The 72,089-nt window shown below is 30.4% G+C and overlaps 1 protein-coding gene across 1 annotated transcript; it reads right to left on the bottom strand.

Annotated features, from left to right (window-relative positions):
- Positions 1 to 12,349: 12,349 nt before the first annotated feature.
- On the bottom strand, positions 12,350 to 59,184 carry LOC124532076 (zwei Ig domain protein zig-8-like). Its single transcript, XM_047106715.1, has 7 exons — positions 58,796 to 59,184; positions 35,358 to 35,452; positions 28,120 to 28,328; positions 23,445 to 23,655; positions 21,911 to 22,038; positions 15,962 to 16,130; positions 12,350 to 13,026 (listed from the first exon to the last, which is right to left on the bottom strand). Exons 2-7 carry the CDS (start codon positions 35,413 to 35,415, stop codon positions 12,914 to 12,916), a joined length of 888 nt encoding a protein of 295 aa, XP_046962671.1. The 5' UTR covers positions 35,416 to 35,452; positions 58,796 to 59,184; the 3' UTR covers positions 12,350 to 12,913.
- Between the last annotated feature and the right edge of the window lie 12,905 nt (positions 59,185 to 72,089).

Genomic DNA, 72,089 nt, shown 5'->3' with positions numbered 1-72,089 from the left:
TTTAATTCTTTAAGAAACCACTCTAGGTTCCTTTTCAGATAGCTGATAAAACGACCATTGCCAGATATTAATAAATAAAAACTATATATGGGCCGCGTATGAAGCGCGTTATCACTGCTGCTGAGATACATTATTTTTCAATACAAAATAATATTAAATTACTTATTTATTATAATTAAATTACTTTTAATGAATTTAAATTGAAAAAAGCAGCTTTAAATTCAAAGCAAACTTCTAATGCAAGTCGAGTTAAGCTTTTCGTTCGTAGTGTCTGTGAGCAATTGGATGTGATGTCTCAAATATGTTTAAGTGCGGTGCATCTAACGATCTCACCATGTTGATGCAGGGAACACAAACATAGTACTACTTAACTGCTTAGCAAATTTCAATAGTAGAACTTTACGAAAAGTCTCAAAAAACTAGATTATAGTTTAGTTATATTCCATCTTTTATAGGAATAATCTTGAATGTAAATATAAATGAGACAACATCACATTCATTAATCTGAACCCAATGTAAGTAGCTAAAGGACTTGTGTTACGAAAAATCAGAAGTAACGACGGTACCACAAACACTCAGACCCAAGACAACATAGAAAACTAATGATAATTAATTTACATTGACTCGGCCGGGAATCGAACCCGGGACCTCGGAGTGGCGTACCCATGAAAACCGGTGTACACACCACTCGACCATGGAGGTCGTCAAAAGTATTCAAATGAAGCTTAGAATGAAGCAAAGTGTTTTTCTGAACTATTATAAATCACTGTGACCTCGAAGTGGTCCCACGACATACATTATTCAGCTCTGTAATAGCTAATCCTAATCACTATGGAATAATATTAAATAATCTTACAGCATTAAGAACGTTGTAAATTATACTCATGTTATAGTAAAAATTAAGAGACGATTATAGTGTTCGAATTTGGAATACAGATTAACAAATGTGTCATGTGCTTTAATGGATGATACAGTCGAGTCAAATCAGAATTCTAACCAGAATATGTATATCAAACGCATTTCAATAGAAGAGATAATGTTACCTTACTTCGGACAAATGTCTGACCATTGATTTTCTCTAAAACCCAATCGGTACAACAGAAAAATATTGTCTTATAATCGCTGGGGTTATTAAAAAAGTTCTTTTTATGTTGCAAAATAACCAGAGACAATCTCAATTTTAATAAGTAATGCTAAGTTATGCTAGAAATATTATTACATTTACATTCAAGTTTTACAAATTTTATCTTTCTGCTTCAAAAATACCTACGCGAACTTAGGCTTATTAATCCTGTGATATTAACCATACAGATGAAATAAGCTTAAATTTATTTTGCAATAGTAATTGTTACTATTATTAGACGTAATATAAAAATATATTAAAATTATCTTAATAGCCAGAGAACGCAGCATTTTGCGTAAAATATTATATACGATTACTGTAATATAGTTGGCTATTTTTATCTCTAAACACACAGCTGGGAAACGTGATAACGTATTTTGTCTTAACAAAAGTAATTAAACGTGCGAGCGAGATGCACCGAGAAATACCAATATCTTAGAGTAAGACGATTATAGTTTCTAATTATATACTCAATAACCAAAATCCCTAAATTCTAGCTAATTCAAGCGTTACAAGAGACACGCTTAAACACTTTCAAATTACATACACAATGGTCATAACGATAAATAATTTGATTTCATTTAAAGCTATGATCTTTTTTATAAATAAATCAATGACAATATAATAAAATTTTCCTTCAAGAAAATTCTTTTAGTATGAAGGCCACTTATAGTATGTGGGGACGGCAGATATTACATTCCGAACCGGTTATGCGGACTACAATTCTGTAATTTGACGATTCAAAAGCTGTTGAAGCCTTCTTGATAAAGTATATTTTAATTTTAACATTTAATAGTCACATTATCATGACTGATCTCACAGAATAATCAACATAGAGGAAATCGGCAGGAGTATATGATAATCAATACAAACACAATAATAGTCTAGAACAAACTTTCATGCCCTACCCGGGATTCATTTACTTTTTGTAACGAGGCTGTTCATATAATTTTAATTATTGCCTTGAATACAAGGTCGCAAAAGTTTGAAAATATAATATTAAAGTATTATATACCTATAAAAGGCTATTCAAACAGTCATTACGTATATTAACCAACTTGTAGTTCCTTTAAGTGCGGACGTACAATTTGAAATCAGTCCAGCAATTCTCCTGAGATTTTTTCAATTGGCTGAGAGTCTATTAGTTTTATTCATGGGCTTTTATCCTTTTGTATTCTATACATAAAGGATCCACGAGGCTCGTTTTACACAGAAATCGATTTGGTAACTTTTACAGAACGTAGAAAATTTATAAGAAAGACATGGCCTGGTTGATATTCCCAAGGTTAATATAAAAGTTTTTTTATTTTTATGTGTGCAATATGTGTAGTACTTGTTAATATATTTATCTATTGTACCTATATGCCACTTGACAATTATCAAATTAACTTATAACAAGAGATGAAATGGTCGAGTGGTTAGAAAGCGTGTATCTAAACTGATGATTGCAAACCCTTTATGTGTTCAATTTCAACAAACTTCTGCCATACGTGTATCCACTATCCCCATTGGAGCAGCATGGTGAAAAATGTCTTCTCCTCAATGAGAGAGGAGGCCTTAGCTCAGCATATGTAAATTTAAAACTTAAAATTGTAAATACCCTTTATATGGTAATCTATCTTATGGGTTTGTAAACTTTCAACAAATTATAATTGTTATATATTTGTGATGACGAAGGAAAAGTTATTTTTTTTTCAACCGATTTGTCTTTGTTAACTTTGGTCACATAAGTCACCTTTGGTCAAGTGGTTATGTTCAAGTAATTGTCATAGTCGAATATGATAATCAATAGAACTCCTTAACAAATCATAGTGAGGATGCGATATGTGAATTGCTTTCTTTAATTAAATTTTAATGTGCTTAAGTTCGTTGCTGCATTGCGACTTAATGTCTAACCTAATGATGTACGACATATATTAGCTCTTTGTAAAGTTTTTTTTTTTTACTAAGGTCGATTACAGGTCTTTCGAGGGTGGTTGGTATCTTGTAGTTTATAGATTGTAGCTGACGAGCTTAATAATCAAAAGGTGGATATTGGTTTTACTGCTAATACCACCACGTAAAACGTTTTTTTTTTAATTACAGTGTTATCTATTGAGTATAGGCGACTTTATATCCGGCCACTTTTGTTTTCTGAAGAAAGTTATCTATTTTACTAAGTCCATATAATGGCACAGCTTAAAGTCAGAGTAAAAAAATGTATTATTTATTCCAGTTTAAAATTGAAGTAACTAACACAATAATAAACGTACAGTTTTTTTTATTACTACATCGCGTAATTGTGCTGCGCGCTGGATGTCTGCCTCATGAATTTTTAGGATGATTTTGACCATTAGCATCACGAGCGGATATGAGCAAATTGGTTAGAATCCATCTTCTTTTTATTCATTTGAGCAGGGTAATGAAAAAATGCAGTGAAATAGATCGAAGATTGCCTACACTAAATAGATTCGTATTGAATTTGAGTGTCTACTCGTGAAAATCACGATTAAATTATATTTTACCTAAATGTTCGCTAACTCTCTAACGATGGGTCTGTAGACCGTAGTTGGTTAAGTGTCTTTTACCCATAGTTATCCCGGCTCAAATACTCATTATATATGGAAATATATCTACGTATGTATGCTTCGATTTCTGTTTAGAAGCATATGTTATTGTGTTAGATGTGTTTCTTGATAGAAATAAAAATTAAAGTTATTATGTTTTGGAAGGAAGAATAAAAATTAATAAAAACTGTTATTGAAATTTTAATTAATAAGATGTACTATGTAAAATATTTAATTTAAAATATTGTATAAAACTCAACACAAATACAACAAGGACAACTTTTTCTTTTTCTGTGAGATGCAATATTTCTGCACTTCACAGTCTAAATACCATCGATTTTTGCTCAAAAAAAGAAAAAGCTATCAATATAAACCTTAAAAAGTATACAAGGGGCCGTCTCTTGGTAGTATAATTATTATAATACGAGATACAAAGTCGTCAAGTGGCTTAAACAAGTGAATTTAATGGGAGAAGTCGGGTATTGCGCTACTCGGTTGTCTCGTGCTTAATTTGTGTTTGATAATCGTGTGCTCGGAGATGAACAAAAACATTTCAAAGAAACGTGCATATGTGGATGATGCTCTACCATATGTTATTCCAAAGTGGAAGTAAAATAATAGAACTAACTCCAAGCCTTTTTAAAATAAGAAGGAGCCTCTGCTCAATAATGAAACTTTAACTGGCTATTTCTTTTTATATTATACGAAAAGCCAAATCATTATAATTCTATTTAAAGAAGACGTTTCCATTTCATTCATTATCTCGACTATGTTGCTATCTCTTAAGTCTTTCTTAATATTATGTTTCAGTTGTGTTTGCACATTGTTACCATGGCTGAAATAAGATCTTGTCAATTGTACAAATAGCAAAATCTACACGATAATTAATTAAACTTCCGACCTTCCCACAGCACTGTTGGAGCGCTGCTGAATATAACTGAGGACATGCGGTATGCTATGGATAATACCAAGCTTACTGTTATTGCCTTGTTGGACTTCAGCAGTGCCTTCAACTCTGTTGATTTTGACATTCTTCTCGGTGACCTCCGAGCAGTTAACATCTCTTCAACTACCATTGATTGGTTCCACTCCTATCTCTTCGGGCGCCGGCAATGTGTAAAAACAAAGGATTCATCCTCTGATTGGACAAACCTTACTGCCGGTGTTCCTTAAGGTGGCGTTCTCTCACCTCTGCTCTTCTCTATTTTCATTAATAATATATCGCGTGTTATTTCTTCTCCCTTTCATCTGTATGCAGATGATTTACAATTGTATCGTCATTTTGAGTTGAGTGAGCTGTCAGACACTGTTAATTGCCTTAATGAAGATCTTTCGGCTGTTCAGTCCTGGGCTAAATCGTTTGGTTTATTGATTAACCCCGACAAATATCAGGCCATGATTGTTGGTAGCAGTCGATTAAGAAGTAAAATAGACTGGTCGTCTGTACCCTGTGTCATGTATGCTGGGGTTCCAATAGCATACCATGACAAAGTAAAAAATTTGGGCCTGATCATAGACTGCAACATGTCTTGGACTGCTCACCTCAACGATATCAGTAAGCGTTTTCATTACACTTTTCACTCTCTCAAACGTCTCCAATATTTTCTCCCCTTCAATACCAAAATTATGCTCGCTCAATCACTTCTTCACCCAATTATTGACTACGCCGATGCCTGCTTTCTAGATGTGACGGAGGAGCAACTTAATAAATTAGAGCGCCTACAAAACCTCGCTATTCGTTTTATTTACGGGCTACGTAAGTATGACCATGTTTCTCATTTCCGCGCTCAACTTAAATGGCTCCCTATCCGATTTCGCCGAGATATGCACATCCTTTCAGTCCTGTTCAACATACTCAATAACCCGCATACTCCTTCGTACCTTAGCTCCCGGATCAACCTTCTACCCACTCCCATACGCTCCAGGCGCTCTTGCATCACTTCGATGCTTGATGTGCCTAGGCGTAATACAAAATTTGGACTGCAATCATTTACAGTACGAGCTCCGATACTGTGGAATAACCTGCCGAAATCCATCCAAAACAGTGGTAGTATTGAATTATTTAAAAGCCGCTTGAAACATTATTTTCTCTCAAAAGCCAACCCTTCATCTTAACCTTACTTCTACCCATGCCTTTTCTGTTTAATTTTTTATACTAAATTAACATTGATTTCTAAATATGTATGTATATGTATGTATATGTATCTATATAGTATATATAAATAATATACGTAGTATATTATTTTGTGTATTGTATTTTTATGTATGTTTATGTATTATATTTTTTATTTATGTAAGTACTTATATTTTCTACACTACAGTCTGCACTATTTTGCCCGCTACATCACCCTGTCACTGACCTCCATAGGTTGACTGGAAGAAATCTCTTTTAGAGATAAGTCCACCTTTGCCTGTACATATATTACTGTACCATCAATGTAACATATTTAGTGCAATAATGAATATATATAAACTATTCTATCTCTGAAGAGCACTGTTAATTGTATTGTTGAATCATACATCTATGGAGAGTTAGGCGAAGTCAGTTTTTGTTATAATTTATTATGTTATAATTGACGCTAAGAAAAATAAAATTTGACGTCAATTTTTTTTCGTTCTATAAATAGTCATAAAGAATGCCTTCTGCTCGTTATTTTCAAAACGCATTCACCATTTTACAAGAGTTATGAAATGTGGTTAAATACTTATTTCAAAGGATTTCAAAATAATAAAATCTTTGTGACCCACTTTTAAAAGATGACATAAACGGGCGAACATTAAACTTAATCTAGTTATAAAAGTTGACGAAATGCTCTAATGAAACGTGGCACGTATTTATAATTATATAAGTTGAATTTAATCGGAAAATATAAGTAATAATAATATTTTATACCTTAGTTAGGTTATGTATAACATTATTCGTACCAACTTTTTATCCTGTTCTATCTTTGCAAGGGTAAAATTTAGGGTTGGGATAATATTAAGTATAGAACAATGTTATCTAACCGTATTGTACTACTGTATTCTATCTGACGAGTGCGATAAAAACTTTAACCATCGTCTTAAGGCTAAGATTTAAAACAAGCTCATGTCTTATCCACATGACGCATCGGTACGCTTTTGTTGATTTATTACCATTTATTACTACTTATTTATATTACAGTAATAAATAGTCACGTAGTATGAACATATGTAGGTCATGTAGATATGTGCAGATTTTTTTCTGAGATATATTGTTATATAGAATCCTCATGTAAGATTTCGGTATGCTAATACAATTTTTGAACATTTTGTCAATTTTGAACTTGATCGTGTTAACTAAAAAATATCATGCAAGGTAAAAGAATGGTACATACCGCTCTTTTACCAAGTCAATTAATATAATAAATAGTTTCAAGCTTTATTTTCTACAAAATTAGATTTTTATTTCAGATAGATTAATTTTCTATATAATTATTTGTAAGCACATGACGTCACAGGTTTAAAAGTACATAAATACTTTTAATGAGTTCCCAACAACGTTGGTACTTTTAAGTATGTCATTCGTTCAAATGTTTCTCGAGTCATTTTAAAATATTATAATTTCTGCGGCACGAGATTTTACTAAACCATAACTTTGTTAATTAAACATAATTTCTTAAAAAAAATTTAGGACATTTTGATTTGTTAATTTATTATTTTTAAGTTTCTATAATTAAATGTAAAATCGTAAGTAGATTTTTATTTTAAATGCTTTCATTTCTGTAAACAGTATTTATATTAACATATCGCTTTTATCGAATACAGGTTATTAATTTTGGATATATTTATCAATTCAAACATTAAACCTTATTATTTAATATTCAATTTACCTTGAGCAATGGCGATGCCAATATCCAGAATCAAATTTATACGAATTTCAATATTGCCCTCGCAATCTATCATACGTAACTTACTAATAAACAGTCGTACAAATTCAGTATTCTGATTTAAATATGATATTTTTGTATTTTATCTAGAATTTTAAAGGGAAAATTGTTTTTATTTATAATATACACGAACTATATTAAAACAACCTTATCATGTTAATTTTATTTATTATTAATCTATGGTTATATTCTTCCATTCTACACCCTCCCTTTCTTCTCAACAATGAAAAGTAAATATCTACCGCAATTTCCTTTTCAATGGTTTAAAGTAAAATAGCCATCACAAAGCTACCCTTATTTTAGTGTTCTAAATAAGAGTTTACACTATAGAAATCCAAACTATTGACAGCTCCCCCGACCACTTTTCCGTTGACTGGTTCACGATTAGCTCTATTCATCCGTGGCCTGCCTCAGGCAGAGCCTCTAGGTCTTTGTAATGGCCACATACGAAACTAAAGGTAGAAAATTACTGAAATCGTATTTTATATTATTTTTAGTTTTAGTTTATAACAATGTTTTATTTAAAGAAATATTTTTTTGAGATTTTAATGAGCTATTGAGTCGCGATTTATAAATAATAACATTACATAGTTTTTTTAAATATCACTATGGACGGAATTTGAAAATTCTACGCTTGAGGGGGTGAAATAGGGTTTGATCGTTTGGTTGGAAATCCGTCCGTGGAATGATACACACACCAATCAATTCAAAGAGGTCTTAATTGAATATTTTAAGTTAATCTGTAAATATATTTCACTTTCCCGCGAACAAAGCTGGGGTCATTACTTAATCATTACTTACAAAAAATAGTCTGCACATTTAATTTAATTTACAAATAAAAGTCTTATCGGAATACTCGGTGTTATTGTTCCGAGTCTCGTTCAATCATGCGTTTTTGGTCATTGGAAGGTAAGGCACTATTGGTTTTTAAAAATCTTGGTGTGCTCAACAAGCCAAGACGGTACTTGATATCGGCCATCGCCTAAAACTATACAAGGCACAAATTCCGAGAACGGCTATCACCTCTGGGAGCTCTCTAGTACCAGTTCTTTCTAATAAACCGTACTCAACGCTGAATTGTTCGAGTTATTGAAGATCAAGCCCTTTTACGAGTTGCTTGATCGTTTAGCTTTGCGCATAGATGCATCTACTACGGCATTTTTCATGGAGAAACTGTCGAGGAATTGTTTTGGTAGCAACAACAACAGCAGCCTGTAAATTTCCTACTGCTGGGCTAAGGCCTCCTCTCCCTTTGAGGAGAAGGTTCGGAATATATTCCACCAAGCTGTTCCAATGCGGGTTAGTGTAATGCACATGTGGCAGAATTTCTATGAAATAAGACACATGCACTTTTATAAAAAAAATATAATGATTATTGATTTGAAGTTATAAGTATTGAGGCCATTAATATTTCGATCGCTCAGTATTTTTTTCATATGTCAATTGGTATCATTTTGTTTTTCTCTTGTTATAAAAAGAAAATGACACTTCTTATGATAATAAAGTTCGGAAATAAATTTGGAATTATTAATTTAAAAAACTGAATAACGTTTTAGTACGAAATTATTTTAATTCTAATTATTTGATTATAATTTTTTTTCCAAACACCCACATAATTATCTATAACAAAAAATAAATGAAATCTGTTAAAGAAGCTATATTTTGTATATAATAATAGTATGTCCTACAAATCTTTATTTTAAATAAATGTAATAAAGATCAGACTATTATAGAAGACTAGTTTCATCCGCCCGCATTACATCAACTTTATAACAACAGCCTGTAAATTTGCCTCTTCTGGGCTAAGGCCTCTTCTGCCTTTGAGAAGCAGGTTTTGAAGCATATTCCACGCTGTGGGTCAGTAGATACACATGTAGCCGAATTTCATTAAAATTAGACACATATATGTAGGTTTCCGCGCGATGTTTTCCTTCACCGTCGAGCTCGAGATGAATTATAAACACAAATTAAGCAGTTGCTTGCCCGGGCTTTGAACCGGCAATTATGCACACGTTCTAACCATTGGGCCATCTCAGTTCATTTGGTCGCTGGCCTTCAGTCACAACAAAATAAAATTTTTATATTTTCACTTTGTAATTATTTTTTGGATAAGAATTAATGCTGTATAGGTTAAAATTGCTTGGAAAATTAGCTAATATTTGTAGTAAAAAATAAATGACAAAAAAATGTAATTGTGGGCTATAACTAACAGATAGACACATACCATCGTGGACTTTTTACGACATCACATTAGAAACTTTTAAAATTATCAATATTTATCCACGTATTATATCTATAAAAACATTCTCTTTAAATCACTCTATCTATTAAAAGAGCCTCATCAAAATCTGTTGCATAGTTTTAAAGATTTAAGCATAGACAAGTAAAGACAGTCAGCGAGAATCAATTTTGATTTATACTATGTAGTGACAACATATAGGTACAATATATATAGTTTTCACTCATTTGGAAATACAAACCGCTTTGTCCCTGCGTTTTAAATCTGTACTATCTTCGAAATTATTCATTTAAATTACATGCTGTATAGGACCATATTGAACTATATTGAATGCACAATTTATTGAAAGTTGGAAAAGGATTAATGCTATATTCCTCAAAATTGCTTCGAAAATAAGCCATCATTTCTCGTAAAAAGTAAACGATAAAATATGTATGCTAATTGTGGGTTATCTTTAAGAGATAGACATATACCATCGCGGCCTTTTTTTAGATATTTATGTGGTGTACAATTCTATATTACATAATATGTATTATATTAAATAAACTTCAAAAAACCTCTCGAATCACTACATCTCTTAAAAAAAACCGCATCAAAATCTGTTGCTTAGTTTTAAAGATTTAAGCGCACAGAGGGACATAGGGACAGAGAATCGGCTTTGTTTTATACTATGTAAAGATATGAATCTAGATGTCAAATTTACAAAATATTGATGAAGACTGAGATTTTAAAATTAAAAGCAATAAATCTATGAATATAATAATAATTCTTTTATCTAATATACTCTCATCTGGCGCTACGTGCCTGATTGGAGGTCGAACAGATTGAAGTCTGAGAGATTATTTCGTTTACACTTCAGAAATTCTAGTTGTTGTTGGAAAGATAAATAATTAATTATCTTTCCAATAATTTCCATCGAAGATCAAGATAAAAGCATATTTTTATGTTTTAATCTTAAAAGTAAAATGATATGAATGTTTAAATGATAAACGTATTTCAGAGGATTAGCGCTATGAAGCCAAAATTATTATTATAATATTATTATAACTGTAATCCAAGATATGGGTCAATTAGAGAAGATAGATAGAAAATTAATTTATCGATAAATTACAAATAACTTAACGGTAAATTAAATTTATATCTGGTCCTTGAACTATAAAACCATTACCCCACTTCAGATATATGTCAATCCCTTTTCACACAATGTTTTCATAAGAGCCTAGTCACATCCAAATATTTAATAAGGCTTTTTATTTATTTAAATAATAAAAGTTTCGTTGTACATTAAACAATACAAAAAAATACAAATTTATTAATGTAATAATATTATATAACAAATAAAATTATGTAACCCAAAGGTGCCGGACTAATTGTTCTTGCTGTAGAAGAAAGAACTCCAAATATAAAACTTTTGCAAGAAGTACCCTCGTCGTTGGTTTGGATTGACATTTTATTTCTAATCTATTATCTTTTCTATTCTTGACTTTTATAAGGTAATCTACTTAAGTATACTATAATTCTGTAGTACATACTTTTGATCTGTCTCGTAGGATTCAGCCAGTGTTTGCAATGCAGGGAAAAATGGGTTTATGTACGACATCACATTAGAAATGTTTAAAATGATCAGTACTTCTTTACTATGCATATCTATGAATAAGGCTTGTATTACGCATATTAAACTTCCTCTTTATTTAATTCGTCTTTATTTTATTATTTAATGTATTCTTCCTCTTTATTTATTATTCTATCCTTTTATTAACCCACGAGCTGAGATGGCCCAGTGGTTAGAACGCGTGTACGTATCTTAAGTGATGATTTCCGGTTCAAGCCCAGGCAAGCACTACTATATTATGTATATGTGCTTAATTTGTGTTTATAATTCATCTCGTGCTCGGCGGTGAAGGAAAACATCGTGAGGAAACCTGCATGAGTCTAATTTAATCGAAATTCAGCCACATGTGCATTCCACCAACCCGCATTGGAACAGCGTGTTGGAATATGTTCCAAACCCTCTCCTTAACGGAAGAGGAGGCCTTAGCCCAGCAGTGTGTAATTTACAGGCTGTTACTTTACTTTACTTTATTAACCCTCAATTAATCGAAAAAACTGTTTTTGCCTGATCAATCCTGTAATGCTTAAAGTCGCTTTATAAATAAGCCGTTATTTCTCATAAAAAAGTAAAGGGTAAAAAATTTGTATTGTGGGTTACCCCTAAGATATTTACACATATATTTTTTAAAGTAATGTACTTAAGTATTTTATAATACTGTAGTACATAATTTTGATCTGGGTTATTATAGTAATTGTTATATAACATTTCTAGTATTCAACAATATTATTTTGCTTTGATAAAAAAAAAAGAAAAAATTATTGATATTATGCAAAATTAATTATTTAGTTATAATGCTAAGTTATTTTTGCAACTCATCACTAGTTAACGTTTGTGTGTGTGTGTGTGTGTGTAAGAGAGAGAGAGAGAAAGAGATGTGTGGGTGTCGGATGGGGTTCTCACTCAATAAATATAAAGATAATATAAAAAAATTGTCTTTTATTTAAATCAACATCAAAGTTTTTAAAACAATTAACTAGTCTATTACTTAATTCTTACTACGAATATTTATGCTATGTAATTATGATACAACGATTGGAATTGAATTATACATTAGAAATATTCTAATGCTTAGTAAATTTTATCGGATTCAATTACCCTGGTACTTAAGATATTATATGCGACTTGGCACAGACGCATTTCATATTCGAGTTAATTCGATGTCTTACATCATAAAATTACAGATTGTCAAAATGTATCTATTGATGGTATTATAATCATAAAATCCATATTTTTACATGTATAAGAATTGCATCTCGATGTTTCCTGAACATTAATATGATGTAATTAACAAAACATATTTTAGAATTAGGTCAATTAAATTAAAAATATAATCATAATTTAACTTATGTTTTCTAATAAATGCCATGAATAAATACATTTTTTTATTTAATAAATATTTACAATATTATTTAAAATTTTACCAAACACAACGCTTACGCCACATCGTCTATGAATCACTTAAGAGCACAAATAAACTGTAATGTTTTATATCACGATAACAGCTATGTATAAAATTACAATAGCGACACACAGAATTGCGGGAAGTCCAAGGTCTCTCGTACAATGTGCTTTACCTTGCATCGCAGCTGGAGTTTCACCTGTGAAGAAAGAGGCTTTATAACATACCATATTAATAATGAATACCATATTATGTAAGTTATCATTTTAGGAGGTATATTGATGCTAAATCAAAATACAGCGTAGTTACAATTAAGTCAAAAATTAATGCATGCGTTACCATAAAAAAATTTATTCGATAATATATTTTTTAATTTCGATTAAGTTGCTGGTTATTTAAGAATAAAATTGCTCCCAAAGTGTGTAAATTTTTTTGTTAGTAGAGAAATGGAATTATAATAAAATTGACAAAAATTGTAATCAGTAAGTATCACAATGATTTTTGGTTCAAAATGACTACACATTTAATATTACATAACTAAACAGCAATTTTAATGTACTCATATACATCGTCTACTAGTACAATGTTACTATAATTAAAATTTAGATTACACACTAAAACACAAAATTATAGTCACAACACAATGAGAAACAAATTAAATACATGTAAATTTATGACAACATTAACAAAATAATATTTTAGATTATACTCTAAAATAATAAATAATTACTATCTTTTGATTAGAAAATCAACTTTTAATTTTATAAAAAAACACAAATTCACGGAAATAATTATTTCAGTATCCTTAATTTGTTAGCATTAAAATAGCAATAAAGATAGAGTAATTACTTCGCCACGAAGTAAATAAAGCTGTCACAGCCACAGTTATGACATTAATAATAAACTACTTCTAAAAACGACACAGAAAGTATACGTGCACGTGCATGAAATTAAACCATTATTACATACGAGCCCAATATGAATTTTGTTTTTATGACCCCAAATCACGAAAATGCTATTTTTTCAATTTAATTCACCAGTATTTATACTGTTATCAATACTTAAACAATTACTTCTAAAAGTGTAACACTGTCATTAGATGTCTGATAATATTTTGACCGAGATATTAATACTAGAATCTCGAATAAAGTTTATTTGTTCACATCGAGGTAATGATCACTGATTTTATCATATTTTGTTATATAATATGCTCAATGGTGGCAAAGATAGATTAATAAATTTAAATACATCATATGCTACAAAATTAGTGGAGCATATTTATTTTTGTAAACTACAGTAGAGGAGTGCGGAAAGCTTTTAGTAGATGTTAGTTCTCTCTAGAGTTTGTCGTTTCTTTCTTTAATGTAGGTATTACTGCAGCCATCATCAGAACATAAAGACTTATAATAACATTACTAAGAGCTAACGAATCTTTCAAGCAAACTTGCTTTCCTCAATATCCTAATGATGTTTTTAAGTTTAATCCATTTAAAATTTAAAGACTTGAAACAGCTTAGTCTATTCAATGTGAAATGTTTTAACTTTTGTTTGAACAGTTGTAGCTTAATAATAATAATAGTTCTAACTTCTTAGCTGTGATTGTAAGTATCGTGGTCTTTTTTTCTTCCCTACGTTTATTTAAAACTGAGCTTGCCAGCAATTGAATGACATACAAGTAAAAGTTGAATATTAAAAAGATTAAAATAGATCTTATATTTATAATTTAAAGCTATACCTGCCCATATTAGCATAGTCAGCTAAACGTAAACGTTGTTTAATGTTGAGTAACCCTAAAGTTACTCTTATTTCAATAAAATATTACGACGGACATTTATTGGCTTTGAAAAGGCGATTTTAAAATTTGTACGAGTACTCAAATAAACGATATATTGATTTTTATTTACTACTTATTTTGTAGAAAATATTCTATCTTGCACCGTTTAAATTTAATGTAGAACTCGAGAAAATCTCGTTGGCTGAATGAAACAGGATGACTAGATATAATACAGGAAGTCTATTCAGTGTTCAACTTTTACGCTCGAATCTAATAAATCCGCTTTTAAACTAAAATTGAGCAAGCGCCGGGTTGAATTTTCATTTGTTACAAAACATAATAAAATTTGTGGCTTGAAGCGTTTTTGAATAACTATTTCTATCAGAATTCAAATATAGCTCACATAATTTAAGGTGAAACATAACAGAATTTAATTTAAGTTCTAACTTCGGAACGTGCAATGATTTGATTTCGCGTTTAATAATCAACATCCGAATATTAGCCCTATAAACATACAATTATATTTTATAAATATTTTATTGGAGACAAAATTAATTATTATTTAAAAGGATTTATTTAATAAATTGTCACATCAGCATATAATCAGTATTCTAATAAAAATGTAATATTTAAAACAAGCTTTTAAATAAAAACAGATTTTCCGGAGCGGACTATTGCTTCCTATAATTTCAAAATTAAATTATTTTGTATGATGGTTATATTTCATATAAAAATATTTCAATAGTATTATGAAAAAAAATTTCGTCTGTTCATTTAGCAGTATTGGTAATAATAACGGAATTACGAAATGCGCTTTGTTGTAGTTATCAATTTTGTAAATGCATTATAGTGAACAAAATTTTGCGTCGCATTCAATTAGCGAATTGCCCGGATGGATTTGACACTGTTCAATACATAAACTGAAATTTCATACACACTTCAATAAGCTCTTGAGTAACAATATCGTAATTGATACTTCAAGTAGTATTCAGTTACTAATAAAGCATATTGGATGTTCTGTAGGTAGGTTTAATAGATTTATGATAGATAAAGATTCAGGGACGTATAAAGCAACAAATAAGATTATATCATCAGAAATGGTTAATGATATATGTGTACATATTTAGTTAAAACAAATACATATATTAATACATACAAATCGCCAACTGCTAACAAGCAAAGCGTCGGTAGTTTCTGACTTTCTTCTAATATTTGGATTTTATAAATTGTTCTAGTATATTTGACCATATAATATATGCGTTTTATAATATACATACATATTATAATGCGCAAGGTGTATTAATATTTTTTTAATAGCAAGCATTTTATCTATCATTAAAAAACAACAATTTCAACTTACCAGTAAGCACATGAACTCGCGCTGTAGCTGATTGGGCGTTATCTGGGACGCACTGATAAGATCCGGCATCTGATGTGCGTGCCGCTTGCACAAGCAGCCTACTGCTACTATGGATCCCTTTTTCCGTGACAAGTGATATGCCACCACGCGTTGAGTCGAAGTTTATCGTCTGTTAAAGTACGCAAAATACTATTACATTTTATTTATTTACTAGGGTAAAGTCCGTAAAAGTTAAGTTACGGGGCAGAATGTAAATGTTTTACTGCTGGGGTTTGAGTTCTCTCTTTCGTCACGATGTTTTCCTTTTCCATGGAATACGAGATGAATTGATATTTTTCCGATCATAGTCATCATAAATAGATCATAAAAAAATAACCACAAATTCATTTCGTCTAAAGGATTGTTCCAACGAAGTCATTCAGGGCGGAAAAAAAATTAAGTAAAAAAAGTAAGTTACATTAAAATATATATATAAAATTACTTAAATAACATAAACTCATTTTTTTTAAATTGGTATACAATCTATCTGCTAAGTTCTAGTTTCATTTTTCTTTTCGTTTTGTTACATTTGTACAATGAGCCGCCGGAATATAAGTGGTAATAAATACAATCTATCTAAGATGTTATGTTACTTGTGCCTATATTTGGAGATATCTTTAGACCTTAAATATTGTGTTTCGTTTCCTACTGCAAACAGGTTTTTAATTTCACTTTTAACTTTGTATTTAAAACCAATGAATGACAACATCACAATTGTGTGTCTGTTGATGCAGAATTTGTTTTTACTTCATTTAATTTTCACTGTAAAAATAAATAATTAATTTATTACCATCATTAAACTATTTGTTCAGTTAAATGTTTGACTAAGGTTAACGACATGATTACACAAGCTACAATTATTATTGTTTACGCATAATAAACACACCATGTAGAACATACGTGAAGCGTAAATATGACACCTGTCGGATAATGAAATAACTTGAATAATAACAAAGTTTGTAGACGAAAGTTTGAAGCTGTCAGTGACAATGAGACTTTTGTGAGCTGTTCTACATATTCAACGTGTACGCTCAGGATACTCGATTTTTCCAACTTTATAAATCAGCTTTCTGAGTAGCGACATATGAAGCTTAAAGCTAAAATATATTTTTCATAAGTTACCTTATGAAAAATATATTTTAAACATTTAAAAAATTATGTAGAGCTTTAGAAGACAGATTTTCATTATTATTTCAAAAGAAAATTGGTAATTTGAAACAGTCATGCCGCTATATCAGTTTCAACAGAATTAATTCCAATTGAATGAAATGGAAATATTATCCGTATCAGTTGCGTTAGGTTAGGTTAGAAATAAATTGGACGTGTCTCTTTATATACACTATACAAACTACTTTTTAAAAAGTTCAAAGAAAAAAAAATTCAAATCAAATAGCTAGTTATAGGGTTTTGCGACTAAACAGCAATAATATGTATTGAAGAGTTCCAATTTGAAGTGTGAGAATCGTTGGCATATTAGCAATGTAAGGAATGGTTAATATTAGCCATGGCAGCAATGGACCCTTATTGTCCGGAAACATATATCATAAAACATATAAGTTAATTTAAAACAGTTAAAATTATCTTGAAAATGTACTATTTATAATTAAAAATCAAATTAAAAAATAATTAAAACGAAACTTCGATTGACGGTCGGCTTTTAAAGTATTGTTGTATGAGAGATGTGTTCTTCGATAATTAATTTTCAAGCTATACAAACTTTAATCATGATAATATTTACTTTTCGAGTAAAAAGCATTCACTTATAATAAAGTAAATTAAAAAATAAATAATAAAGTAAATATGTCAAACAAATTTTTGGAACTTCATGCAATCGATTTTCGTTCTTACATTTTATCATCAGAAATAAATTAAAAAACTTAGAGACGAGTTCCTTTTTATTCATTTCTCGTGTTTAAACGTATTTCCTTTCTCGAGATAAATTCATCTATACGTATACTATGAATAGTGAATGAAAAAAAATACTATTACAAACCAGCGTCTATTGAGAGCTTTATAAAATTATACATTAAAAAAAATAGGCTGTCCTCTATGAAGTTGATTAAATAGATGCGAGGAGCTGATTTGTACTATAAACCACGAAGAGTATTTTTTAATACATATTTACATCACATATATCTTAGTATATTATCTGTCATCTACAAAATCAATAGTAATATTACAAATGCGAAAGCAACTCTGTCTGTTTACGCTTAAGCCGCTGAACTGATGAAGATTCGAGTCCCGGCAAAAGAACATAAATGGTGCTTTTTTTAATGTACTCATTGAGGGAGTAAAATGGAGGATGCTATTCCATAGGTAAAGTTTTTTAAATTCGCTTGGGTAAAGCAACTACAGCTAGAATGTATACATTTCATTATAAAAAATAAGGTCACGCTGTTCGATACTCCGGATAAAGGACTTTATGCTATAATAAAGTGAAAGCAGCTGGAATAACATATTCAGAGTTTATTATCGTCCTCATTTGATATGTTTATCAGCACGAAAAATCATTTGGTATTCGACAGATGTATTCCAGCGAAAATATTCGTAAATACAATAGTAAATATAGAATAGAATAAATTTCACAAAACGCAGAAAAGCATACAAAATACAATTTGCCAGTTACCGCTACGGAACCAAGTTTGTTTGACGTGGCTTGTTGTCGTAATACCGTATCGTGCAGAATGGAATATTTAACGAAATCCCAGAGGTTATTGTGAAAGCATCCAATTTACAGACCATTTGTGACGCCCAGAAACCAAATTGCGAATATACGAGTACTTTCTTTAACTTTTAGTATATTAATTATGATTTAGAATAGGTATTTGTAAACAATTCAATATTCGTATTAAAGATTCTATCTCTCATATTTGTCATCCTAACTTTCTCATTATTTTAAAATGAAAATAATAGTTTTTTGGTTCAGAAGAATGAACTATTATGCGTTATGCCTCCAATCAACCTTCGTTTCTTTCATTTCTTTCTGTCTCTATCGATTATTTGTGGTTTTATATAATATGACTAGTTCACCCAGCCAGCCACGCGTATCTGTTACTCTTTGGTAAAATCAAATTAATATTTTCTAAAACAATTAAAATAGATTAATCAATATGAGATTGAAAATAAAAATAATCGCAAAATCTAAAAGAAATGGGTAAAGTATCGAAATGTTGAAATTAAGCCCAAACCAACATATATTTCCTGAATTTAAATTCTATTCATCTTATATTAAATTTTAGTTTGCAATCAGTGACTTACAAAAATTCTTTATAAATTAAAAACATTTTAAAATAAATTGTCACAAATAGGTAGATAACATTGCTGTCGAACTATTTTTTTCCACTTTAAATTATTAAAACTGAATATTATCTGAGTATTACTTTGTGTACATTATTCTTGGCTAGCCTGTCTTTCGCTAACACGAAGGGATTTGATGGTTTTCCTACACTTGAGCAGACAACATATAGCTGTCCATGTGAGAAACACGGGTTTTTCAAATAACCAACCCGCAAATAGATTTGGTTGGCCTTCAAATTTATTCATGATCATAGCAAAACTAAACAAATCGGGGATTGGAGCATTTTAATCGATATTGAAGATATTATATATAAGATATTCGAGATTCTGACGTTATCAATGGAATACGTGGCAACGGGACAATATATCCTTTAAATTTTCCCGTCAAAATTTTTGCTTATATAATATTTTCACATTAGTTACATAATGGAGGTGGGTTTTAATTACATAGAAGAATAAGTGAACCTGATTGATTCGTGACATGTCCAGAGAATTCAAAAGTTCCGCCTTGATCCTTATACGTTCTTGACAGCAATGGTGAGTATAGAACTACCCAACGATTATCAATTTCCACTTCATTTGTAAAATTCGAAATTCATATTGTAAATATGTGACCACAATTCTCAGGATTTTTGCGGCGATACAATGGATCACCATCGATATTCGTAATAGTATTATTGGTAAAGGGTTTCGGAAAAATTCAAAGACAATTAGTGAATTCGGAATTTTGGCAGTAATTATTTGGTCAATTTCTTCTGGATGGATTTTATCTTCGAGTCAAATCAAAATATGAGAATAAGGCAAATCTCGCATTTGCTACTCAAAATACTACAGACAGCAACGTGTGTTACCAAAAACGGAATATTTTACGATTAAATCAAATAAAGCAAAAAATTCCGCTTTTGCTCTCTCTTTTGCTTGTTCGATGCAATTATGTAGGCACCGAGTTGTCACACGTTCCTCCCAACTGCCCATAAAATAAATTTAAATAAACTTTGGATCATCATTACGCGTTGGCATGAATGATCCTGTGGTACACTTAGCCATGGGTTTTGAATGTTGTTTCAGAACTATTTCCATTAGATGTGAGATTGCAAATTTTAGTTGCGCCAAAGGACGACATTTGGAAGCAAGTATTGAATTTGCGTATCTTACGTAAAAATAATTTCGAATCGTCTGATGTGCCAGCAAATGATTTTTAATGTTCTGGTGGAATAGGAAGAGGTGCCAGTACAACTTTTCCAGATGCACATTATCATGACATTTTACATGCACTCAGTTTTCTTTCTTATTGGACAGGTATCTGGTACCAGAACTGAAAAATATGCGCAATGCAAAGCTGTGGTTGGGAACTAGGTACATATTATAAATACACAAGCTTCGCGTTTTATTTTACATTTGCTTTATTAATGAATTGTGTCGACTGTTGCCCTCAGTATACGCTCTACGTATTCCCCACAATAAGTCATATTGTAGTAAGAACCATAAAATAGACGTTCATTCTTTTCCGCAATATCTTAAAAATAAATATTATAAAAGATACGAAAACATCATGTCTTTGGTTAGCGAATATATATTTTATCTCAATGATATTCAAATCATTTCGGCTTGGTGAATATTTTTCATTATATTCGACTTGCCCCAGGCGAAATATTAAATACAATACAATACTTATAATATAAAAATATATAAATCTCTATATTTCTATTTTACGCCTTACTGAGTATAATTAAATTGTTTTATGCATTTTTATTTTCAAAAAATACTCAATCTTTCAAGTTTACATTGTGTTATTACTTCCTTTGTGTACAAGTTGATCAAATATCACGATATTTTCTTAAGATTTTTCTGAGAAATACATTCACTGGCAGATACATCAATAAGGGCATAATTATTCTGGGACCATAAAAAGCAAAGATCTGTCATGACTTTCAAATATCAAACCTATTTCAACTTCCAAATAAAAAATTAATAAATGTATTATTTCTTGGAATAAAATTCATATTCTAGGTTACGGAGGATAGGATAAACTTACACATACCGCTATAGGATATTAATTCCTCATGAATTAATAAAGTCTATATAGCTCAGAACGTTGACACAAATACATACGATATGAATGAAATGAACGAATGGTACAGTTATCTACGTTATAAATAACGAACATATATTGTGGAGTGGGTTCACTGACTTTCTTGAAGGTTTTTTAAGTAGCTTTACTTTTAGTATAGTTCCATAAAAGAACGCTTCAAAAGGAGATATCAAAGCTTACTCGAAAAAAAGTTTTTTTTAGTGGTTTTTTTTCTATTTTTTGTATGCGATCATTTGTATCATTTTTGGTACAAATTTAGATGTATAATTTTGTTTTGTTTTAAATTGATTTTGTCGTTTTATTGAAACTAAAAAAAGGACTCCTGATAAATTTTATTAGACAGTTAAATAAGTGTTTAATTTGTCGAAAAGGGTAAATCATATTCTTTTACCTCTACATGTAACGTTGGCTTGTTGTTGAAATTGTTAAGCATAATGCTTAAAAAATACCGCACAATTTAAGTGTTATTCCACTTATCGTACTACACGAAATAATAGATACTATTTAAAAATCGAACATACCTTTCCTCTGTGTGTCCAATTGATGGTATTTGGAGGTTCTGGCGTATGCCTCACTATGCATGTTAAGTTTATTGTTGAGCCAGCGTAGATAAACAAATCTGGACCACCCATTATTTCTGTTTCTGGTTCTGTAGGAAACGACATTTTTATTTGATTAAGAAGAGTTTTTATTTATATAAAAAATATTTAATATATACAAAAAAAAAACTTAAAATAGTATACGATAATTAATAAAATATATTTCCTTTAGTTTACGAGTTATAATTAATTAATCAAAACATTTTTTATGTTTAAGTACTTCGTATATAAAATATGTAAATGGATAGGTTCTTCCTCTACAGTCAAATAGAGATTTTCTATTTGAATAGGTAGGAGCAAATATTCGTCGAGAGATTAGCTCTTTGACATGAACTCAAAAGTAAACAGGGCGTGTTTGGAAATGACAAGGAGAGTAAACAATTAAAAGCTTTTCAGTATTTAACTAGGACTTCTGTACGCCTCGTTAATTCATCTAATATTTCCCTTATCTTCTCGAATGTGTTTGGCCTTGAAATGTGTTAATCAAGTTGTCGTCTCTTTATCGAAAATTAAATTAATGCCAGGAATGCCTTGCAAACCAAATAAATTTAGACGCTCTACGCCGTAACGTTTGCGTAGAAGGTGCTACGGCAGTAAAATTCACGCAAGTGTCAACAATAACTACAAGGTGTAAAATCAATTGGTTGGATGGTTTATTGGATACGCTTACGTCACAAACACAACATTTGACTTTAATGTTGTGACATTCATCTGCCAATTTAGATACATTTTATATTTTCAGCATATATGTATATCATTTACATACATGTAGAACGAATTCCCATAATATGTTACCAATGCCTAATCATACAAACTACTGATTTATTAATAATAAACATATCTAAAAGCTAGATTAATATATAAAATTAATTAAATTAGAACGCCTTATTGAATTGCGTGTTTTTATATTAGGATTACACTAAGCTGACAATGTTATATAGGTAATTTTCGTTCGAGCCGCAATAGAAACATACAATGAATAAAAATAAGATTTCACATTGGTAAGTCATTATTATAAAAGTAACATCCGTAATAATTAATTTTAATTACTTCTAAAGTTCACGATTAATATATGATGTAGATGATGATGTGATGTAGATGTAACATATTATGCTATAATTACAAGCGTTACATTTCATTTATAATATTTAAATTTGCAATGAGATTTTATTCTTAACCTATATTTGATATTTGTTTTATTTTTTTATTGATTATTTATATATAAGTTGTAAAAAGGTTAACTTTTGAATATTTTTAGATACGTAGAAAACATTTCAAAAGTATATGATGAAAATGTATCTTATATTATTTTATGAAAATACTTTTCACAATTCACAAACAAAGCAGATAAATAATTTAGATTCCAATTTGTAAAGAAGTGAATACTGACCATTGAAATGGTCTGATTGTTTCTTTCATGAATAAACAAATAGTTTGTTACCGATCAAATTCTTACCCACTATGTTGAGATACACCGCATGCCCAATCGGTGGTGTTGTTGATATTTGGCACTCGTATTGTCCAGAGTCTCTTCGCTGTGGGCTTCGGATTCGTAACGCCCACTCTTCAGACCGCGGCTTGTGTTGCGCTTCGAAGCGTTGATCTGAAGTGTACGTGTAGCGGCCGACGGTCAATAAATGGATGTCTCTATGACGCACCCATGACACCTGAATAAATATTTAGCGTATGAGTATTTTATTCATACAAATAACGCATTTACCTTTTTTCAATTTTCAATCGCCTCAATTAAGCTTCACTTACGAGAATTTTATCGGCTATATAGTAACGTTAAAATGTTTGAAATAATTATATTAAAGATTTGCTGATTAAAAAAAAATAATTGATGATCTTGAAATATAAAGTATATTTCAAGATCATCAAGACATTGAAATAAATTATATTTGAAAAATTACATAATTATAAAACATATTTTTATTATAGTAAATTGAAACAGTATCTTTATATGTAAATACGTATTTTAGACTTGCTAATTTATTTTCATATAATATACCTGATGAATTTTACATGAAGAAAAAAAAGGAAAAATAAGTTCATACGTATTAACATATTTATAGAATATCCTAAATATTAAATATTTCAATATTACTATCACAAAGGTACTTAAAATTCTTTTTTCAAATCGAGTCTGGTTTAAATTAAACATTAATACATACAACTACTTCAATGCGAGATATATTGCAAAATAGGTTACGTTAATATTTTAGTACATGATCAAGATTGCAAGGCCGGGTCAGAATGACGTTTTTATTTATGCTTTGTTAAAACCGCTACGAAAATACATTTTTCAGTTGACCCTTTCTTTATTGTCCATTAACGTCCTTGAAATACTTTATATTGTTTCTTCTAGGTACTTTTTCGTCAGTTTTATTGTTAAACTTGAATAATAAAGTGAAATATAAACCTTTACTTCCACTACTGAGGCAAGATTTCCTATTTTTTTAACGAAAAATTTCGAAACTTATTTGACTATGCTCTGGTACCAGTTTGTATATTTATGTAAAATTGATTCAACTCATGCATGTTACCACACGATGTTTTCCTTCATTACCGTACAGATGAATTATAAACACAAATTAAGCACAAGCGAACTAAACTCTCAAAAATAACAAATAGTTTGTTGTTATTAAATTTTGGATTCACTGAGATGTTAGATACATGTTATGTGTTATAATTGGGTTAGTAGGTATATCTTAATTTATTTTGGTCGTTTATAAATATTTTATTATACCCGTTGCGAAGTTTTGCCAAATGTGGCGTTATTTTAGTAACAGTCTGCAAATGTCCCACCATTGGTGTAAGGGTTCCTTTAAATTTAAATAGATGATGTAGAACTTAATCTGCCACATTTGCGACACAGGTTTCCTCGCAATGTTTTTTTAGAGCGACGAGAATGAGTTATAAACATTAGACACTGCAAATTTTAGATAAGTATTCTTACCATTGCGGCATGTCAGGTCACTATTCACTAATTATAGAAATAATTAGTATGCCAGCTTTTTATCCGAAGAGTATTTGTCTAAGAGTGTGTTACTGAAACTCTAGTATCGTATCTACGGTAGCGATGTAGCCATTAATTTTGTTCGAAGAAAAAAATCTTAAAGTTGTGGTGACTTTAAGATTTGACCCACCAAAGAAAAAAAGATTTATGATTTTGATATATTAATGAATATTATTGAAAGGTAAAACTTTATTATGAACTGAGATTAGGTTGATATTTTTTTTTAATTTACCACATACATACTCTAGCCATCGTGGGTTTTGATAAAGGTCTTTCTGCACTTCAAGTTTATTGAAAAGCTTTGTACTTAAACAAATTAAAATTATTATAACGAGTATTATTATTACCACTCTTCAAAGAGCTCATAAATTAAAAAAAAAAATAGTTGAGTCAAATTGTTTTAAAATCGTGTCCTGTTAAACTTCATTGAATTAACATTTGTGAATGTATCGAATGATATCTAGTTTCTTTTTGTGAAATTCGTCAACTGATCGTTGATCGAATCAGTCTTATCTCTATAATTCTCATCTTTGGATTCATTTCGTGACATTGACAATTAAGTTCCACAAAAAAATAAGCTGTTTGTGTTTAAATTTAAATTTCATTATTTTTTTAACTCTTTTTGTAATTAATGTTTTTTTATTTGACATGAAATATACATATATATTCATAAAATATCATGATACATTGTTAATTATAAGTTATTATTTCTTTTGTGTTGCTTTAATTTACCTTTATATTACCTCAACAGGTAATACATCTTCTTCAAAGTAAGAAATAAATAAATCAGATTTAATGACACCAATTAATTTTAAGCTGGTATAATTAAACTTGATGAATCTTATGTTGTCTTAAATTTTCGCGATTATTACACATTGAAATAAAACTATTCATAACGTGGTCACAGGTAGACTGTCTACCCGTGACCACGAACGCTGTAAAGTGCTCGAAACGTCGGGATGCCAAAAATAATTAATATACGCGATTCAAATCCGTTATAAATAGTTTTATTTCAACTGATGAATATTAATTAAAAAATATATATTGAATACTAATAATATATTGAATACTAATATAATATCAAAATCTGTAAAAATCATGAATGTTACTGAGGCGATAGAGACCTGGAAGGTAAAGTGCCCTAATGATGATATCCCTAAGGAAGTTACAAAACAAAAACTTTGGGATTCTTCATTGGTTCACGCTACACTACACAGTTTGACACAAAATTTAACAAGTGCTCAAGACCGTGCCAGGCTTCTAGCGTTATCATCTAAAGAGTCTAGTCACTGGTTGAATTCATTACCCTCTAAAAATCTTGGGACACTTTTAGATAATGAATGTTTTCGCATATCGATTGGTTTCCGACTGGGAACACCTCTGTGTTCTGAACACAGATGCCCGTGTGGAAAGGAGGTAGACTCTTTCGGTTTACATGGTCTCTCTTGCCCAAGGAGTTCAGGTAGGCTTTTCCGCCACGGTTCTCTTAATGACATAATTAAAAGGGTTCTTGCCACCATCGACGTTCCTGCTGTTACTGAGCCTCGTGGAATTAGTCGTGATGATGGTAAGAGACCTGATGGATTAACATTGGTTCCCTGGGAACGAGGTCGGGCCCTTGTGTGGGACGCTACATGTGTTGACACGTTGGCCCCATCTCATATCCGAGAAACAATGTTAAGAGCCGGTGCCGCTGCGGAAAAAGCTGAAGCCAAAAAAATAACTAAATATTCGTGTATTATGTCTAATTACTTTTTTGTTCCATTTGCTGTCGAAACGCTTGGCCCTTGGAGTAGTGGTGCAAAAAGCTTCATCAAAAGTATAACACCCCGCCTCATTGCCTCCACTGGTGACAGGAGGGCTGGTTCGTTTTTTGCCCAGAGGATCGGAATTGCGATTCAACGGGGAAATGCTGCTAGCATTCTTGCCACCATTCCACGCGGTCAAGATTTATACAGTAACTAGTTTTAGTTCATATTTGTATATATATATTTAAGCATTTAATGTTGTTAATTCTTATGTTAATGGATTTTTGAATAAAATAAAGACATGTGTGTATTGAATACTAGTAAATAGTAAATTAAATTCGAAATCTTTTCTTTCTAGGAATGATAGAGTTTATCTTATGGGAAAACTTTTACTTTCACAAACACAAACAATTTGAATCTCTGTTCAACTTAAAGCACAATGCACAACATTACGAAGATTTAAAGAGAGCAAAGGTAGATTTTCCTACACGTCGATTTACCGTCGTACATTAAGACATCCCTAAATTTATGACCCATTTCCGTTCTTAAGATGAGAATTTCAGTGCAGCAAATACTATGATAAAGACATCTTTGCCAAAACGTTTCTGAAGCCAAGGAACGTCTAATTCATCATTCAGTTTAAATTATGCATGAAAAACGTTTTATTATTTTCAATTTAGAACGAAATTCTCTTAGCGATTTTTTTCTAATAATGTAATTATATTATTCATGAATTCCGTTAAAAACGAAATGTCTCAAGCAAAATGAAATATTAACTTTAATTAAAATATTTCAATATCGCTCGTAATTCTTACTCGATCAAATCATTTCAATGGTAGGGTTCAATTGTATTTTATTTTCAAGAAGATAGAATGTCTATATTTTTGTATTTTACTCAACATGTATCTGTGGTACGAATAAAATTTTATTTTATTTTCTCAGATTGGAGTTACACCGGCTGGTAATAATAATTTTTCATTTTCATTTGATTTCATTTCAATTAATGATGATTATATAAAATACCATACATTGAAATAAAATCTATAATAAATAAGTTGGATAACTATTCCTCGAGGTTACGCGTTTGCACGAGCGATCGCAACCCAATAATATGTGTGCAATAATATGTTCCACACTAAGCTTCGCTGGATGTATGAAGATTTAATATTATTTATAAATTATCATGGTGAACTTGGTGTGATTTTTCGTTTAATGTCGTAGGATCCTTTTTTGCGTAGACACTTATTTGTGTCACATGTATAATAATTTTATTAAGTCTTATAGGCACGAGATTATCCCAAAATCTATTACTCAATACAATACTAAGAATGTAGAATAAAAAAAAATATATATAGTTTACTTACAGTTCTATTTTGTAAATTCTTCACTTTGCATAGTAAAGTGACCGGATGTCCTACTAAGCCGGTTACGTTGTCCTGAGTGCTGGGGTCAAAGTATGGTGATCCAGGAGCTTGAGGCCAGTCTTCCAAGAACTCGGTTCGGAACCGACGAGAAGACTCGGAGACTGTGCTCTGGTCTCGTGGACGGTTATTTCCGTTGTCTTGTCGACACACTGTCAAAAAATGGTAAATCATATAAAGATAAACTATTAAAAACGAAAATTGTATTATTAATATACTAACACTTTAACAGATTTTAGTTGGCACGTGTTTGAAACTTTTCAATAAGTTAGTATAAAAGCCATCAAAAGTTTTGATGAGAAAATTCGAATTTTGATTAAATATAAATAAATATATTTCAAAGGTAAGAGGCACGGGAAATCCTATAAAAAATCTAATAAAACTTTGTCAACTTCAAACGAATAATAAATAGATCACCCTTATCAAACTTCCAACGCATTATACAAAATAAATCATTTAATTGCCAACAAAGAATGAACATTACATTAAAATATAATAATTTTCAATACTATAAAATTTTTATACATATTTTTAATTGATGACTATTTGCAAGCTCGTCTTGGTAATACCTATTCATCATCTATTCAACCCAAATTAGTATTGATAGCCTATTGGCGATATAAGGAATGGTTAAATTTCGTAGGACGCTAATGTTTATGCATAGTACATGCTAAACTACTCCTGTAACAAGCTCAAATCAATTCTTACATCGTCAATACAACAAGTAATCTAAAAAGTAACAGCCTGTAAATTTCCCACTGTTGGGCTAAAGGCCTCCTCTCCCTTTTTGAGGAGAGGGCTTGGAACATATTCCACCACGCTGTTCCAATGCGGGTTAGTGGAAAAGTAATCTAAGATATGTGCTTTTTGTATGTTTGAAAACGAATCAGATCGAATAAAAAATTAAAAAAAATGGTGATAGATGGGATAGAATTTGTAAAATAGAAGACATTGTATCAATAAGAGATTTAACAACAATTTAAAATATCAAATGAGTGTCTGTAAAAGTTTCAACTCTAAAGTTAAGAATTTCGAATATTTCATTTTACTTGGTGGTAGGGCTTTGTGCAAGCCCGTCTAGTGTGAGTAGTAGAGTGAGCCAGTGTAACTACATGCATAAGGGACATAACATCTTAGTTCCCAAGGTTGGTGGCACATTGACGATGTTATTAATAGTTAACATTTCTTACAGCGTCATTGTCTATGGGTGATAGTGACTACTTACCATCAGGTGGCCCACATGCTCGTCCGCCAAACTATACCTTATAAAAAAATAGATTAAAGGAAGTTATATTGAAAGAGGATTAAGGAATTTTTATTTTACTTTACTAATAATAAAAAGATGTATTACTGTTGACAAAGTCAAATTAAGAGTTACATTTACTAACATATGTATGTTGTATATGTGTTTCCACTCAGCGTGAAGTATAAGTAAATTGTCTTTGTTTATTAAACTTCATTTAAATTGTTTAATTATGATTTAGTTTTTAAATTGTTCATATTGATAACCTTTGTAACTTATTTTTTTTGTCATTTTTTAGATTATATTGAAAATAATGGATATACTTTAAACTTAAATGAAACTCAAAATAACAAATAAGTTATATTAGTAAATGTTTGATATTGTGTTCCAGATATATAATTGTTATATTTTTTTTGTTGTCTGAAATCCTTGCAATCTAAAATAATTGTGTTTATAACGTTCATGTACAGTTAATAAATAGTTATTTAGTCAAAATCTTCAAAGTTATTGATGTTCCAGAAATAAAAATTATTCAAATAGCCTCACAATTACTTGGTGGTCAGGATAATTTATTAATTTATTTTCATTTTGTTTTTGTAAAATACGATACTGATGTCGAAAAAAAATATACAGGAATATACTGCAGACAAGTTTTATAAAATAAATTGTATTTTTTTCGGTCGACTAAAACTTGAAATATGATATTTAAAAATATTTCCATATACATACATGCCTTTAATAGATTTCATGTATCTGTCAAAAAAATGGAGCAGATTTTTTTATTGAATCATTTTTGGGAGCTGAGCCAAATCGGGTAAAATATTGTTTCGTTACGACATTCCGTAACACTATCATAAAAAATAACTTTATCAAAAAACTATTTAAACAACGAAATTTGTATAATACAAAATTAGCAGTAATAAAAAAAACAGTTTTTTTGTTGCATTTTTCTACAGATTGATTGGGCGCATACACTTAAAAATATCACTTTGTCTGACTACATAATGTCCACATAAAATGTTAATGTAAAACAATTTTATTGAGAACCAAAAACTATCATGATGCATAAAATCATTTGTTCGAGTATATACATAGTATAATTTATAACATTGGGTAAAAAATGACCCATTTCTTAAAGAACGACGAATGTTGTGGGACATCCAGTTGAAACGATATCGATTGCGTGGGTATCAAGGAAGAAACCGAGAGAAAGAGAAAAGGGTGGCAGGTCTGGACTATAGGACTTTACCCCTTTCCAAAGTTCACTAAACTACATATATAGGCTATTTGTGACTTTCAACCTATTTTCACGTAAGTTATAATCGAAATAATTATCCAAAGAGAAAATGCAGGTATACTCATACCAACGCAATATTGCAAAACTAAATGCATTAGTAACTTTGTCAGTCCGTAACGCTAAGCCGCTGAGCTGATTGCATATAATTTATATGATAAAAGCTTGAACCTAGAAAAAGTTAGTCTTTTTCCCGGTTTTTTCAGATCCGAGCCTGGGTGAAAAGGGTTATTCGATTTGAAAAATAGTATATAATGATGTTAAATAAAAAGCATTATTTTATCACGAAACAAGTATAATTTGAAAACCAGTTCAAGTTAATTGAATCAAATACATTGTTAGCTGTAAAATTTAACCTTACTTATATAATACCTTACTTAATTTATTATTACACATAAGTACATCATTGCTATAAAAGTATATATAATAATAAATATAGTGTACAGATCTAAATTAATAACACCTAAATTGCTTAAATATTGATTACGTGGAATACTGCAAGAATGCCAGCAGATTCATTTTCTATTTGATTTTATTTCATTGAATCATTGTAATTATTCCAAATGACGTGGTCAAACGTGAATCAAATTTCTAAATACGACATTAAATCTATAACATATAGACACTAAGTATTGTGTAATATATTAATACTTATTGTGTATAATAATTACTTCATGGTCTAAATATATCAAGTTGAAATGAAATAAAAATGTAAATTGGAATTTAAAGAACAAATTCTGTTGAAATTCATTGACACGATAAAAAGGAATCTTCAGTACTACACAATGTTATATTTTCAGGTATTGATGATTTTAAATTTTCCATTTATTGTCAATACACTTCGTAATATAGACTCTGAAACTGGCATGTCTCTTGTGTAATAACGCTGCCGCTCTTCAAAAAGAAAATACAAGACCACATTATGATTTCTGAAAAGTTCACAGTTATTTGATTTTTTTTTCTGTATATCGAGAGCCAATACTGAAAGTATTTTCCTTTCATCAACATTTTACTACTAAAATACGTTGCGCGACTTTGCAATATAATCAAAGATAAAGCAAAAAAAGCTAGACACATTCTAAAAAGTAATATCGACTTCGCGAAAACATCTGTTTTACAGCTGAAATTATCAGATTGCGCTGTAACTAAAGCAATGAAATGTCACGTCACCGAGCTAAGGGATCATAATTTAAAATTTAACACTTAATCAAGCTGACAATCAGGATTTACGTCTGGTCCCTGAGGCTATTATATTTTCCGAACCATTTCTTGTCGTCTTTTAAAATGTTCATGATTTATATTTATATTTGTACTTTTAGTAATTATTGGTGACACTACTTTCTTTTTTAGACAAATTGTGAATATTTACATATTTAAAATTGTATTGATAGTCAGGTTTGTTTATTATTCAAGGCCAGACGATTTTTTTTTAAAAATCATTGTTACCAATATTATCTCAACAGATTTATTCTTCAATTCGTAATATTTTCTTTCGACACTTTGAAATATTTGTTAATTTTAATTATAATAGTTCGCAAAAGATTGAATTTGATCTAAGAGCTAATAATCTATCGTCTGTTTAGGGCTAGTTATAGATGCCGCTTTTGCTTAGTATAGATATTTTAGTATAAAAACGAAGTTTTAATTCTAGTCAATCTTAGTAAAAAACAATATCTTGACGTGAAATAAAAACATCCTTAAGAAATCTACTAATTTAGTCTGGTTTTTACATTCGATTATTATCTAGTCATTGAATACTAATAAAACAATACAATAATGTGTATATTAGTTTAATCTAATTAGTTTAAAGTAGAAATTCTTCTTAAGTATATTTAAAAAAAAACTTCAATTAAATAGAAACATATAAAATTCAAAACTGTAAAAAATATCGTTAAGCCGGTAATAAATCATTCAACAACATATACCGCAATAAAAAAATCTGATCCGAACAATGAAACTTTAAATATAATATAAAAAAGATAACGTAGTATTGGAAACAATCTTATTAAAATTTTTAAATGTATAATGTGATAGAAATAACATAGGAAATAACAATTTAAGAATAATTCCAAACACTTATTCAAAATCGTCAAAAAATATCAACATTGAATTTTTAAAGTTAAAGTTGTTTTTGTATATTAGAACCCTGGTTTTGAAAATCTCGCTTGATGACTCTATACAATGTAACTCTTTAGATTAAATTTTCTCACAGTCTTTTGTGATATTGGATACTTTTCCTAAAGAGGTATACAGCGTTCTCATGTCGATGAAAACTGACAGTGCCTCAGGCTGTGACAACATCCTTATCAGATTCCTGAAACTTGCAAAAATTAAATAGTACTTATACTCTGCTACTTGGATACTCTTTGTTTTTATAAAGGAATTTTTTTCGCATTTAGAAGATGCTTTTAATATACCAGTCTAAAATGTGTTAATAGTGATGTCAGTAATTTAGGGCAAATTCCTATATCAGCAGAAATATTATTTAAGGTCTTTGAAAATTAATGAATGTTAGTCATAAGAAGATTTAGTCTTCGATGCGCTATTATCCAAATCAAAATACGGATTCAGACAGGGTATGTCAACAGACGGTTATACTGTCATTTTCTTTTTTCAATGTCGAACCACTTGATGAACCTTTTATCGTATTCTTTGACTAATAAAATATATTTATTACTGTTTCTCTCCTCATCTTCAAAGTCTTGAGCATATGCAAGCACCAAGTACTTTTGAATAATAAGAAGAGCGAGACCTCCAAGTACAGGGTTATTATGACTTACTAGCTCTTAACCTCGTATCGCATTAGAATTATAGAGAGATATTAATAAACTTATGAGTATTATTATTATGACTCGTATTAAATGCCACCGTACCGGTAGTGGAGCAGCGTGTTGAAATAACCTCTAAATTTTCTCCTTAATAGGAGAGGAGGCCTTTGTCCGGTAATAATTTAAGGCGCTAAGTAACAGCCTGTAAATTATTACGGGACAAAGGTCACATTTCCTACGGAATTAAGTACAAGTAAGTATTTACGTTACACTTTATTGAAATAATCCTATTAATTTTACTTACATAATAATTACATCTATAGAAAAAAAAGTACTCAGCTCAATAGAATAGAATCAGAAAACCAATTTAAATATATTTTACTACCGTACTTCAATAACAGTATGAGTATAGAAAACAAATTTAAAGTTCATTCAAGGATTTGAGTCGCTACTATCTAACGGTAAAGATAAATATTCCTCGGTTATCCCAGAGTATTTTTTATGAGTATTAGAATATTAATATATCTTATACGTATTCCATGATAAATGCTAATATATCACGGAATAGATATAACATACATACATTAATATCCAAAAATATTTATTTATAATACAATACTATAATTAATATTCTACCGAACTACTTTTGTTAAGCTTTAAATGTTCTAATAATAATTTTAGTGATATAAATTAAGAATCAATAATGAAATTAAGAATCAAATAATGGAATTATTTGAATATCTCGATCCACGATAAAATCAAATCTAAATATATTTCATTGAAGTAGGCTTTTCCAAGCACTTTTAAATCATCATTTAACAAACAATATGAAGCTACTTAGAATGTAAATTCTACCGAGAAGAATCGGCAAAAAACTCAGTAGCTATCCTTTTCAACATTAAAAATGCAAAGTCATGTTAGTTAAATACAATTATATATAAAATGTATGTACATATATTACATATCCTGCCTGGAAGTCTACAAGTAGTAGCCCCAAGCATTGTAAATATATTGTGGCGCAACAGTAAGTATTCCTACTTTGTTAAAAATATACCGAAGAGAGATTCTAGCTCCAAGATTACAAATATAATGACATATTCAATGTAAAATTATTTATTAATGTTATACTTATATCCTCTTTATTTTAAACTATATCTCTAGAAATCTTTGCCTCGCCAAATAAAAAATTCAAATAATAATATAATTTATTTTTTATGGAATAGCCATTTTTGTTAAATTATCCATGGTTATATATTTAATCTGGTAAATATTTATCGGTTTTTGCATTTTGATATTACATTATTATAATATAACAACAACAACAGCCAATAAATTACCCACTGCTGGGCTAAGGCCTCCTCTCCCTTTCGAGGAGAAGGTTTGGAAAATATTCGACCACGCTGTTCCAATGCGGGTTGGTAGAATACACAAGTTGCACAATTTTTATAAAATTAGATACATGCAGGTTTCCTCTCGATGTTTTCCTTCACCGTCGAACACGAGATGAATTACAAGCACAAGAATATTCAGTGGTGCTTGTCTTTGTTTGAACCTACAATCATTGGTTAGATGCAATTCCTTTGACCTGTTATGACTGCATCAAAAAACCGAATTAGTAAGCCAAAACAATCCTATTCCATTATAATGTTCGTCATTAATCCGAATGTCACAATAAAGGTACAGCACACATATTATAAATAAAATATTTTAAAATTCTGTAGAAGTAATCCTCGACTATCAGCACGTCACGTACGCTGAGAATTGACACATAAATCGTCATGTTTTTACATAATGGCACCGTTGCAAAAATGGTCATATAAAGGTCAAAATCGCTTACAACGTTTCATAAAACAAGGCACGGGTACAAATAACTCACCAATAATGCACGAGAGAAAATGGACCGTAAAGAGGCAGGCGGCTGTAGTACGCGCCATCGCTTTCACAGGCCCCTAGGGTAAGGGTACATCGTTCCTGAAAACAAAGACTGCGTTAATAACTCCTCAAATAAACCTTTGGTCTTTTGTTTGAGCTGAGAATAAATAGACTCCAGACGTATGTAGGTTGCAGTCAAATGTTTCTACCGACGTCAAAATTGTAAGATTAATGTTACTTCGTTGTTTGAAAATGTTATTTATTAGTACTGCGAAGCATTACTCTGTGTAAATATTGAAGTGGATCCTTAAAATAATGCGCTTAGATTGTTAACACATAATAAAATTATTTATTTATTTATTTAAATACTTTATTGTACACCACAATTTAAACAGATTAGCCTTATAGAAAGTACATATAAAGAAAATTTGGTACAACCGGTGGTCTTATCGCTTTAGAGCCATTTCTTCCAGACAAACGAGGTGATATGGAGTAGTAGCCAACAGAGAGATGGTAGGTGGTGTAAAATAGACTACATACATAGATACAAATAATATAATACATACATAAACTACTACTTACATAAAGCTAGGTACATAAATACATTTATACATACATAAATACATACAAATATACAGATATATACAAATAAAAAATGGTATCTAGTTGCCATTCAGTGTGAGAGTGTGAGGTAATAATTAGTAACTTTAGTTTTAAATATTGTTAAAGAGGTTGCAGATTTGATATTAAGCGGGAGGGCATTCCACAATCGAGTAGCCTCAGCCGTAAAAGATTTTTTGGAAAAAAATGTTTTCTGCACAGGTGGATAATATATAATATAATATTAAGAAAACTGATAGTAGTCTATATAATTATTTCTTTAAAATAAATGATACCGCTCAAATTTATTACTCTTAATTAATTCCGCAATTATTTTTATTCAAACGGCTTTCAGCTTCAGCAACTTCAATGTACCTGTTAAAAATTTGTGTGGGTGATGTCAACTTAGTCTTAGATGTTAATAATGTTTGCTAAATTAGTACCTATTTACATACGGTAAAAATAGCAAACAATCATATATTTGCTTTACTTGAATTTCAACCGTCGTGCAAAATTAGTCTTGTATGAAATTAATTCTTCGTCCGTGGTTTCGCTCATGTTTTAGGTTAGGTTTTTACGTGTGAAGCAAAAAATTAGCGTAAATTCTTCCTTGTAGTTTAAGTTTTCTTCACACCAAATTTTATCAAACTCATTTCATTGGTTTGGCGGTGAAAGAGCGACAAACAGATTGACAGACAGACAGAGTCACTTTCACATTTATAATATTAGTAAAGACAAGTATAGATGATGACTATCGCTGACACTGGAAGAAATAAAAGCAATTTCTTACAATGCATGGAGCATTACCAACTATAGGATCTAAAATATTTCATATCCCCATAATTATAGCGACTAATTTGCCCCCAACCGAAATGGCTGTACTTGCTAAACATATCATATGTTTAAAACTATTATTTACCGACAGCCTAACTACCTACCTACCTAACGCACGAGTGAGATCATTATAAACAGCGTTATAAATAGTCTCATTATTTTGTACTTATGTTTATTATTATATTTGATCCACTTGAAAACAATTACTAGTATAAATTCAAATTTATTTCATAAAAATAAATACAGAGAAACTTCAACGAATTACAGATTATGAATGATAAATAAAACAGAAGTAAAATACTGTTCCATTTCCTTTTAACTTAAATCAAAACGATACTTTCCAATGATATCGTTTAATTACCAGTCAGATTGTATAAAAAAGAGAAAAAATACTATTTTTAGGGTCAAGGTAATTCTAAATTATACGAAGAAACACAATTTCCGATTTTTCCTAATAATTCAAACAATCATTTCTCCGTCGACCTGAGCTTGTTTCCTCAGTAAACACATATTTAATATATTTTCATGTTAACGTCACGGTTAAGTTACTATAATCGCCCGTTATCGATTTCCTTTGTTTGGCTTTGTCATGGAACACTTGAAAATTATTCGTTTAGCTACATAATAGGAGCAGGAGAATTAAATTTCATTTAAAATACCCTGCCTCTGTTCATGAGCTTCAAATTGTTCGAGAAAATTTAATGAAATTATCCGCTGAGCAACGTTAAGGTGATTACACATTGGTTTGGTGTTATTCAATTCAAAGTGAATAGTCGGAATTATTGGAAAAATAGCCGAGAAATTTAAGCATTTTTTTCATTTTCACTTAAAGCATTTGACCTTGAGAGGATTTCATATACACAATTGACAAAGTTTGGATTAATAAATACAGTCCGTAATTCTTAGTAAAATTAATTTTCTATTTTTTTTGTGTCGTACCAGCAATGGTAAGATATGATATTCCATCTATCAGATGATGAGTTTCCTATAATACAGTGACAACCTTTTTTTACTCATAAGCAGATGCCGAGCCGTTTTTCATGTTTTCAACATGAGAAATGACAAATTTTTGTACAATATTTCCTCCACCATATAACCCTCAGGGAATAAATTTAGAAAAATCCTTTCTTTGTGCTTACCGAAGTTTATTAAGGAATTTCATTCCGTTAAGGATGTATGTGTGTGTGAATTAAGGTAAGTTGTTTGTAGTAAGTACTCATATACGAACCTTTCTTTTCATTATGGGAAGTACTATTGTACATTCAATACATTTTTTACCAATAACAACCACTAGCATATTTGTTTATACTAAATTTGATCCACGTGTTAAAATAACGTTTCATTCGGTGGTAGGATGATGTTGGCTTGGATTCAGGATATCACAGGACGTGCAAGTTTGAAGAAATATATCGAAACACAAGAAGAATTATAAGAGTTCAAAAAACCCAAAAATATTTTCCAAATTCAAAATTAGAAAAATCGAACAATATAAGTGTACTTTTTTCAAATCTAAATAGTACTTATTCAAGTAGGCTTATAAATCTTACAATGTTAGGTTAACGTAAAGCCAAGGGTTCTGAAAGTAGTTTCAAACCGCTAAGGAACTTAGTAGTTAGTCTCGTCCACCATTTCAATTACAGAAAATGTTAGTAAAGTAGAATTATTTTTTTTAAATATCCTACCTGGAAGTCAACGAATACTAATACATCGCTTTTTTATCTTAAATATTATCGTATTATTATCTACCAAGTTTTTTTTAACATAATCTTAATTTTTTTAATAGGCCAAGTTGTATTATTTATCGAATATTGAGTACTGTGACTTTTGACAACCAATTCGTTTAGTATGTCATATCCAGTGTACATGTCATTAGAAAGTTTAGTCCATATTTCGTAATTTTTATTTTTTGTTGTTATAAAATTCAAGTGAAGTTTATTATTTGGCTCTCTTTCATGTTTCATTTCTTGTTAACACGAGAACATTTTTCCATTTATTTGTAAGTTTATTGGTACTCAATCGTGTCGTAAAATGACATATTTATTGACATATACACGAAAAAATGATATATTTAGTAATAACCTGATTTTTCCTTCTTTCGTTTGTTGAAAATAATAAATACATTGTAATTTGTTTTGGCCTTAGTTTGGTATTCACCTTCGATCTTTTTGGTATGTTCGTAAATACAAGTAAAGAAGACTAAGGATTTCCGATAAAGTTTAAGCAAAGTCATCTTTCTGGCCTACTTACCAGGTTGAACCGATAAACTTAGAATTTTAGCATAATCGCTGTTGAATTTTGTTTCGTGTTAAAATTTTGAGAGCCCTGAAAGCCCCTGAAAGAGTAAATTTACGACTAAGTTTTAAGTAGAACAGTTCTGTGTCCCCATTTCGAATAATAAATTATCATCAGAATGAAATATTATTATTTTATTTAAACTACCGTTTAATAACCTATTTTTGTTTTATGAAATATTTGTATTGGCAAATGATATGACGTTCTCTTATGCTGCTAAGCCCCCATTTCGATATCACTTTTTTTCGATTTATGTACACGAGTACGTGCGTAATTTTAAAATATATATTAATTTATACAATAATAATGTTATACAATATCATTATATGATTTCGAGATAGCCCAGTGGTTAGAACACGTGCATCTTAACCGATGATTGCGGGTTCAAACCAAAGCAAGCGCCGCTGATTCATGTGCTTAATTTGTCTTTATAATAATTCATCTCGTACTCAGCGGTGAAGGAAAACCTCGTGAGGAAACCTGCATGTGACAAATTGCATAGAAATTCGGCCACATGTGTAATCCACCAACCCGCATTGGAACAGCGTGGTGGAATATGTTCCAAAAACTTTCTCCTCAAAGGGAGAGGAGGTCCCAGCAGTGGGAATTTACAGGCTGTTGTTTTTGTTGTTGCTATACAGTATCTGTCAGATTGATTTTGTTTTCATTGCATTTAATAAACGAAATGTGTTCCTAATATCATTATTCCGATATGGCATACCCTATGTATGCCATATCTGTATATATATATATATATATATATATATATATATATATATATATATATATATATATATATTAATTATGAATGATCATTAATATATTATTTATAAGAGAAGTTATCCCATATTAGATACATCAATAGATAAAACCAAACACAACACAAAAAACATTAATACAAAATTATATCAGTTAATTAAGTAAATACGAGTTGAAACATAGTTACATTTTCTTGAAACTGAAAAACCTTTTGTAAATATTATATGGATGTACCTACATTGAACATTCCAGTTTCGAGAATTGAAGCGCAGACGCAAGCAATTCAGGGATACTCCTAAGAAGAGTATGTGCTCGCAATTAAAGACACAAAGGAAGCTACTAGATTGGTGCATTAGAAATGAAAGGAATGACTAATGTATTTTACAAAAGATCTTTCGAGGCAAAGATAACCGCTAACATTGAGGATTACTTGTCTTTCTAATAGAATTAAGACTGTCGTCGTTGTGAAATTTGTAATGTTTAATGAATTTAATCAGATCTAATGCACTTTCATATTCCATATATGCATGACCACTACCGTATAAAGTACGTGTTTCAGTTCTCGAAAGCTACGGCCTCATTAATTACAAAAATGGATCAATGCACACAACATATACATAACAACAACACGGAACAAATTCTAATCGCTAATATTACACGCCGTTTTTTAAATCACATAAGGTCAAATAAAGTATTATAGATGAACCATTATAATCTCACGTATGTTATGTCGATTCTGACGACGTCGATACAATAATGGATTATGGTGTCTTCGTTTTATTTAATAACGAAGGAGACGTTTTCAGTTTGTTACCGTAACAATACTGCGATTGTCTGCTGATTGCTGGGCAACCGAAAGCAGTACATATAAATGGTATAGACTTAAAACGTTAAGGCAAGGTGCATTTAGAGGCACCCGTTTCATTGTTTAAATTCCCTACAGTTTGTTGTTTAAATATTGACTATCGATTCTAAAAAAAATATAAGTAGTCAAGTTCAATATAATAGAATATTTTAAAGATGATTGCATCTATATGTCCCATTTACTACTTTTAAAAAGTAGAAATAGTACATTAAATAATTATTATAGCTTATCATTTTGTTTGTTATGTATAATACTAAGTTATTTCAGAAACATCTAAAAGATATTAAAGAAAAAGATGATATAAATTCAATCATGTTTACATAAACACTTTCATCTCAATTTCTTTCATCTATCTCTCGAATAAATGAGACGGATTATTGTACAATGATTGCTAAGATTAGGCATGTTGTACTGGTTTTGTTACTTACAATGATCAATAAATAATTGGATTATAGCTCTAAGAATTATTTAAAGCTTCATTTTGCAGGTCTTGTGAATACTATCAAAATTTATATTCTTATTAGATTAGATGATAATCAAATGTTTTTAGTTTTTTTATAATAAAGTTAAATTTAATCTACATTCACCTGGAATTTCAACGAACCTGCATAAAATATTAGTGCCATTACCGTTCGCGGGGATGTACCAATTTGTCGGCGTCCGCGTAAACAAGACAGATGACTTCCTCTGTTATCCATCATACTTGCGGTGACCGTCTCTGTTAAGTCACAGCCTTATTCATTATTATTTGCATGACCCACTTACTATGAAATGACACTTTTGACATTTATTGTAATTAATATATATTGTATATCTTGGGATTTAAAAGCTCTGAACAATGATCAGGTTTTATGACAACCTTAAATATGACATATTAAGATGACGCTTCTAAAAAAAAATCAAAATCTTTAACGAAAATGAAACATAAAATTTGAGTTCACACGGTTGGTGTCACACTGTTCATGTATTATTTACAACAACCAATGCCAATGTCTAACGTCAAACGCTAACAACGTACAATTAGTGGGATCATTTTGTACCACCAGAGGACCCATTTGCGCTCCGTCTACTACTTTCAAAACGAGGCAGTAAGAAAATGGTATAGTTTGGTTACAACTAAATATAATAAATCAATTTCAAATTCCCAATTTATTTTACTAAAGTAAACTTTATAGGTTAGTTTCGTGTATATTAATTTATATTTAATTTTAGATATTGAATGTTATTGTATTATTATAAAATAAGAATCGAATTAAAAAGTTATAATCACAGTTAAAAGATTCAAGAATCGATACAGCGTCTGAACTTAAGTTAGTTTTTGATATTTGAATTTGGAATTCTCCGATGAGTTTCCAATTTGTTCTTAGATGAAGCTCTACAGAATCAGATCCGCTCATTGTTTAACAATAGGAGAAGTGTACGTGATATATCTAGAGACAAAGGATAACTCAAACATCCTAAAAGATAATATTGAATTACAAACACAATTAATCATTCAGGCTAAATAGTAGTAAATGCTTATATATTATTTTGTTAAACTATCTTCTAGAATTATACAATTGATTGAATGATACAAAAAACTAAATTTAAATGTGTGTGGTTATTTTTTCAATGTAATATAAGAATAAAATAATCTAGTGATCTATTCAAATTTAACGCTAATAATGTGTAAAAAAGTAATATATTATTGTTCGTCAAAATTATGCTTGGTGTCAAAATTAACTTGGGCCTGAAAAGAACCGTCAAAAGAATATCAACGAGGTATTTTTATCTTAAATATAACAATGGGTTTCATTCCAATGTTTTTTTTAAATTTATGTAGCCTGAGGATGATTCTCTCGTTCCAAGATGTGGAATAACAAACAACAACAACAATAATGGCCTGTAAATTAACTGGTACTTGCCTGATTTGAACCTGTAATCATCGGTTAAGCACGCGTTCTAACCAATAAGGTCGTATCGGCAGATGTGCAAATAAATAAAATTAAATTCGTAAATCTTTTAACACCTAAATAATTATTTCATAACGATTATTTTTAATTTTACGATTGAATATTCTAGAATAATCTCCAGAATCTTGAAAACGTCGGACACACAACAGATTCGTGATAAAGGTAATAAGTCATTACCAAATATGCAGAGTCAAATTAGTTATTTCTATAAGTCATTTGAATTACTGCATTGATTTATTGAAACTAAAAGTGACAACCAATATGGAAAAGAAAAAACCGGCGACCTGAGAGTAAACTCGGCGGGATTTTTCCCTCGGTTTCAATATTCGGAGGCATTCGCTTTTATTTCCATAGTGCGCTTACTTCTATGAACTCACTATTTGTATAATAACCTTTAGTACATAAATGTTTATATATTCTTTTGCTTTTTTTAGCAACACCTGGTGGTGTTACAATCCATGAATAAATAAAACAGTTTCATTTTGTAAATGGTGTCATGACATAAAAAATATTGTTCGTTTGGTCAAAAATGCCACAAGTTATTGAACACGACTATTTTATAATAAATTCCAATTACATACACGAATTAACAAAAAAATCCCCAACACTTTATATATAATTCTCCCGTTCCTGAAACAAAAGCGTGGTTAAACTTTTCAAGCGATTTATTCGAATTGAGTTATTCGCGGAAATATTTTATTACCGACCACATTCCGTATTCAAGTGTTGTTTTCCTATCTATTAAATAATTTAACTGGGGATATCGCTGTAATACAAAACACCATCGTTGTATTGAGGTTTATCGTAATTAGTGAACAATCATTATGTCGGTTTATGTCGGTTTTAAGCTTGTATTATTTATAACACGAATACAATTGTCACGTTGTGCATTTTAATATTACATTTATATTAAAATAAATCTGATAATTCAAAATAAAACGTATTTAAATCTATGTACAAAATATGTGTTATTACACATATTTTTTTTTATTTGGTATATGATTCTTTCAATAAAAATATAAAAATAAGAAGTTGAATACTCGATTTGAGTTGTGTTACAGAATAATTTACTTCCAAAACTTTTAAAGCTGAAAAATCTCACTACGAATATGTAGGTATATATTTTCAGATTAAATTGTTTCAATCTGGTTGAAAAATAGTAAACTCTCAACTAAATTGTATCGCATAAATCTAGGCATCTTCAATTTGGATACGATGAAATATCTGACCAGTATAGTTGTGTTGTTTTTGTTTTATTATAAATTATATTTTTGTTCTTTTTTCAGCTATTAGAATGAATAACATCAATCATTTATAGTAGCATTTTTTCTTTGTCGTTGATGTTATTCGATATCAGTAATAATACAATATAATCAGTGTTTATTTAGCGAAGGCGTAAGGAGTTAATAGTCGCTAAATTACTTCTGCAATATACGTTAAAGTTGATAGTGCAGATCGATTTATCAAACGTCTTATTAGTATAAAAGTGCAAAGTGAGTGAGCCTCGTAATAACTCTCTCAGAGTAAAGTACCGTCGATTCGATGGCCATCAATCATTTTTGTATAGACTTCGAGAACCACTTCAGGCATATCGATGTTTGAAGGATTTCTTTTAACGTAGAAAAAATATTTATAAAACTCATGTAAACGTTAAACAAAGTTGTAACCGCATTGTATTTAAAAATCAAATATTTTTTTATTAGTTTTAAAGGACGTTAAATATTGTTGATACTTAGTTTTACAACGCTACAAATATTGTATGTCAACTGCAAACCGCTGGATTTAATGAAGCTTGAGTCAAATGGTCTCAAATTAATCAATGTCTTAAACAGTGTAGCCTAAAAATATATATTTAATACATTGATAGTAGCCCCCTTCGTATAACAGACTAGCAACTCACCCCGGCTTTCATTGGTTGTAATTTATTAATAAAGGAAAAGATATGATATAATTAATACTCTATAATCACTCAGAAATAGTGCGGCTTTGTACCAGTAAAAAAAAAGTAGAATATCTTTAGTTCTCATCGTTATTTCGGGATAGATCATTAGTTCCGGTGATGATACGCTAGCAAACAAAAAAATATATCTCGTTTTAAAATAATAATATAGTAATAACCGTAATATTCTTAACTCTTGTCAAAAAGTGGTCCTTTGAGCCGGCATAATGATTTATCAATATGATAAAAACATATACAGAATTTGGGTTACTACATATTGTTTACATATACATTACTATACATTGCTGTATTAATGTATTGGTAGGTAAATAATATCTATTGTTATATAAAGAGAAAATATTTCTGAAAGCGGAAACGATAACGTTAGTTTTGTATCCCATTTGTTTTATGAGGCACTATTCAGTGTTCGTATCTTATTGTTTATGACACGAGCAACTGTTCGGCAATACAGTCACGTTACCAAAGCTAAATTTAACCTTTAAGTACTGACGTGCATTTTTTGTAACATTAGTACCGACGTGAGGCCTGAGAGGCCGCGTATATAATATCAGTTTTTTTATGACAAAAGTATGAGTTGAATATTTTTCCTTAGATTATGTTGAAAACTAAAGGGTTTTACGAAAAAATAAGCATAGAAATAAATTCTACTTAACGAAACATGTAATTATAACACAATAATATTATTTGGCTTCAATTTCGGGAAAAATTTAGACCATTCGATATAAAAAATCAAAACACAAAAAATTCTCCTTTCAGAATAGCAAAAAATAGCATTTCTCACTTATAACTAATATATCTCTTAGATAAAAAATAATATATTGACATATACATTCTGAATAAAAAAACATCCACAGTCCAACTACTCCTTAAATTTTAAGCCCTATCAGGTCACACTTGTTTAGCGCACTACAAACAAACGCATTGATTACACGAATAGTATGTATAGATCGATTTTCTTTTGAATTTAGGTTGGTGTGAAAGAAAATATGAAGCTGAGGAGACACAATTCTTGACTTCCACAGCTTCAAGCGCTCTTGCCAAACTCATTCTAAGTTCACGTACAACCTTAGGCTACAAAGTCATTGCTTTATATGCTCTAATACTAACTTGACTTTTTTTACAAATTTATCTCTTTCACAATGTTTTCCCATATTAATATTATTTAAAAGATAAGAATTGACGCCACTAATATCTAAAATTCTTCTATCTAAAAAACACCGTCACCATTCAGGCCAACGTCTTGCTCGGCGACATGCATGTGTATACTGTATCAAATAATTTATCTATACCGCCTTTCATTGAATTATAAAAACTTATAATTTCTGGCTTTACTGTTTGTTTTGTCGCTATCAGGCATTACTTAAGTTAAAATGACTGATTTTCCCTTCTTCGGAAGATAAGACCAGATCGTTGAATCCTTTGTAAAAACCAAATAAAATTTATTCTTATGATAGTAGGCAAAAACCCTATTAGGGGGTATTTTTCTTTTTATTTAAATGTTGCAAAACTATTTCATTATTAGATGGAAGTCCCTGTTGTATCTATAGTTCATAATATCTTTAAAAATAACATATTATTTAGAAAATGAGTTAATAGAAAAACTTACGTAAGTACCGACGTGAGGCCTGTGAGGCCGCGTCGGAATTTCAAAAGGTGATTACTCACCAAATATGCCTGCTACAAAAACATTCCCTGTTCCAATATCAATGAAGGTGCTAACCATGCAGCTACTGAAAAGCTGGATTCGATATTGTGCAGGGAAAGGGGTAAACTAGCAATTCGTATACCTGTCGGGGCCTGTGAGACCGCACGTCGGTACTTAAAGGTTAATAATAAACGTCGCGTCTAAACTATTTTTATTTATTAGTAAGTTTCACCGACGATTACGTTCCTGTGGAATTACGATTTAGCTCAGTAGGGGGTGACTTATTTAAGATAGCTTTCCTTGATATTTTCCTTTCCTTGATCTTCGTGATTTCTTTGAATACATCAAAATCAACTTAGAAGTATCTATTGATTCGTGAAGGCGCGCCTCACGTTATTTCATAGCGTGCGTGGGACGATTTACATTACAGGAAAATTGCACAAAAATACAAATAATTATATGATTTTTATATGATTACGTGCAATTTAACGTAAAGGTGCCGTGTAAATTTAACGTAAGTGAATGCTTCTTTAATTCAAATAAATATAATTAACTTCATATGTAAAAAATATGTTTGCATTGCAAAATTTTGTGCAGATAAGTTTAGGTAACCTACTTGTGGCGGTAGACTTTTGTGCTATCCCTCGGGGTAGGTGCACTCTCATATTGCACAAGCAAGCTTAATTCTTAAAGCGCTCTCCATCAGTTTCTTTAAACAGTACAGGGAAAATGTTTACAATAATTCATATTCCGAAAATTTCTCAAGAGTTCATTTTTGCAATAACAACATACATATTACATTATAACATACAATTAAATAAAATATTTTCATCAATAAACACTTTATACACATTATCATCGTTTGTTTTTGAGATGAATCAAATCACGAACTACTTTATTCAAATAAACCCTTGCGAGCACTTTTGAGTTTATTTTATATGATTAAATTAAATTTAAAGCTACGTTCAGAATGTAGATTCTAAGAAAACCGACAAGAAACTTAGTAGTTAATCTTTTTCGAAGAACAGTTATATATAATTTTAGATATAATAAGTGAATTATTACTATTACTGCATTAAAATCAACGAATACTTACTTCATATTTTTTAATACACAGTTAATGTACTAATTTTGTTAGAAAGCATCGCAAATCGGTTCAAGTTCTGAGATTGTAAACAGCAAGAATGGCTTTTTTTATGAATGAATATGTATACATAGTTTCAATATCAGCGCAAAATGGAGCAGTATCAATGTCAGTTAGCTGTCTCACCTTGCTAATCGCGTTTACCTGCAAGGAGTCTAACCTGAGCATGACAAATGAATATTCCACTAGAGTTTTGAATCTATCTTAATAGCTTAACAATGGTAACTAAGAAAAAACCTGGTACACTAAGATTTCTTTTTTATAACGTTAACCGAAAGCTGATTTTTTACATTTGGTATGGTAATAATAATAATAAGAATTTGGTTTAACTATCATTCAAAACCAAGTTATTTTTTGTTAACCGCTTTTGTCATATCAGAGATAGTGTTTTCTTTGTTTTCGGTTACATAGTCATCATTGGAAGCACTAATTGATGTGTTCTCCTTAAAGATATATTCTTAAAATGTGGATATTGATAATAATTTAGAATGATTACATCAAACAATCGATATATTTACAAAAATAAAAAAGTTACATTAAATAAAATATAAATTAATTCCTAATTAGTAGGTACCTATAGGATATTCAAACCCTACGAAAAATATAGTGACCTGAGTGGTTTATACTTAATAATATTTTCTGTTTTACTATAACAAATTAGTGTTGGTCGGAGTTTTGACCGCGTTTTAATTAGTTATTCTGTTTTAGAAAGCCACAAACATCTTTGTGTTAGTGGGTAGTACGGTAAATAAGGAGAAAGTTGTAAGTTCGTTGAAATCCTTTTTGAGATAAATACCTGTACATATTGCTGAGTATTTTATTCTATTATTTTATATGTTATGGTTTTGTGTTATCATTTAATAGATTACTTCACATTAATTGGTTCTTTATAAAACACACGTATATTATACTATCATCATAAGCACTGTTTGTAATTGGGTTGAAATTTAATTATAATAAGAATTAGACGTTTTAATTATTCCTTCATTAGCAATGCTAAGTTAGGGCCCGTGGGAACTAATATATTATGTCTTTTGTGATTGTAGTTACACTTGTATATTAAATTCAATCATATTTATATCTGAAATGCGGAAGTAATATCAATATGAATAATTTTATTCGTATTATAAGTGAAAGTACGCTTAAACTAGTACTGAGGCTTTAACGTGATAAAAAATGGAACAATGCGCGTTCATCACTGTTACTCTATTTAAATGATTAAGCTAATGATTCATGTAAGCTTATTATTATTACCGCGTTATAACGAATCTACAACTCAAATGAGGCGACTATTAAAAACAATTAACGCGTTAAAAATAATATACTAAATTTTCTTCGAAAACAAAAAAAAAAACTTTGATATAATCCTATAAATAATGAAGTAATGAAAACGACTAGTATAGGTGATAATTAAATTTGTAAGATCATTGTCACTAATGTCCTTTTGAAGAAAGTAAAGTATTGTATAATCTCAAATATGGCGGGGTGTATATTAATTTGTTTCGACAACGTTTGTTAAATTAGTAACATTTTTCATTTAGATTGATTTCATTGATCTAAACTAACACAAATGATTTAATCGCTACGAGAAATAGAACCATTGCTACTTTAATAAAAATAAACGTAAAGTGTGTATTTAACAAGAAAAGTATAATAATAATTGAAATAAAAAGTGGAACTCACTTTCGCAACAAATTTAATTAAATTCAAAATGTCGGCGTTTTCTAATCCACTCGCGTCTGAATGAAATATCCAAACATGAAAACGGCAAAGCGAAATGGAAATCTTTGATACAATTTTGTTATAAAATTAGTATTGACTTAAAGCTTTAAATCGAGAAAAATAATATATAATTACATATGTTATGAAAGATTACTTTCCATAGCTTTAAATCTTACATACATTTATACATATATACGTAGTTGGTCCCAAAGTTCTGTCACTGGCACATTATTTTCCAATTTCGAAGACGATTTAAAAAAAGTTTAATTGCATTCCATTTTTGAATGTTTGTCAATTATTAAAAAACAAAAAGTTATCATTTGCCGCGATTTTTCACGATGGAGTGGACCGTGAAAGAAAACCGAATAGCAGTTTTAGCGTTGCACCGCTGTGGGCACTCGCCAAATACCATTTTCAAGTTGCTCAAAAATTTAAAAATATCGCTTAGGTTTGTGTATCGTACTATGAATAGGTACAATGAAGTTTCAAGTGTTGAGGATAAGAAAAGAACTGGCCGGCCACGCTCCGCAAAGACACCAGCAGTGATCAAAGCAATCAAGGCACGCATACGAAGGAATCCTGTCCGAAAACAGAAGCTGATGGCATTGCAGATGGGGGTCAGTAGAAGAACTATCAAAAAGGTGTTAAACGAAGACCTTAAGTTGCGAGCTTACAAAAAAAAGAGTGGACACCTACTTAATGCTCGTCTAAAAGCAATAAGACTCAAAAGATCCCGGGTGTTGTTGAAACGGTACGCGAAAAATCGACATCGTGATATACTCTTTACGGACGAAAAAATTTTCGATATATAAGAAAAGTACAATAAACAGAATGATAGAGTGTATGCTGGGAGCTCTGAAGAAGCAGCAAAAAGAGTTCCGCGGGTGCAACATGGGCATCATCCATCTTCAGTGATGGTCTGGTTAGGAGTCTCCTACTACGGACCAACTGAGGTTCATTTTTGCGAAAAAGGGGTCAAAACCAGTGCAAAAGTGTACCAAGAGACGGTTTTGGATCAGCATGTCAAAGACCTGCCCAACACCTTATTTTCAGGACATCACTTTGTGTTCCAGCAAGATTCTGCACCTGCACATAAAGCCAAGACCACTCAAGCCTGGTTCGAGCGTCAAAACATCGACTTCATAAGACATGAAGATTGGCCTTCCTCCAGTCCGGACCTTAATCCTCTGGACTATAAAATTTGGCAAGACTTAGAGAGGAAGGTGTGTGCTAAGCCCCATAAAAATTTGGACAGTCTAAAGTCAGCTATAATAAAAGCAGTCGCTGAAATAGACATGAATATGGTGCGTGCTGCGATAGACGACTGGCCGCGGCGACTAAAGGCCTGTATTAAAAATAAGGGCGGTCATTTTGAATAATTTTAAGTTAATATAATTCCTTATTAAATGTTCTTTCATATAATATATAATTTATAAAAAATGGATTGGTACTTTTCTTTTTATCACTATTTTCATATATGACAGAACTTTGGGACCGACTACGTAAATATATACAAAGAGAAATTTCAGTCAATTACCATGTTTGGTGTATTCACCTTAACGCATAAGTGCTCGTACATTATTTCGCTTATGCTATTATACGATAATATATTTTATATTCTTTGAGCAGAAACGTGCTATTTTCAAACTCAAGATAAAGAATAATATTTTTTCTTGTTGTATGGTAATATTACAATGTGTCTATAAAGTTATAATGTCGGTCACAGACACTTGACTGTTTAAAAGTCATTAAAAAATGTGTACAAAAGCCTGACTAAATATTGGGGCGTATAAATTGTCCAATGGAATGGCTTTAGAGCGCAATCACAAAGAATCAACACTCCGTTTATTTCAAACCTTACTTTTTAATTCGGCAGAGTACTGCCAATTAACTTGCTCTGAGCTAGGCATGAAATGTATTTCTAGAAAGGAAACAAAATAATGAAATCTTTATTGGACCTACTTATATAATACCTATAAATTAATCTTTTGATAGTTTGTTTTATTCATATAATAATAATTATTATGAGAATTTGTAACTCGCTAGTACTCAAACGCCCTTACTTCAGATAGCTTGTACAATCTTGTTAGTAGTCTGCCTAAGCTCTTTCCAGCCGTGTTGTTGTCGTGCCCCTCGATTAAGAAAATAAGTAAAATAGAATGATTGAATATTAAAAGAGAATGCACTTGTGTTGCTACACACACTTGTGTAATATATCACGTTTTGCATACTTTGTTTTTTTCTGAAAATAATTGCCATAATCACATTCGATTCAGCGTCAGCAAGAAAATAAAATATAAACCAAAGGTGAAGATCTCATTATTTCACTTGGCTACGTTTAATATATAAAATGATACTGCGAAAAAATAATCAATCATCTATGAATTATTAAAGAGTAACCAACTTCAAGACCTAAAGTGTTCGCGTCGTCTAGAAATCTCTAGACTTTGATAGATTATACCAGCAACGTTATTTAGAAAAATAAGGCACACATAACACTTTAGGAGAATAGCTTGAAATAAAATACTTTATAGCTCTGAGGGTAATTTTTTTGTGTATTTCATAGAAAAAGATGTCTTATCTTTCTCATCAGTCTAGATATCAGTTACCTTTATTACTACAGTACTTTTAATCTAAAATCTTTCATACCTTTAATAGTAACACTACCTTACTCATTTATTAGAAAAAACTAAAACAGTGTATGGAAAATTTACAGAATAAATATCAATTTTAATAAACCGGCGTATTTATCTCCTGTTACTAGGCATACTTTAATCAATTTTTCCTTTTTGCTACTTTCACTGATCTGAAAAAAAATAATCAATATAAATATTTTTATAAAATCTGATACGTCTTGTCTCGTTGTTTTACAATAAAATATTTTGAATAACTTCCTGATTACAGTATAAACTATTCAATACTATTTTTTATGCTAAATATCTGTAATAATTTAAAAAATTACGCTATTCATATTATATGCAATTGGAGCATGCCTTATCTGTCTTTAAAGCTACACCCTTCTCTTTTGAATTTCTTTATTGGCGTGGACAGCTCTCAAGGATAGATGCCAAAATCTGAACAAAGCAAATATTGGCTGGGAACTCGAGACCTTTCTTGGCCTAGATATAAGCATAAGCGAGTCGTTATGTCGACCCAGTTGATATTGGTAACACTTACAAAAGTTCAAACATGATTTTCCTCACTTTGATTTTATCTATCAGAAAATATAGCGGCAACGACTTTCATATTGCAAGAAGCCGAAATTGTAATTAACAAAGAAAGAAAAGGAAAAGCTTAATAGTATTTTTTTTAATTATCGGAAGGTATAGAGCAAAATTCGGTGCTATATTGCAATTGTAAAAGATATAAATATTATCTTGTACAATCAATGTATGTAAACAAGTAATTTTAAATATTTCTATTGCAATTGTACTTTACTCATCGATCAAACCAAATACTGTGATATTGATTTTAAAAAACAATAAAAAATGTAACAGCTCAATATGAAGTGTTGATGTACACTATACTTATAGCACCAACGCAGGATAAAAATTTAGTACAGTTGCAGATCTCGTACAAGCTGGTATTACATTTTTTGCAATTCACGATTGTAAAATGAAAATAGTTCAAGTTGTACGAGTGACTCTGTCAGAATGCTTTCTCGAACGAAATCCGAAATACGGGTAAACGTAATATATGAATGTACAATATTTGAAGCTGTTATGACTTAAAATATACGTGAGTATTATGTATTTCTTTGTTATTCTATTTAAAGTTGAAATTGTATTTTTTTTTATGTATTAAAGCTAAACATACTGACAATACTAAATCTACACAATATTCAGATAACCCTTTTGTGTTTCAGGAGTAATTTTGTAAATAATATTAAAAATAAATCAAATCAATTTATGTAACTTATTGAATTCTTAATATGCATTGAATAGTATTTAAATTATATATTCTCCGTATAACGCATCTATGGATAAAATAAATTTTATTAGAATCCTTGTAGCCGTTTCAGTGCGATAAAGTGATGGTGTCGCCCTGCTCGTTACGAATATAGTGGTCATTCTCGTCGGAGACTAGGCAACTATGCTGAATATTTTATTTTCCACAGATATAAACACAAAGAGAGAAATGTCTATTTCCTTACATACTTATACTCGAAGAGTGTTTAGGCGCAGGTAAGACTTTTCTCCTTTGCAAGTAAGTCTACCAATTTCTAACGATATTCATCGAGAATTTATGATAAATGAAATAAAATTATTTTTGTATGGTGTCAACTTGAGCCAAAAATATTGAAACTGGGGAAGGAAGAAATCTTATAAGAACTGTACAATAACAATGCAATGTCAAACTATGAAGACAGGCTATAATAAATTAACGAACATCCGACTACCAAAACTTTATCTTTTAAATTTTCTTATTTTTGGTAGGTTGATAACCAAATAATCTAGGTGATAATGGAACTGTATGGAATATATTTCTTACGACGTTAATACGCTGTTAATCACGTCATAACACCGTTAAGGCCTTGATAAAAATATAATGTAATTTTCTATATTAACTTAGATCTTAAATAATTAAAATAAATATATTGCTTGCCAATATCATCCAGAATAGTTATTTAATAGTTTTCATTCGATTTTAATAAAAATTGAAACTTGTGGTTAATCATTATTGCAGACCTTTCTTAGACGCTCTTTCTGTTTTAACTTCGGATAGTTTTATTGAAATAACAAATTCTGCTGTAAAAATGCTTTTGGACCGTTCAAAGGAATGAGATGAGTAGACTTAATTTAGTTGTCCAGAATTTATTTCATTAGAATTATAGCCTTTAATAAGAATTAATTTAAAAGATAGCTGTTCATAGAATGTCAATGTCAAAATATTGTATATTGTTAGATTTGTTTCGGCTGTTTTCTGTCATTACAGATAATTGCTTTTTTTAAGTGGTATATAAAATAAAAAGCATTTGTATCAGTATTTGCTCCTTAAAGACTCATTAAATTATTCCTGCGTTATATCATTTAATAATGAGTCTTTTCTTTTTGGGCCTAAGGCTAGGCTGCATAATATGAGACAAAGAAAAATAATGCAGGAGGCTAAAATCCATAAATTTAAATAAAAAAAGAAGAAATACTTTAACTTTAACTATAAATTAACTATATACTTGAACTTTAACTATATAAAATAAAACTTGGGATAACCCAATTTAAAAAGTTAAAGTATTTTTTATATAATCATTTATGGCAAATATGAACAAAAACTAGTTACTTATAAATCTTGACCGCATGGAATGGTGGCAAGAGTTCTAGCAGCATTTCCCCGTTCAATCACAAATCCGATCCTCTGGACGAACCAGCCCTTCTGTCACCAGTGGAGGCAATGAGGTGAGCATTAGCATACTTGTTAACATTCCACGCGGTCAGGATTTGTATAGTAATTAGTTTTAAAATTAATTCATATTTGTATATATTTAAGCATTTTAATACATAAATTAAAATCATGGAATAATAGTAATTTACAACCAAACAATAATTATGGCATAAAATTTAAAATCTTATTTTTTGACCACCTATAGAAACAGCTATTATAAAAATTATAAGCAACTCTTCCAAGCCTCAAAATTTCACCAACGGTGGCGGTATTATGTCCCTTTGTTATTACACAATCTATCTCACTTTTTAATTCGATACAGAGATTTTATATGGTATAAGTATAATATGACACATGAAATAATATTTTTATAGAATTTAGAAGCGCTATCCATACTATATTTGTGCTGCAGAAGAGGGCTATTCGCGCAATCTATAACCTAGGAGCTAAAGAATCGTTAAGGAATAAACTTATAGAAATCAAGATATCAACTGTTGCTTTTCAATATATATTCTGTAATATTATGTATGTAGGAAAAAGTATTACTGATTTTATGAGAAAATGTGATACTCATAGCATTGGTACAAGGAACAAACACAAACTTGTTACTCCTGTTACTCGACTGCATAGAGTCAGTAACTCTTTTGCGGGGCAATGTCTATGGTTTTACAACACGATCCCAGAAAACGTTCAATATGCCTCTGTTGCCAAATTAAAAAAAAATATACATATATTAAAGAACGCTTGTGTGCAAAAGGTATTATACAATTAATGAGTTTATGATTGATAGCACACTTTGGGAATGAAACGATCGCCTCCTGGCTATTTCATTTCAATTAAATTTCTATATAATACATGAAACAAAAAAAAACCCGCTGAGTTTCTTTCGCCGGTTCTTCTCAGAGTATGAGAAGAACCGGTAAAGGTATCGATTTCTTTTCCGAACCGGTGGTATTGTTTCAATTGACCATCAATAAGAAAGTGTAATACTTCTATATTGAATAAAGCAATTTAAGTTTGAGTTTGAGTTTAATTAAATGACTAGTTAGTCTAATAATCACGCTAACCAATGATCGGCATACGAATGTAAGAATGTAGAAAAATCCTTTTTTTTTTAAATAAACACTTTCATATCTTTATCGATTTCTTTTTTTGTTTTGTTCGTTAACATCTCAAAATAAACATAAATATCAACTTGTATATAATATAATAAAAAAATATTATATTATATACAAAGTCGAGATGGCCCAGTGGTTAGAACGCGTGCATCTTAACCGATGATTGGGGGTTCAAACCCAGGCAAGTACCGCTGATTCATGTGCTTAATTTATCTTTATAATTCATCTCGTGCTCAGCGGTGAAGGAAAACATCGTGAGGAAACCTGCATGTGACAAATTTCATAGAAATTCTGCCACATGTGTATTCCACCAACCCGCATTGGAACAGCGTGGTGGGATATGTTTCAAACCTTCTCCTCAAAGGGAGAGGAGGCCTTTAGCCCAGTAGTGGGAATCTACCGGCTGTTGTTGTTGTTTGTTGTTATAATATAATATACACAGTATGCATTATAAATAATAAATAATGATATCTGGTATATTTAGAGATTATGCACAAGTATCATAAGAAGAATGTTATTTATAGCCGTAAAAGATTTTATTTCACCGAAACGATCGTCAATTCCAAGAACTAGCCAGACTAATTTGTCGCTGCAGAAAAGTCTGGAACAATTATTCTAAAGTAAATTCATACAAAAAAACACTACAAGTGATTTGTGAAGAAATCGTCAAATTTATAAAAGTTTTAGTACATAATGTTACTTTGCACATTTAATATACCTACGTTAAAAATATAATAGTGGAAAGTACCGTTTCCAAATAATGTGGAACAAAAAATTGTTCGCTGCAAAACGTGAGTTCGGATAACGAGATGTACTATTAAATTTTGACCTTACCTGTTCAAATTGCCCAAATTTCACCATATTGATTGTGGATACATTTTTATACATGTTTCACAATAAAATAAATATACTTAAAAAATTACACATGATTAAATAAATAAGATGGTGATCCAGTAGAGAATGAAGGTGGTTGACATAGCTCATAGGATTGTTCGAAGTGGAAGTGAGTACTTAATATTTTCTTGCTACGCGTACTTTTAATTTATTATATATTTAATACTAAATTGCATCCTTGCGAAGCTGGGACGAGTCGCTAGTATAAATTAAAAGATAAATCTACAATTCCAGATAGGTATGCAGCCTAACAATAAATGAACAACACGAAAAGAAACACTGTTATTTTAGACGACTACTTAAAATATTTTGCATTTGAACTGAGTTATTTTTAAAATTTGAATTCTGTGTTCGCGATCCCGAGACGAATGCAATATATCTGTCGAGTTTATTTATGTTACCATTGGAATAAGATATTGTTACATCGAGTATACCGACGTCAGTATTTTATTTACGAGAGAGTTGTAGTTTCAGCTGGTAGTACTATAAAAGTAGTACTACAATGAAAATTACGAAAGAAAATTTCTTTATATTATTTTTGAATGTCAAAACTGAAATAGATGTTATAAAAAATACAATTTTTGGAAATTGTGTGCAGGTTTACTGCATACTGTTATAACTACGAAATAATAAGATATTTATAATTATATAAAAAACTAGCTGCACGGCGCGGTTTCTCCCTCGTTAATCATCTGCTTCACCAAGGAGTTTGGATGTTTGTATTATTTAAATTTTTTTATTACTTTCTACACAAGTAGTTGAATGTCAAGCCAAGTTCAAGTAATATATATTAATAATACATTATAACTATCATACATATACCATAATGATACTTTTTAGAAAGAAGTACTAATAGGGCGGTGGAGTATTTATTTTTTCTAGTATCGATATATATTTTTAAAATACGCTGAGTAAACAATTCGATTCGCGATTTCTTGATATAAGGAATATTGGTTCTTTATATCAAGAAATCGCCGAATTGAATGTAAATTTAATATCACATAACCGATAACCAGCGAACGATCAAGACGCTTGACCTCGTGTACGAATTTTGATAAATAACTCAGAGGTTATGCGGATAGAGACGAATACACATATCATCTGAGAGGCTAAAATCACATTTTCCTTTTGGTATTAAGGTAGTATTAAAATAGGCAAGATATCATCGTATATTCTACATCGCATACATATTAGACGAATAAAAAAAGTCCAACTGAGAACATATATATCTTATTATTATTATATGATACACCAGGTCTGTCCCAGTGGTTGACGGTTTCGCTTATTTTAAAATTAATAGTATATATCCATCAATATAACTAATTCGAAAGTGTATATGAATAACAGCGTTCGTGTAGGTACGATAAAATATAATTAATGTTAGCTGAGATTACTTAAGTAGGAAAATTATAACGGCAGTATAAAACTTTAAGCCTTAAATCTATATATATATATATATATATATATATATATATACATATATACCGCTATTTCCCGTATAATAAAAATCAAAAACGGTTTTTAATATATAATCTTCATTTAAATATTAAAATATAATTAATGGTTACCGTTACACATATTGTCTGATGACTGAATAACGTCGTCGATTTCAAATAATAATACAAATTTAATTTTTAATATTACGTAATCTTTCAAAAAATATTATTACGCTACCTGTCACTACGCTATGACATCAAATGAGATTGAGTCACAAAAAAATTATTATGTACAAGTTAATACATGTACTAGTCTCGTATTATACATACAAACCCTTATGATAAGATAGATAGACATCTTAAGCGTCAGCTTTCGGACAGGTTGAGATGCAGATAATTAAAAAAATATACATTTTTTTAATTATATCTGAATTTTGCAAAAAATATCGTAGAGCTTAGATTTTATTTCAATTTATTAAAATTGTGTTTTTAAAATTTAATGTTTTTCATGTTTTAAGAAAATATATATTTGTGGCAAATGGGTTGGAATTAATAATCATTCTTTACATCATCAACGCACCACCAACCATGTATAATCTAAGATGTTATATCTCTTTTTACACTGGCTCACTCGTCATTCAAGCCGGAACACCACAATACTAACAAATACTCTTTGGAGGTAGGATATCTGATAAGTGGGTGGTAAAGGGGCTACCCAAACGGGCATGCTTACCTACCAACTAAATTAAATGTTTTTTTTTTTTTTTAATGTTACAGTTATTTTAAATAATTATTTTAATACTTAGGATTAATATGCATAAAAAAAGTTCTCAAGTACTTACTCGGTTTTTATCACTTTTAGAAATAAAAATGTTGTACAATAGCAGTCCTTAATACAAAAGCATAATATTGAATAGCCGCAGAACTGTTTTCAACTTCGCAACTCAGCAAATTAATCACTCCGAGTCCCGTTTAATTTTTCGTAACACTTAGCAACACTTAAAAAAAACAATACACTTCGTGAACACAAAAGTAGGAAATTCAAAAGACCGTCGAAATCACTTCACAGCTAAAGTTTTCAAACTCGGAACAATGTTATAAATTTTTAAACGCGCTACGACAAAGACTACGTTTTTTAAAAGTACCATTTAAATTTCGTTAGAGATCGCGCGGGAACCGGCGAGATCAGAACGGGTGTCCCTAGTGATAGAAAGTCCGAGACTGCGATGTGGGTATTAGCGCGCCTGCGTCGCTTTGCACCACGGGTAGCCTGCACTCGTGATACATTTCTGCTTCAATTAATCCCTACTCTATACTCAATTACACCTCCAAGTGTTGTTATCTTATAGCGAAATTTAATTTTGAAATAAATGTTGCGCTGCGTGATGAGCCGAGAAACCGTTTCCTCGTAAATCTCCTTTTAATACTTTTAGTATTAATTTAACTTGCTATGTTTGTTTAGGAAATCTACTCCATCTTATCCCATAGTATTAAAATTTCACTTTACTTTTTATTTAATTTCTACGACAGCACATCTTTTATGGTAAGCAAGAATTTTCTTGAAGAAGATTGCTTCAAACGAAGGAGTTACTCATCAGTTATTAAAATTTTGCATATAAAAGGTGATTTTTAAACATATATTTTTAGTATAAAATTCATATTTATCCACCGCTTTTTAAATTATTGATTTAGTGATTATTTATTGTAGCACTTTTATAAACACATTTGGAGATCAATTGAAATTAGGTATTTTCTGAAAATATACACTTATAGCACTACGTTTTATGTGGTTTCAGTAGCAAAACTTTAGTTTATTAAACTTTTAATTAAATTGTTCATTCTGAAAGCAGAAACTATAGTAACCCAGTAATACAAATTGTAGGTTAAAAGGTTTGAAGTTAACTTTTTGCACTATTTGGATTTAACATTAACCTGAATTTTTTATATATAATAAAACATATAAAAATGTTATACAACACATAAAAATATGTATATTATATATAAAAATAAGGTTAAAATTTAAATTCATATAACAAATATTATAAAGATAATTTTAAATTAATATAATAGACGTAAATGTCTATTTTATTTAAAAATCTTTAATAGTTTTAGTGAGCATAAGCTGTTTAATTTTCTATATATTTTTGGAAATTTTGGGCCCATAATTAACACGCATTTAATTATTAGTCTTGTGATAGTTGTTTTAAGGCTGATTACGTCAAGCTTTCTGGTACGAATACGGACAACCGGTAAAGATTAATAAGGTCGGAACCCTGAAATCATGGCTCAATGATTTGATCGAATGAGTCTTTACGGACGGTTTAGTCTCTCGTTATTTTGAAATCTTTTTTTCTTTTTATTATAAAGAATGGGCGCTCGTAAGGGCTTTATAGAGCTGAGGACCGTGGTCAAAGATAATGATTATATTTCTACTGCTTAACTTTCTTTTACTCAGCTGTCTGTAGGCGGGCAGTTACATTGGGCTGGTTTTCTTTTATTTCTTACTGTCGATATTTGTTCGACCGAAAAAGGTTTCAATGTACAATTTCAAAGTAAGACTCATTCGGAAATGTTTTAATCTAGATCAGACATTTTTAAAATAAAATGATAAGTTCAATGGTATCAGAAATTGATATCTCTCTTTTACAAGATGAAAGTAAATTTAAAACTGTAGATTTACAAGGATAACAGTGGTCTTTTTTTTCAAACGTAATATAAGTTCTTGACAGAACTGACTGACCGTGATTGAAGTTTCGGAACCAGAATCCTATTGATTGTACGCAATTAGAACAACAAATATCAAATTCATATGTCCTCATAACCGCTTTCGGCTATAGTGGTCGTCTAGGAGATTAGTAAGCCATGCAGAAGATATTGAACGTATTATATTGTTCGTGCGCAAACACGGTTGCACTCTGTATTTCCTTGATCTCATAAGCCGATGAACGACAATCTGACGCAACCATTGAGATATCGAGCTCAGAACGTCAAAGCGTACTATTCGTTGATTGTATTACTTCATTTTTCTTCAAAATTTTGAACTATTACAGACTGATAACACCTAAGTAGCAACCTACACTTACGTTTTGTATCCTTGGTTGAAGTTTCGTAACTACAATATTTGAGATGCTCCATTAACCATTAAAATGACAAGGTAATCTTACTCGAGATATTTAAGTGGCAAATACACTAATGCAGTTATAAACTGTGTTTCAACTTTGTATGCAAATTTAAATTGAAACCGTATAGGTACCATTTTTTTGGCTACCTACATATCATCGTAGTATCAAATATTTAAGTATATGTTTGTATACTGGAAAGGGCATTCAATTTTTTTTACCAAGAACCAAACAAACATAAATTGGTTTTTGTTGGTTCACTGAAATATTACACATAAAAAAATCGCCTTTTGCCATGCCATTTAGGTGCCATGTGAGATCCCTAAACATTTTTCGAACTATATTGATGAACATAAGTTCAGTTCACGATCATCGAGATGTCGCCCTACACCAAGCATGAACTGGCTCCAAAAGGAACACGCTCCTCAATGTAACTGAGCATATCTTCCCCATGTCGATGACAAACTCTTCTGTGACTGTCTGCACCATTTGAACATGTCCTACTCTCGTTGGTAAACAATATGGAATTCTCTTCGGTACAATTAAGATCCTCACGCGAAAATCTTTAACGTGATTCTGAATATTTGATTCTGTGAGCTGCATACAGCTTTGGACCATTTGTTGGTCTATGAGGGTTTATCCCTGCTTCCTTAAGCCTAATTTTATTTTTTTCAATTTTCTCTTCACGCATTTCATTCAGCTTCGTTTTGATGATCAAAACGCGAGAAAACGATTTCGTACGGAAGTTGAAATAATAAATCGGTCCGGTCGGTGACGGCTCTCTTTTTGTAAGAACCTGTCTCGACAATACTTCGCTACATAATATACACCAGAAACCGTGTCCTGGTTTAAATTAAAATTTCTAGCTATCGTTCGTTAATCCCAGGCTTCCCGCAATGTCACAATGTGAATGGCTTGTTCTTATAAATTTTAATTTAAATGACTAATAGTCAATAGCAAACAAAGAAAAAATAATTTTAAATTTTCATGTATGTACATATGAGTTTGCATAATTTTTATTTCCCGAGCTATTATCTTTTACTATAGTTCTATTTTTAAATTTATGTTCTGTTTTTATGATTTATGGATTTCTTGAATTTCAATAAGTTTAATCTAAAAAGTTTGCATTCCTTGTATTGTTGCAGTGTATGAGTCCGTAAGTGTAAAAATATTGTACAAAAAAAAAAAACTTTATTCTGTAGCAAAAATGATAGGGAACTAGTATCATTACACAGAAGAAAAAAATACTTATAACTTTCCGTCTTCCAGCATCAACAAAGTTTGCACAAACAGCTGACTGATAATTTTAAGAACGTTGGCATGTGACCTTTATTTTTCTATTTTATCTGACTTTCAATACCAATATATGTATGTACTCGTTATATAATACATTACTTACAATTAAATTTAATATTTCAATTATGGAATTTCACATTTATATGTATATATACAGCGTTTAGTATATATAAATAAGTATTGTAGGCTGAATCTGGATTCCTTAGGCTACTGATATAACTAGGCTGTATTTTACGCTACCTTAACGCTTAGGTGAACGAGGAAATAGTTGTGAATATAAGGAATGCCAGAAATATATTTACTTCCCTGTAGGCTACTATTTTTTAAACGAAATATAAGCTAATATATGTCAGATCTTCCGAATGATAATTATTTTATTACATTATTAATTTTAATACCTGTATTATTTGAAGATATAAATAAAATCAACACAATTTTATAAAATAGTAGGTAGGTATGTAACAGAATTATTTAAAACTTTAAAATTGTAGTTAGTGGTAGTATTTATTGAAATAAATCATAAGTTCTGTATGATTATGTGTATAAATACGTAGCTATAAAGAAACATTCTTTTATTCTTCATAATACCTAGGTATAAGTAATCATATCAGTGTATTTTGAGATATTGCATTTTTGTCCTTAAAATCTTAAGATATTATAAATATAAATAAGTGCTTTTTTGCATCAACTATTTTTACGTATGTTATTTCTATATCAAACAGTTATATTTTATGATTTTATTGAAAAAATTGTCCATTGTCTCAGAATTTCGATCTTTTTATAAGAATGGAACAACAGTTATGTTATCATTGTTGAACTTAAAATAAAATCAGTTTCACCTTCCCTTAAAAGCTCTGGAAAATGTTATAAATCACCTAAAGGAAATCAATTTAGACTCAAATTTTGATGGATGATACTATTTTTAAAAATATGAAACAATTTTTCACATGTCAAAAGTGCAAAAGGGGCGGGTGAGTATTACTATTAACCTTAAGACACAGATAATATATATAAGAGACACACTTAACGTGTATATGAGATACAGAAAAATTACGGTTACGTTTAGGACGTAAAACATGAACATTATTATATTAATAGAGGATCACGTAAATCTTACTAAAACAATTGAAGATAAATGGATAAAAGCATTATTGCGTAACTTTAGACCTCGAGTGCACGTGGAATTGAATTAACTGAACAACCTTTTAATAAAAGTGAATTTTCTTATGCCCTTGAAACGTCAAAGTCAGGAAAATCTGTAGGCGGAGGAGAATTACACGTGTTACTACTTAAAATGCTTGAATGTCCTAGCAATAATAGTAAAGTTTTTCAATACAATACGTATAAAGGATTAGGATTATACAATATAATACACCTTTTTACACGTCTTTGAGTGTTATTTCAATTTTAGTGATTTTGTTCAGTTTTTTAAATTATTTTGAACTAATAGAATACAACTTGACTAAGTATTTACCACAATAGATATTAAAAAGACGAACTGGCCTCTGGCAACGTAAAACGTAAGGCTCATTAAAATCCAGAGTACTTCTTAAATAGCGAAGAATCCCTGAACATAATTTCCATTGTGATTAATTATAACAATAATTAAATTGACTTAGCTCACTGTATGCACAATATCTGGTCGTAATCCCACTGCGATTCACATGAACGATTTTAATAGGCTTCTGTAATTATAGTTATTAATTCTAATATGTATAGAGACTGGTAATTTTCAGTTGAATAAAACTATTAAAATTCTTTTATATTAAATTGTTTGTTGGACAATGCTGTGTATTCTTCTTTATCGTGAAGCATATTTTTTTATTTATATTACATTTAGAGGTACCTAAAAGAATAATGTAAAAATGTGTTTGAATGTTGTCCCCTGTACTAAAAATCATTCATATTTTATTATAAAAACATAAAAAGACGTACCGTCTATTAGGAAAAACAATTGTGTTTGTTTTTACGTACAACAGCTTTACACGTGACCGCGTTCGCGGTTCCACGCTCTCTGAATATCAATTATTCGTTCCCAACTGTTAGCATGCGAATACTTGCTTAACTCGTACGTACAATATGTTATGCTGCGCAATAAAGTTGGCACCTTCAACTAAAAGTTCACATTCATATGGAAAATGAATATGCATACAAATAATAGTATGCGCTGTCATTTTCATAGTTTCTATCAACCATTATTTGGCGTTCCAGCTGAATAGAAATAAATTAAGATATATATGTTATATACATATAAAAGATAATACGAGGGAATTAAATGGATCTAATATAAATCATCACCCTCATCTTCCTGCGCTTATCAAAATTATTTTTGGGTTCGGCGCAGCATCTTCTTCCATACCTCTCTGTCGGACGTCATCTCAAAAGTAACATTCTTTCTAAACGTATCGTCTTTTACACAAGCCATCCATCGTTTCTTTCTTCGTACCCTACCTCTATATCTATCCACATAAAAGCTCAAGAACTTACAACATGGTCCTCATTCCTCCGCATAATATGTCCATACATCCATAATATAGCTTCCACATTGCTTCTTAGTTACCGGTGCCATTTTCAGACTTCCTCTTGTGTACTCATTCTAAATATCCTGGATCTGTGGATCTAAAATAAAAAGTAATGGATGTTCTAGAGTTAAATTCACGATAAAATAAGGCTTCAATTTGAAAATACATCTTAGTATATGAGATCGTATGAGTCTGACTAACCTTCAAGAAACACAAAATAATACCTTGCGGTGAAATATTATCAGTAGGCGGAACCCAAGAAAAGGGTGCTAGGGCTTAAATATTAGTTCTCTGTAGTGGATTTATCTTTAAGCACATTGTTATTCATGAGATCCTTCATACATCAGTTATTCCTAACATTTAACCACAAAAATTCTAGATACATTTTTGATCTATAGTGGGTAAAATCCAGAAAATGCAAAGACGGAAATTTTTACTTAAATTCATTATTTTCGTTTACGCTAATAATCGACAAAATAGAATAATTATAGAGTTAAACGTTTTCAAAATTCGTAATAAAAACGTTCGTATAAATTTGCAGAAAACGATAAAACCTAATAAAAGTCAGTGTGTTACCGGTTGGATATCCTGTGGCGAATAGTTAGTTTCTTAATGTGTTGTTCTATATCATATTAATGACAGATTAATACGAATGATCATACATATAACTTTTAGTAGTATTGATAATAACCTATACCTATACATACAAAAAACAACATGTCCTGACTGACTGATTCATCATCGCCAAACGTAATCCATTAAAGTTAGAGTTATTAAATTTGGGGAATAGAGTCGTTTTATTGAGTAGACACCTACTAAGGAAGGAATTTTGGAAATTTTATCCATAAGGAGGTGAAATTGGTTTGAGCAAAGCCGTTCGTAAAAGCTAGTAAATAATACAAAGAGTAAAGTTATTTTTGAATGCAATACCCTAAAAATCTTGGGACGCTTTTCGATATTAAATGTTTTCGCATATAAATAGATCTCGGACTGAAAAGCGCCGCGCTTTGAGTTCTTTTTCGAAATGAAGTGGACTCTCGTGTCTTTACTGTTAAAAGAGTTTAAGTAGACTTTTTCGACACAATATTATTAAAGATACCATATAAAGAGTTTTTACTACCATCGACGTTACTTTTAAATTTATGTAATATTTCTTCTACAGGTGGAGGTGATTTACCCGTGCCCTCTCTCCGTCCGCCTAAAGAGGGCGAAGTTAACGTACAGACGGGTAATCACCTATATTATTTTCAGCTCCCTTGTTCTAAACATAAATACAGGTTGCTACGTGGTTTACGCTTACAGTCAATGTTCAACTGTTAAGGGTCGATCCGTGAAGTTATATAGCTTGTACACCTTCCTTAATAAACTTCCTTTTTTTCTACCTATTTTTCAAACCAGATTGACAGTTTATATGAACTATTAAGCTTATATACAAGGCATAAGAGATTTATTTTCGCAAATATTTACACTTACAGACAAACAAATATACATACATATATATTTATATGTGTTACAAACTGAATACGTATATGCTTAGCTGATAATATATTATTGAGTGCAATGTGTTATAGGAAGAGAAATATATATTGTTCAAGAGAGAACTTTTATGAGACGACTTTGTTTCTTGTGGAAAGCGAAAAGTTAAATATCGAAAGATAGAATTGTCTCATTTTGTTTGTTATTAGTTACGTTTCTCTAGAAGCACATGATGTGCAACGACAGATACAAAGTCAAATGACAAAACAATTCAAGAATGTGATTATTAATATATTATCTTCATTATTTATTTATATAATAATATAACAATGTATCGTTACCTATTTCATATCTTTCTTAGCTCTCAATTATTGAAAAATAATTTTGGACTATAAACATATTAAAAGATAGTTAAGATTTACTGAGTATTAAATTGAAAATTTAACATACTGTTAACAAAATTGTAATCACCATGTTCGGACGGACTTAGTTCTTCTTTTCTTTTGTAGAGATTAATTCATCGATATTGTAAATTACAATTTTAAAACTCCAGTCTTTGAGCAAAATTTGTGACAAAAAAGGTCACTTTTTGTGAGTTTACATAATATTATTGACCATATTCTGTGATTTATCCAAAACATCCGATTTTATAGTAACTCAAATATTATTATTAGATGTGATGTTAAAAATGACATTTCTTTTTATATAATTGAGAGAACTGAGCTAATTTATATTACTGGAATAAAGTCTTATGGATTCTTTCGCAAATGAGTATATTATATTTTTGTTAAAGGATCTTACTGTAGAACGTATTTATGAAATCGTCTAATTTGCTGATGATACTACAGTCAGGGATAAAGCTACGGGATAAACTATGTTAAGTTATAATCATTTTTATTTCAAAACACAATGGGAACAAACACAAAGTCATACATTATAATGTATTGTATAGAAAACAAAAGACCTTTTCAGACTATTTGAAATATTATTAGGAATCAAAGCTCCCTTTGCCATATATTTAACAAAGTGAGAATACTTACGAAAGCGTTACTTTTATAATATAATATTCACAATACCATTGAATATATAAAAGTTATTCATTATTATGATGAAATTCAACAAAACATTTTTTCCTTTGCCTATTAATTTCACACCTTACTTGAAAAAAAGGACATACCATAAGTACAAAGGCTAAGTTTCAGAATTTAATTGTTTATAATTATAAAACATAAATTCGATTATTTGATATTTAACTTTCACTAGAACTACTACTTTAGTTGTAGTTTTACATATTACTTAACACAGTATTTAAGGACTACTCTAGTTGATTATGGTAAATTTTGGTTTTTTTTAATCCGAATGGATGGTACGGTACTAACTTTTTTAATTACGTTGATATTTAGCTGCATTTAGTCAAGAGAATCTTGTGTAAGTCAAAACTTTTTTCCCTGAAGAGATCCAACTTAATTCAAGTTATTTATGTACAGGAAATATATTACATAGATAATTATTTTTATTAAGTTCGTACATAATAAGGATAATCTTGTAGTATTATTCGTGTAGTAGATGTAAAGATCTATTTAATTTATATAAATTAAATAGATAAATTTGACGCCCTCCGTGGTCGAGTGGTGTGTACACCGGTTTTCATGGGTACGCCACTCTGAGGTCCCGGGTTCGATTCCCGGCCGAGTCAATGTAGAATACCATTAGTCTTCTATGTTGTCTTGGGTCTGGGTGTATGTGGTACCTGCGTTACTTCTGATTTTCCATAACACAAGTGCTTCAGCTACTTACATTGGGATCAGAGTAATGTATGTGATGTTGTCTCATATTTATTTATTTATTTATATTTTCAATAAATATTTAAGTACTAATACTAAAAAAGTGTTATTGGCAAAATGTATGAGTAGTATATAATATTATGTAAACATATATAAATATTTATTTCACAATTAATATAATACTGAAAAATCATCATTTATTTAGAGATAACATAGTATTTCATCAAAAAATTATGTATATTTATACCATTTTATTTAGCTTAAAGATTTTCGTCGGGATCATATCAAGGACACAATAATGATGATCACAAACATCTCTTGTAATTACACATACGGTTGTAATTGGGAAATTTGTCCTCGAATTGTTCTGCTGAGGTCAGATTGTTGCCTCAGGCAACTTTTGTTACGTTACAACTGTTCACGAATATACGACTATATTTTCTGAAATACCCACGAATATAATATAAATATGTAAGAAAACAAATAAGAATAATCAGGCGAGGCAATTAAAATGTCATTACAATAGTTTACACATGCATAAAGATTAATTTTATTGTCGTGACAGTATGTTATCAATTTTATTAACATAACCAACTTCGGTAACTTATAAAGTTTTTCCTCTAAACTTACTAACAGAAATTATAAGTTGTATTAGCTGTGGGTGTATAGTTTGAAAGTGATGACTTGACTTATCGGTGAAACTTATATATTAAAAAAAAAAAATAACTAAAAACTAAAACTTTAAGATTTTTGTAAATTTTGCATGTTAGAATTCAAACAAAATTTATTCTGATTGACAAAAGTGACCGAGACGACCATACGACGTGATTAAAACCTCAGGATTTGACAAGCAAATATTGGCTGTCCTACTGTTACAATGTTCAACGTTAGTGAAAATTATAGGGACTTCTCCACTAAGATCTTTGTATTTTTTGTCGAATATTTCAAAAGACAACGGTTAATTCGTGAGGATTTATTTAGTAACTAGGTAGATTGTAAATATTATAAAATAAATAATAAAAGAGCAATCTACACTGAATGGTAATTGTAAAAAGTATTTGACGATTTTAGAAACATGTAAAAAACGCTAGTCTTTAAAAAAATCTATGAGAAAGCTGTTAATAGTCATTAAATATCGTACTTATATCTAAATAAGTATTTTTATTGACCAAAATGCAAAAGCTTTTTCTCTACAGGAAAAATTTTGGTAATTTTTCTCTTCACAAAATTATTCAAACGTTCATAAAGGTTCGAGTGTTCTCGGCCATAATTCTCAATTATTAAAAGAGGAATTTATCTTCGCATCTCAAGCGTTCAACTGGCTCAGTCAGTCAATTTTATGAATCGTGGTTTTGCGTGCTTAATGCTAAACGTGACGAGCCATCCCAACTCGATCCTTAAGGTAACTGCGCAAGAATTCACGATCCAAAAATGTATAATAATAAAACGATTTTCATCGTCTTGTCCTTGATGGTCCTGTCAACATTTTAGGAAGAAGCGTAAGGTAATTGGCTGTTTTGTTCATACAATTTGCAATAATATGAATTTTGTAACACATCTTTTGTAACTTTTTCGTCATAAACGCGTTATTTCTTGTAACGTAAAACGATATAGGGAATAAATAAAAATAGAGAAATCGTTAAATAAAAAATGCAATAACGCAGATATAACACTACAATATTTGTAAATTGAGGGTTTCATAACAGTAATTAGAAACAATCGCACTAGTATAAAAGTAGATGTATAAAAGCCAGCATTAATTTATAGTTATGCCAGTAAAATAATTCCTCTATATATAGCAGTATTTTATTTTCAAGGTTATGAGATTGTTTGTACTTCTATGCCTTCATCCAATCACGGAAACATAATCAGACAATCAGACGTTAATATCATGTATATGTTTATCACATACTTATGCATCTAAATGAGTGTTAATACTAGACATCATTACATCTTGGTGATAATGCAATATTTGTGACTTGTACGGACAAAGCTGCATCCTGTTCCCTATTCAATAAGATTTTAGAACGATTGCAGTAGTTAACTGCAAGCAGGAAGAAAGCCAAAATACAAACGGTCAAAGCAAAAAAAAAAGTGAAAGTGAAATCCAGGTTCTCGTTCTCCTTTTTTTGTGCTACGTTCACAAGGAGAACTCAGAAACCACATCAGCCTTCTCTCTACCAAAAGTGAGATTGGCACTTAATTTAAGAGCGTACTCCTTCCTTAAAAGACGGCAACGCAGCTGCTCGTTTGATAATAATATAAAATATTATAACATGTGTATACATATATATATATGTAGAGCAGGAAGTTGTCTCCCATAAGCTCAGCCAGTACATCTGAAACGACCCCAGAATCACAATATGAAGATGCAAGAAAGAAGTGGTCACTAGTAGAGTTAGAAGAACTTATGTTTTGTTGTGTTAAAGCCAGAGCCGGAGTTTAATTTTGAAGATCGCTTAGTTGTTAATTGTTATTTAATATTAAGAAAAATATATTTAGACTCAAAAATTATAAAATAAAATTAAAACTATTAAGTTCTAAATATAAAATAGGAGGGGACATAAATACTCTTTTTCCTGGAGATCGGAACGGAGTATTTATTAAAACCGACTCAAACGTCGAGAATATACAGACGTGTTGTACTAAATCATATATATATATTTATATATCTTCATAATTGTCAATGAGGACGAAAGGTTATCAAGAAAGTAAATAGTGTTTCTTAGCAAATACAATAAAAAATAATTTACGAACACGTAAATTGATTCGAAAAAGACATCCATAAACAAACACAATCATGAGTTGACTTACTTTATGCGGATTAATGGAATTTCTTTATAAAAGACTTATCCCAAATACGATTCGAACGGACATGTCAGTCGCATTCTATTTGCTGAAATTAGATCGAAATGAGTATTCTGAATGAGATGTAAGATATATGTACTCTTTACAAAAAGGACAAGATCAAAAGATAAATGTCGCTATGAATGGAGGAATTGACGTGTTCATTATGTTACAAAAATATATGTTAACTTACACCTTAATAATAAAATACGCATTGTTTCTCTTATAATTTTGAGTTATTTCGATTTTAACTTCACGGTTAAATTTTCGATCAATTATATTTAGTATTTTTTAATTTAATACACTTATGTACTTACTAGTTGGTACTGTTAGTTCGGACTGGAATAGCTCACCGAACCGAACTGCGTAGATAGTAACATTTTAACCCGCATGTAATTTCGTTCTTCTCAAATATTTGGGCGCTTATTCTCACTACCGCAAAAGACCCGCAAAAGACCTACCCTGCATACAATGTCGGATTTAGAGATCAGCAAAAGCACCTATTATTAGGTTGAAAGTATGTCTATAGATGAAGGTGTTTTACTCTTTGAATATAACTTGTTTTATCTTATTAAAATCAATAATTACGTAAAACAATGTTATTCTTTCTACACCGAGTCCAAATCAGAGTCGACGTATTTTTTCAAAAGTGTTTTGTATGTAAAATGTAGCGAGTGACTACGTTAGAGCAATTACAACTGTATACAATCGTGCAAACCGTTGCATTAAACGAACAATTACTCGACGAAGGCATACAGAAACAAACGTTTGCATCGTTCAAGCATAAGCATGCACAGGAAATTGCTTCAAACAAGTTTAATTGGACTCTCACAAGAAAAAACTTTTCCAATCTGCCTTTGCAACTGGCCACGCTTTTGACGTCGAGATTAAAACAGTTATTAAGAACAGTTGTTTATGAGGATACGTCGTTTATTCATGGCGTCTTACGCTCTTTATTTTAGCTTGGTATAATAATGAGCGTATCAAATTTAATATGAACGACGCCGCTGATAAATCGCCGAGCTTTGTTAAGATAAGACAGAAGTTTTAAACAATGGAGCTGATAGTTGTAATAAAATTATAGATATTTTG

The sequence above is a fragment of the Vanessa cardui genome, chromosome 8 (assembly GCF_905220365.1).
Source record: "Vanessa cardui chromosome 8, ilVanCard2.1, whole genome shotgun sequence".
In the NCBI taxonomy this organism is placed as follows: domain Eukaryota; kingdom Metazoa; phylum Arthropoda; class Insecta; order Lepidoptera; family Nymphalidae; genus Vanessa; species Vanessa cardui.
Note: the sequence above shows the minus strand (reverse complement) of the source record. Positions and strands in the feature narration are given on the sequence as shown.

Excerpts from the sequence above, each read along its gene's own strand:
- LOC124532076 (XM_047106715.1), bottom strand. The coding sequence starts at position 35,415 with ATGGCGCGTACTACAGCCGCCTGCCTCTTTACGGTCCATTTTCTCTCG. Across the intron at positions 23,656-28,119 it reads AGAATTTACAAAATAGAACT|GTGTCATGGGTGCGTCATAG; the intron begins GTAAGTAAACTA and ends ATATTTATTCAG. Across the intron at positions 16,131-21,910 it reads ATTGGACACACAGAGGAAAG|ACGATAAACTTCGACTCAAC; the intron begins GTATGTTCGATT and ends GTACTTTAACAG.